The sequence below is a fragment of the Haemaphysalis longicornis genome, unplaced genomic scaffold (assembly GCF_048455015.1).
Source record: "Haemaphysalis longicornis isolate Haplotype H1 unplaced genomic scaffold, Haemaphysalis longicornis Haplotype H1 scaffold_13, whole genome shotgun sequence".
Lineage (NCBI taxonomy): Eukaryota > Metazoa > Arthropoda > Arachnida > Ixodida > Ixodidae > Haemaphysalis > Haemaphysalis longicornis.
The window spans coordinates 70,042,966-70,115,054 of NW_027526233.1; the positions used below are offsets into that span (position 1 = coordinate 70,042,966).

The following is a 72,089-nucleotide window of genomic DNA, read 5'->3' on the forward strand; positions in this document are numbered from 1 at the left end:
ATCGACTCCAGATAAAGCAAGCAGCAATTCGCAACAGCATCGACAAGACCATTGCAACCGCCAACGAGCTACTGCAAGCGTCACCAGCAGCGATCGGTGAGCTGGAAGAATTGTTTGACTTGCTTATCCAACAATCTGAAGAGCTTAGAGTAGCTAACGAGAACGTCGAAAAGAAGATAGACATCGACCAGCTTGATGAAGAATTGGCAAGCTGTAGTGCGTACAGCACAAAAATAAGCTCGATGAAAACAATCCTCAAAAGAGCTATCAAAATGGGAACAGCTAGCGACATTGCCCTGGCGGTTTCATCGCAAGTTAACACCAGTTCAACGAGCAACACACAGTCCTCGGCTCCCGCGTCAAGTACGGCGTCGTTTCAATCACAGGAGGCAACCACCAGACTTCCGAAGCTCGAAATTGCAAAATTCAACGGAGACGTGCGCTCATGGCCGAAATTCTGGAACGAATTCGAGTCGACAATCCACAAGAATTCAACGCTTCCAGCCATTGACAAATTTAAGTATCTCTCAAGCTATCTGACAGGACGAGCTGCCGCTGCAATCGAAGGCCTTACGTTGACAGACAGAAACTACGAGATCGCGGTCAAAACCCTTTTGGAGAGGTTCGGCAAAGATGAAGTGATCATCGAGGATCATATGTCGCGGTTGCTGTCGATTCGACCCGTGCTGAACGTCGAGGAAACAGGGAGGCTGAGGATGCTGTACGATGAAATTCAGGCTGGTGTCCGAAGTTTGGAGGCGTCGGGCGTGCCGCCGAGCGGCTACGGAGTGCTGCTGCTCACGGTCCTCCGAAAGAGAATTCCAAAGGAGCTTCGCTTGGAGTACTGTCGCAGGAAGACAGCTCGCAGTGATGGAACCGAGAATGAGCTACTGAGTTTTCTAGACTTCCTGCGAAATGAAATCGAGAGCAGAGAGAGAGAGCAGAGTACGGTACTTGTCGGTTTCAAGAGTCTCATTCGCCACGAAACAAACAGAACCGTATGGGAAACGACCAAAAGCAGGCATCGTCGTCAGTCCTGTCAGCGTTCGCGGATAAGAAGGAAAATGCATGCGCCTTTTGCAAAGCACGCGATCACCTGACAGCCGACTGCCAGGCGGGTGTTTCTCTCGAACAAAAGAGCAACATACTGAAACAAGAGAGACGTTGCTTCAAATGCACCAAACGAAACCATCGAGCAGCTGAATGTCGTACGGCAAAATGGCTCACTTGCGCGAAGTGCTCAGCTCGACACGCCACTGCTCTTTGCGGCCTCAACAACAGACCCGCCCAGGAACCATCGAGCCAGGCTGCGGCCCCGCCAGCGCCTACCGCAGAGTCGTCATTTCAGGTAGCAGCGACGGTTGGCGCTGTCCGCATTATGCTGCAAACTGCTCAAGTTTGGGTAGAGGGACCTCACGAGCGATCCAAAGTGAGGCTCCTTCTCGACGGCGGAAGTCAGCGCACATTTGTGAAACAAGAACTATCGCGACGGCTAAAACTCCGCGTCCTGGGAGAGGAAAAACTGACAATTATGACCTTTGGCAACGAGAGGCCCACTGAGCAAAGAAAATGCCGCCGCGTCGAGCTGTGGCTGCGCAACCAACACAGCGGAAACGAAGTCCGAGTGGAAGCGTTGGAGGTCCCTCATATTTGCTGCGACATGATACCAGCTCCTGAGATGACCACCGTGGCATACCTTAATGAACAAGGAATGGAGGTCGCCGACTGCTCGGTCGATGGGTCCCGTCTCGACGAAGTAGGACTCCTCCTAGGAGCCGATTATTACTGGGAGGTGGCCACCGGTAACATCAAGCGCCTACAAAGTGGGCTCGTCGCCGTGGAGACGGTTTTCGGATGGACGTTGCAGGGAAGCGCGTCAACTTCGTCATCCGCTGTCGCCTATCACGCCAGCACCGGGGTCTTGCGCGTAACAGTAAGCGCCGACCTGCATGACGACAATCTTTCCAAGCAGCTAAAATCATTCTGGGAGCTGGAGCACATAGGCATTACGGACAAGCCAGATAACACCCTCACCGAGAAGCAAGTGCTACAGGACTTCAAAGAAAACGTCGCTTACAAGGACGGTCGCTACTGCGTTGCCCTTCCCTGGCAAGAAAACATACACGATCTTGCGGATAACAAGACGACGGCTCTTGCGAGGCTCTCCTCTCTGACTACAAAGCTTTTGCGCAGTGAAGGCACGGCTGAGGCCTACGACAGGGCGATGCGGGACTACCTCCTTACCGGACACGCTGAGGAAGTTCCCGAAGCGGGTGAGTCCCCGAGGGGGCCTGTTTATTACATGCCGCATCGCGGCGTAACGCGCCCGAGCAGTGAAACTACCAAATTAAGAGTGGTTTTTGATGCTTCGTCAAGCGCACCAGGTCAGCGGTCTTTGAATGAGGTACTATCTGCTGGGCCGAACCTAAATCCGAACCTGTCGGATATCCTCATTAGGTTCAGGATGCACAATGTGGCCATCATGGCTGACATTGAGAAGGCCTTTCTCCAGGTTGGGCTTGCGGAAATGGATCGCGATGCACTGCGCTTCCTTTGGTACGAAAGCGTTCCAAGACGGGGAGAAGTTCTTCCTCCGATCAAGGAGTATCGAATGACAAGAGTGCCCTTTGGAGTTACCTCTAGTCCATTTCTGCTCGCAGCTACCTTAAAGCACCATCTCGACTCTGTGCATAACTTGTTTCCTGCAACATCAGAGATGCTACGTGACCACTTGTACGTGGACGATCTTGTAACGGGAGCTGACAACCTGGTGGAGGCGGAAAAGATTTGTCGAGAATCACAGCAAATCATGCAGCTAGCTGGCATGAACCTCCGTAAATGGAAATCGAACGAATTCAAGCTCGAAGAGGCATTGTCGGAAACAGATCGAACCCAAAGCGGATTTTCCGACGTGACGATGACAAAAATTCTTGGAGTCGAGTGGAGACCAGAAAGTGACGATTTTGTGTTTGAGATGAACACGCTGATTGACTTTTTGAGCAAGCGACAAGACACGAAGCGATTTCTTCTGCAGGCATCTGCACGCGTGTTTGGCCCCTTTGGGTTCCTCGCGCCAATTTCGACTACTGCGAAAGTAATGTTTCAGAGCCTGTGGGAACGAGGGACAGACTGGGACGAAAGTCTCCCGACCGATATAGCTGAGACGTGGGACAAGTGGTGCCACCAGCTGCCTATGCTGAGGCAGATCGCAACACCTAGGCTGCTCGCTCGTGATCTCAGCCATGCGTGCACAGAAGTGGAGCTCCATGTGTTCTGTGATGCCAGCCCAAAGGCATACGGCGCTGTTGCTTATGTTAAAGCAAGGACAGAAAATGGATGCACCACGGTGACATTGTTGATGGCTAAAGCGAGAGTGGCTCCTCTCAAGCGACTGTCACTACCGCGACTGGAATTGATGGGAGCCGCTATCGGCGCCCGGCGGGCAAAAAACCTGACGAAACAGTTGGGAATTGAAGGCATGACAGTTCACTGCTGGACAGACTCAACGATAGCCTTAAGCTGGATCAAAAGTTCCGCCTCCAAATGGAAGCCTTTTGTTTCAAACCGAGTCCAAGAGATACAACAACTGACCAATCCCGCAGTGTGGAAGCACTGTCCCGGAAAGGAAAACCCCGCAGACATATTAACCAGGGGTATCTTACCATCAGTTTTGGTTAATGCTAAGCAATGGTGGGAAGGGCCAGAGTGGCTCAACAAAAGCAAAACGTACCCCGCCTTCGAACCCTGCCTTGCTGATCCCCAACTCTGGCAAGAAGAAATCAGAACGCCGGTGCTAAACACCATAACAGACGGCGAACCAGCTGTTCTGATAAACCTAAGCGAAAAGAGTTCCCTCACTAGAGTGCTTCGGACAACAGCGTGGATCAAGCGCTTCCTCTACAACTGCCGAACCTCTTCGGGGAAAAGGATGGGGAGCCTGTCAGCCGAAGAGATGACCGAGGCGGAGAGGTACTGGCTGAGGATTTCACAGATGGAAACATTCGGAAACGAAGTACGGACCCTCAGTGCATCCAAGTCGCTCGACCGAAAATCCCCGATAAAAGATTTGAACCCGTTCCTAGACAACGAGGGACTGCTACGGGTTGGAGGTCGGCTGCAAAACAGTACAGAGCAAGAGAGAACAATACATCCGATCATTCTGTCTGCGAGGCACCCTTACGCTGGCCTTCTGATTCGCGGGGAACACAAGCGGCTTCTACACGCAGGAGTACGAGATACGTTATCCCACCTCCGTGAGAACTACTGGATCATTCGTGCAAGACAAGCCGTGAAATCAGCCATAAGACGCTGCGTGCCGTGTCAAAGACAGAGTTGTCGACCTGCCGCGGAAGCTCAGGCCCCGCTACCAGCTGACAGGGTGACTCAGGCGGACCCCTTTGAGGTTACGGGTGTAGACTTCGCGGGCCCCATATTTTACACGGACCAAGGAAGCATGCGGAAGTCTTATATAGCGCTCTTTGCTTGCGCTACAACCAGGGCGATACACCTAGAGCTGGTAAGAGACCTCACTACTGAGACATTTCTTATGGCGTTGAAGAGACTTATTGCGAGAAGAGGAATACCGAAAACTGTGTACTCGGACAACGCTCTCACATTCAAGCGAGCCTCAGCGGACCTGAACAAAATCTTCCACGCCATCAAGGGAAGCGACACTCAGGCATACCTAAGTGACCATCGAATAACTTGGAAATTCATAGTGGAAAGAGCAGCATGGTGGGGTGGTTTCTGGGAGAGAGTGGTACGTACAGTCAAGAACGTCCTCCGAAAGGTTCTTGGAAGAAGTGCACTCGACTACGACAGCATAGTAACCATTCTCACTCAAGCGGAAGCGGTTGTCAATTCTCGTCCGCTCACCTACGTGCACTCTCAGGCGGAAGAACTCACGCCTTTGACCCCGTCGCACTTACTCATCGGACGTAGGCTTACAAGATTGCCCTCCCCCGGCGGTAATATCGTAACGACATCTACGAAAAGTACAGTCACAGGGCAATCGCAGCGACGCAGCGCCTTAATGGATTTGTTCTGGAGACGATGGAGACGCGAATATCTGCTGGAGCTACGTTCGGCGCACTTCGCAGCGGGGCTCCCGCAGAAGAGCGTCAAGGAGGGAGACATTGTCTTGCTCGGCGAAGATAAAACACCTCGCCAGCTGTGGAAACTTTGCAGGGTGGTCGAGACGTTTCCCGGACGAGACGGAAAGGCTCGGGCCTGCAGAATAGTTCTTCCTAACAAGAAAGAATTACGGCGGCCAGTTCAAGCGCTTTACCCTCTGGAGCTGTAATAAGAATGAGCAGAGGCCCATTGGGGGGGAGGATGTTAAGAATTCCTCCGTTCTCGGAAGGCGGGTCTAAAGTTTACACGTCGCTGACGGGGAGGAGCTCGGGAGGACCTTGAGGCCCCGGATCAAGTAACCGAAGACGAGGATCGGAACGAAAAGCGGCCGCTGTTTACACCATGCGGCGCATCCGACACCATGCCACAGACCACGGACGGTGCGGCGCCAGCGAGCGACGTGTGTTTATGTGTGTGCGCGCTTGCAGACGAACCGACGCCAGCCATCGCCACTTGAGGCACCGAGACTCTCCTCTTTGTTCGTGCCCTTACCCTCTTTCAGTAGCGTATACCTCTGCGTATAATAAAACAGAGCTTCAAGTGAACCCAAACTGTTCGCATCGTTCCTTGGAGATCTCCTGCGCGCGCGGCACCAGCCGCCCCGTTAAGTTACGCGCAGTCGAGCGGGAACTCGCTAATATCTAAAGGCAAGTTCACGCCTGCGGTTTTCCGTACTGTTTTCGACAAAGAAAACACTACTCAACACGAACTTTACACCCTAGAGTTTCTTAGTAAGTATACTGGAGAGGAAACTGCGCCTCGTAAGCCATGTCGTCGTGGGGGTTCATGAGAAGACCCTCCTTTTTGGCTTGGGCTTCGCATGACAATTAGATTCTTAAGCGGTTTTGGGGATTTGTTTTCTTCACTATGCATTAACACGTTTACGAGCTACAAGGAAGCCGAAATCCTCCCTTTTCTGTGGTAGCCGTGTTTGGTGAAACAGCAGGCAGTGCGTGATCGCACTTGACGTTGCTCATGCCGCAATTGATGGACGCACGACTGAGCGGGGAATATGCTGCTGCGAAATTTTTAGCCGACGAAAGAAGAAAGAAGAAACAAAACGTACTTCGACGAAGACAAGATACGACAGATACGGGCACTTGTATGCGTCCTATCTTGTCATCGTGCACGACTGTTGTTGTTGTTGTTGCGCCTTTAGGTATGGCACATACATAATCAGGGGATCGGCCAATCAACAGAGGAGGGTTAAAATGAATGTTGAAGGCCACGTTTTCTTTTTTCTTGTTCAACTAGTTGGCGGTCGGTGCACCGGTTCACCAAGAAGGGAACGTTTTAAGAGGCACGCTCAAAAAACTATCCAAGCTCTACAAGCAACTTATTATTTGCAACATTCGTAAAAACAATAAAAGTAGAGTCTTTATGAGTTTCCCCCCAAATATTAACCTTGTTCGTAACTACAACCTTGACCTGCGGAATAGCAGGCACAACCGTTTCGGCAACATACGCTTTGCTTTCTTTTGCTTAGTTTTAAAACAGCCGGTTTTAATTTTCTACTTACATAATTGCACACTATTGTTGGCGTTTTTGTGGCACTTTGTTTAAATTTGCGGTCACGAAACCATTTCAATCCAAGCCAATGATGAAACTAAGGCGAGCGGAGTGTATAATGGCGGCCCATGACGACACAGACGGCCTTTATGTGAGCCGCTTAGACGCTAGCGCCAGATTCCTCTCTTGTGTATATTGTAAGAAACTCTATGCTTTACATCACCGGTTCGGCGGATTGGCCACCACACAGCACTGGCCCTCCACTACAATGTTTAAACATCCCACCAGAACAACGGACACATCGACAGTGAGGGCATGAAACATATTTCCGCGCCTGCACGCCCATCCTTTTCCTTCCATCCCAACTCGTTCTTGATAAACCCGCGACGAGTTGTGTGCGCCTTCTTAGAAGCAAAAGGCACCGCCAAGATTGTCGCTCTGAAAGCCGTTCACGCTGAACAAAAAATACTCGCTCACGCCGACGTTGCTGTTCATCCGGGAGAGATACTCGGCTACTCGGTGCGCTGGAGCTTGCCGTGAAATGTGCTGTGGCTGAGGGTTCGGTCGTTTTCGCACACGCTATTGTGATTTCCGAGCGAAAGACACGCGTTTCTGCATAGACAGTTGAAACCTGGAAGTACTCAAGCTTTATCCTGGTGAACAATCATGTCGCTGTCCGTTTCCGTCTTCCGGTGTAGGCACCTCATTGTGTGAGCAACACAACAACCAATACCCACATTGCTCGACCATTGAGGACATCTGACCTGTCCCATTGAGCAGCGAGACTTGCAAGTTTATATTTCCCGCCAGCACAACGCGAATGTCATCGGTAGCGGCATAAATACTAGCTGGGTGTGCACGCCCTCCCCCCTCACCAAAATCCACCCCCAACCTCTGGGCTCATAAACCGGCGACTGGTGATGGGCGCATGTGTAGGCTTGAAATACACGGGAGAAAATGTATCGCGGAAAGCCTTTCATGCTCAGAAATAACTACCTGCTCACGTGGGCGATCAAGGAGGGCTAGTTGCTCTGGTAACGCCTAACACGGGTGGTACCTAAGTTATCAGCCGTTTGCATTGGTCGTGAAAGAGGCGTAGGTTGTGGATAGGAAAATAACAGTTGCGTGTGGTGTGGGAACTGGCGAGGAGGAGAGCGGCAGGGGCGCCAAATAAATCTGCTTCACCGGAACGGAAGCTGTCGGGGAAGAGGGTTGGGGGGAGGGTTAGACATATATTGCATCGCAGTTACAGCATGGTAGCACAACGAAGCCGCGAGGACACAAAACTCAGACGAGATAAAACACGTGGTCAGGAGTGCCCTCCGCTCCTGCCTTGGGATATCGGGTCGAGCGTATCGTGCGTCACACTGGGTTCACGCGCTGACCTATTTCTTCGATGAAGCATGGCGATAACAAAAACAATCCGATTTGTACTTGACGAGCTCTGATAGGGGCGTCTCATGAAAGGCTCAACCGCACGGATAGGGCTTTTGTTTGTCCATCAAGGAAGTTGATCCTGCTGCTGAAACTTCTTAAATATGGTGCGATTCGCTTTCTCTAGAAGGAGGTCCCGAAAAAATATGTATAGAATGCGTTTTCCCGTCCAAACGCTGGCGTTTGAAACATGTCAAGATTGCTTGATAAAGCTTCTAGAAAATGGCTTAATTGTAAGGATTTCAATGTCAGTGCTGGAATTATTTCTTGATGACACGATGACAGCGAAAACGCCATGTGGATCTGTTAGGCTAAGGAACATCTAGCGGGTTGTTTTACTTGAAATCCTGCAACACGCATTTTTTTTAAGGTTTGATCTTATACTCCAGTAAAGAAGTTATTAAAGCAATCAGCCTGTGGCACGCCCGATGTCAGTGAACCACCAATAATTAGCTCTCTGATGTCACTCATTACGTTCCATTTTCTGATTACCTTTTTTATTGAACACCAGATTAGCAGTGGGTCCTTCTTATTTACTTGTAAATTTCAGTGTAGGAGTCACGCTTTGCCTTATGCGACTTAGTATTTAATTTATTTAAACTGTCTAAACAGAAACGTAGTCACACTGTGATATTTGCTTATTTCCGTTTGTTTTCTTTTAATAATTCTCGAAAGGCTACGGGAAACCCATAGCTTTATATTTTTGTGCGATTGTCTTGTAATGAAGTAAACGAAATCTAAAGCTATTTAAACTTGTCAAGAAAAGCATTGTAAGCTTCATCGGCTAAACGACCATGAAGACATTGGGTCACCGAAGTCGCACCGATCATTTGCCCGAAGTATTCTGGTTTCGTGTCCGTAATTGCCCGAAACCTGCCCCATTCTTTGAGCGAGTGAAGAATGACACGTTTCTATAGTAACCAAAACGGGACAATGCTCGCTGAAATCGGAGGAAATTGTGCCTGACGATTTCAGTGTGGTATTTGTGTTAGTAATGAGCAAGTCGATGGTGCTTGATGAATAAATCCTGTCCCTCATTGGAGAAGGGATCACGCTCTGGAACCATTGGATTCAATGGCTACGGTAAAGTCCGTCGAAGGGGTGGTGATTTCGCCTATTAAATTGATATTCAAGTCTCGGCCAAGCAGTAGGGTGTACTTATGTTGACACCAGTAGTGTAGAAAAGTATTTAACAATTTGAAAAAACGGTGTTATGGTTCTCATCAGGAGGCTGGTGTATTGCAGAATAAATTAAAGGGTTTTGTCGTAGCGCAAGTGCTTCGCAGTCATGAATGATAACTGAAAATTGTCTGGCGGTGGTAAAGTGCAAAGAAAACATAAATAGCTATACCACCTCTACGGAAGGGCCTATTTCGAAAAAAAAACAAGAGTACCATGGCTATTTCAGTAGGTCGACTTCCTTCTGGGGCCACCTGTCAGTAAATAAAATACAATCAATCGACATCGCAAATTTACTTCAAAAACTATCCATTTGTTCGTGCTTATTTCTCACTGACTGGATATTGAAATGTACAGCACAGATACTGTTGGCCTTCGCACTGCAAGGAATGCCGCATGGCATCACCCCATCATAATAATCTGCGGCAGCCATGAGGCAACGAACAGACGCAACAGTGGAAAGAGGCAAAGTAAAGATTATTAAGTGCGAATGCACTTTATAAGCGACCCTGAATTCCGTTGACCGCCTTCCGTCCACATAGCAACAGCTGTGGGTGCGCGCGCTCCTCGTCTTCCTGGGCAACGGGGGGAGATTGGCGCGCGCTGCCTGGCCGCTGACATGGCACATACCCACGTGGGGGATTGGCCAGGAATCGGGCGTGAGAAGGGCTAATACACCCGCTTAAAGGAGTACTGACATGAAATTTCAAAGCTGAGATCCGCTCTAGCAATCAAGTACAACGACAACACAAATAGGTGTCTGTGAATAAATGCATCTCTCTTTCTTTGTAGTTGTGTGTGTGTCTGTGTGATCTCTCTTTCGCGAACATTACCGAACCGCGCAAATTCAACTCGTGCATTCGCACTTTCACATTCTTCCCCTCGGGGAAATGCGGGGACATTTTTTCTACACAATTGCACGCATGGAAGGACGGAAGTGATTCATTTTTACAATTGATATAGAGAAACAAGACAACGTCAGAATTGGGGGCATATGTGGCTATATAAGTTGTAAGTACGCATTTTCTCTTGCGGAAAGAAAAATAAATTACAGCGAGCGCAGTTAGCGTCGCTCCAAAAAGTGGTCATCATCATCATCATTATTAGCCTGGCTGTGTCCACTGCAGGACGAAAGCCTCTCCCAGATATCTCCAACCGCACCAATCGAGTGAGAGTTGAGTCCATGTTTTCCCCCCGAATTTTCACAACTCGTCTCGCGAGCTGGTCCTGGTGACAAGGACTTTAATAAACGTAATAAGATATTTAAAAGCAGCACTTGGTGCGCAATATCTGACGCATATGCAGCTATTCTTGTAATGTCCCCACTTTGAACAATCTTTATACGAGGTGCCTCGTCAGAGTACGGAGCAAACATACCGTCATTACGCACCCACTGGAACTTCAAATTTACTTCATGCTTACGAACGATTGGGTGACCTAGGAGGCGTTTCAAGAACGGGCACAGATGCTAATTATTGCAGACAGCAAACAGCGCATCAAAACTGAGATCGCTCCTCGTATGTCAGGCCGGGCGAGGCTTTTCAAAAAAAAAAGGTCCCGTTTTTTGTGGCTGGCAAACAGCGAGACCATATTCCCCGCAGTAGGGATCTTAGATGCAGGAACACGATGAACAACTGTGATGTGAGCCGGTGTTCCGGGTTCTTCATTGGCGTCGCCAATTTTTGCTATTACTCGGTCAAGACCTTCTCAGTTACGGAAAGGCACCCCCTTAATCTCTACGTTAGCGCACCGAGAGTGGTCTTCGAGTTCGACAAGCCTCACCTCGTCCTCCTTGGCTTGTTGAGGCAGGTCCCTGTACTTCGTCTCAAGCCTGGCGTTCGTTTCAATCAATAGCCCGTTCTCGGACACCATCTTCTCATTCGCCTTATTGATCTGCGCTAAACTAGCCTTAAGCTCATATATTTCTTTTAGGAAATCACGATCAAAGCTGCCAGAGAACTCCTTGTTCTACGCCATAAAACCAAGCTTGAATTCATCGAAAAGAACGATTCAGTCTTTACAGATGGTCAACACAGTTCAGTGAAGACTACAGGTAATACACTGTGGAAGCGACAGCGGCAGGGACATAAAGCTGAAGGGCTATAATATAAAATAAAAGCCCAACCCGTACCACATACGTATCACGGGTGACGCCAATTAAAAATAAACAAACTGGACCGAGGTCAACTAGAGATTTGACGAGAAGGAAATAGCCACCGAAGTGGAAAATAAAAGGGAAAAATGCTACACAGCGACACCACAGCCACGAGAGCGGGCCCGGGGAGACTCCCCTGATCTCCCCTGGGACGGTAGCAGGAAAGGTTGGGATGAGGGATGGGTTATGGGAAAGTGGGTGGGAATGGGGACAGCGAGGTTTTTGTTCTAATCCTTAGATGTCTGGCTCCTAAAATAGGCCTGAAAACTCAGGATAGGTGTCAGACGGTTCCAATTGGAATTCAGCGGACCCTACTATAGGTTCCAACCATCTGAGCTTCGACAGCGAAGAACAGGGAGAACCTGCGACGGAGTGACGACACCTAATTTCTGGACCCCTTTCACAACCAGCCCCCCGGCTAACACCCACCAGGTCCTCCGAGTACTCAAGAGACACCTGCCCAGCCTACATAGGTACTAATCCCCCTCGTCTCAACGGTTTCGGATACTGGTAAAGCTAATTGTCCGACAGACGGGGTAAACTGTACCCTGTAGGCATCCGTCGATCCTATGTGCACCTGAATCACCTATCTCCACAGGAAGGCCTATGTGACTTATAGGGTTTCGGTGAACCTCTTATGTGCTCCTATGCCAACCACTCACCGACCAGGGAACCCTCCCCATACGAGCAGCAGTCATCAGGTGGAAGGAGTAATCCTTATAGAGTACGACCAGCCCTACTCCCGATACTGAGGACGAGAAGCTTCCCTAAGAAGTGAGCCAATCCCTCTTTCCTCTGTCCTAGCAAGTGCGCGCCTCCTAGACTGGTCGCTACTAAAGGCCAGAGACATTGGCCATCATAAGCACCTATCGAAGGCCCTGGATCCTGTTGTCCAGGAACCTTCGTGTCGGCAGCGAGCAGTCGTGCCCGCGTGGGGTGACTGCGGCGGACCCTTAATAAGGGATCCTTTTTCACCGCTTTTAAGCCAAGTTCCCAGAGCCAACCTCGGTAGCCACCCAGGCTGTCCGGGCCTGCCTCCGCGTCCAGCATCGGCTCTGGGGCAAGGAACTGGCCCATACAGTTCCAGGGAGTCGCTGCCACTCCCTTGGGGTATTGCATCCCCGGGTGGGACTTGGCACTCACCCACCGCTGCCGTTGGCAACTGACCAAAGCTAGGCAGCCGAAACCGCCTTTGCCCAGCCAGCTGTCAGGGGGGACCACGAGCAGGTGGCAGTCGGATGACAGCAAAAAGGTATTCTGAGGACGTAAAAGTTAAATTAACCCCTGCATGTACAAAAAATGAGTCCTTTGAGCACGCTGTATCTTGCCGCCACCGCTTGCCAAGTGATCGGTGGCCCGTCGTGGGATTGATTGTATGCACGCAGCAACCGATAAGGGTCCAACGGCAGTGAAGGGCTCACGTTACGCCACGCTGTCGCCGTGATCCTTTACCGAACGCCACTGTTGCGTCGATGGAAGGAAGGAAGGAATACGTTTTCGTCGTCAATCGGGATCAGGTATTGGCGGTGGAGGAGGCCCACATGGCCGCGGCAACCGCCAGGGCCCGGGAGGTGGTCAGGACTTGGCCTGACTCCCCCGGATCACGCAACATCTCCCAGTGGTGGAAGAGGGAACGTGGGGGGGTACGTGTCTGCGGGGCATTCCCAGAGGGAATGGTAGTGAGTGCTGAGTGCCCCGCAGGCTGGACAGGTAGGGTCAGTAAAGAAGTGTGGATGACTGCGTATCAATTGTGTTCTGTGTGGGAAGGTGTGTGTTTGTAGGATGCGCAGCATGTGGCCTGCTTCTAGAGAGAGGTGTGGGTGCGGGGGTGGGTATCGGCGGCGGAGAAGGCGGTATACGTGCAGGGCAATATCCCTGTATTGCAGGAGGGACGTTGGCTTGCCTGCAGGGCATCGCGTGTAGGCGTAGTGAAAATGGCGACCCGGTGAATTAGTTCGCGAGCACGTACGTGCACCACTTCATTAGCGCCTACGCCTGTGTTAGTGGGTGTCCACAGCCGGGTCAGGATGTCGGATGGAGGATTTTTGGAGAGAAATTTTAATGCCATGGGAGAGATGTTACCGCGAATAAAATTGCGGATGGCCTGCTACAGTCGCAGAGGACGAATTAAGGGGTGGGGCACTGGGTGAGCGCGTCGGAAATGACTGCCTCCTCCGCCGTGGTTGTGTTGCTAGTTAGGATGGTAGCCGCTGTGACGATGGGTGATGCGTGTTGGCCAACAACAGCTACACAGTGCGAAGATTTGCGAGGGTAGGAGGTGGCATCAGTGTATAGTGTGCATGGTTATGGTGGGTATAGTTTGGCGTGGGCGTTGGCTCGTGCTAGTCGGCGGGCTCCATGGAAAGGTGGGCGCATGTGGCGAGGAATAGGGCAGATTCGGATGCTGTTACGAATGTGAGGTGGAATGGGGAGTGGCGGGATTGGTATGGTGGGTGGTAGTACGTTTATAGAATTGAGAATGTATTGTCCTGTAGGGGAGGACGCGAGGCGCGTGAGTTCCGCGGAGATTGTCTGCGCAGACTGCCGATGACCAGTATGACGAAAGCGCGCGTGTGACTGGTGGGACCTGCATGTACGAATAATTGTACTTGTGAGGACGCTAGATCTTGCCACCACCGCTGCTGGCAAGTGATAAGTGTACGTTCACTGTGTAGGCGTTATTAAACCTGTGAGAATTTGCGTTCTTTTTTGTTTGTTGCTTGCAGCGAGCTGTAAGCGTTCAGTAATGTTTTTTTCCTCCTGTGAATTGTGTGAACGTTGCATTGTCTACTGTCGTATACAAAAGCTGCTGGGCATCTGTCAAGCTTTAGCCCAGGAGACCATCCAGAGGTGCACTTCTGTGTATCTGGTAGGTAAAGTTGACTTGACATTCACATATCTAATGTTTATTTATTAACGAAGGTTAACACCATAAGCCGGCTTGTTCGCTCAAGAACGTGCCATAAACTGGTTCGCGCTATAAAAAAACGCTACGCTCAACAAAACGCTACGTTAATCTCCCGTTTTGCTTTAACTGACGCCGGCATTTTGTCTCAAACGGTCCCTATTGCTTTCTCCGCAATAAGCGTTTTGACAACGTGAAGTGAGTACTTTCACCATCCGCGGGTTTGGTTGGCACACCAAATTTCAGTCCTTCCTCTCCCAGAAAACAAGGAGTGAAGTGACTACTGCGGCAGTGCAGCTTTAATAGTGTGTCCCAAAAAGTAAGCATAGTTACACCTCCGTGCGAATATTGAACAATGTTGGCACCCCTTGAAGCCGGTTCATCGGCTCAACCACAACTTTGCACTCAGTCTGTAAATTGAAGCTGCTATAAATTGGGAGATTTAAAACAATATGGCCCCTCAAATATAAAGTAATGCCAAAATTGTGTTTTGGTATTTACTTACCTAAAACTGCGTAGTTGCCCCGTGGAAGCTTCCCTTCACGAGGGTGGAATGATGCTGCTACACAAGCTATTTTTATCGATGCGAGAAAACTCCAAGCCTTCTACTCCTAAAAGCGATGGTGGCATAAAATTAGAATGACTTATTTTCACATTGGGCACAGAATTAATGCTCATATCACCAATACAGTTAAACCTGGATGTAACGAACCTCTATGTAACGAATTCCTGGATTTAACGAAGTTTTTCAATTCCCCATTTGCACCTCCATTGAAGCCCATGTGTTTGCGACCTCTATGTAACGAAAGGGTTGCGACGGTTAACCCGGATATAACGAACTCTTTACGCTGATGAGTCAAGGTTTCTTGCCCGTTTCCAAAAAAATAGACTTGCAAAATGCACTAATTTATCGAATTTCGCCCGCAACGCAATCTCTCGTGCGATTCCACGTGTGAGCGCGCTGTCGGTTAGGTGCTACGCTTGCCTGTCAGCGTGTAGTCGCGTGTGTCGCCTGATATCTGGTGTATGGGTTCGTGGACGATCTCTGCTGGCTGAATAGGAAAATATTTGTCTTTTCCAGACGAGCTCACAATTTTAAATGCCGTCTCCGCCGGTGAGAAAGAAGAACGTCGCCGCCCGGTACAGTGTCCCAGCTATCATCCCTTCAAGAGTTTTGACAGCAGACAAGAGCATGAAGTTCGCGAAAAGGCGCCCTTTCAACATAAGTTTGGGTCTTGAAACGCGTTAGGGCACAGAAAAGGATCAAAAAGCAAAAGTGATACCTAGTTACATTTATCTATTTGGGGGCCGTGTAATAGCAGCAAGCGCGCATCACGCAGTTTCTGGGTGTGAAATACATCCTTGAACAAGGGTGAGTTCACCATTACTGATGCCTAGCATATTGGTTTCGCTTCTGCTTCATTCCCGCGAGCCTTAACTCGAAACCTGCATGTAAAGAAAACCTGGATGTAACGAAAAAATGCGAATTTTCGTCAACTTCGTTACACCCAGGTTTAACTGTACTGTGTAAAATATACCCTCTTTGAACTTTCCTAGGTTTAAGCCGCCGCTACGTTTTCTCGAAAGATAACTATGCCGGGGAAGGGCTCCCCACTTGTCTACTTCCCGTGAGGACTTCTTTATATACACTTCCCTATATACATACATTTCTCGAGGAAAGTCCTTGTTGTAGTTCAAACGCTCCTACAATACGGTTCGTAAAAACGTACATTTATTTCAACGGCAGGCATTTCTTTCGATTTCCCCAAAAGCCATAAAAAAGAAGATATAGCAATACTACGACCAAAGATATTTACCTTGGGTATTGCAAGCCATAAACGGCCATTTCTTAGCGATAGCAAAATATGGCAACACACCTGCTCCAAAAAATTAATAAACCAAGGAAGTAAACCGTAAAATACTTGGCACAATCCTTCAAAAATAAGTAAGAGACAAATACGCAGCACGTACTGACGTTCTTGCGAGCCACTTCAAAGCCGGCTTCACTAATATTCTCCAAATCATTCATGAAGGGATGTTTTCCCGGAGGCAACATAACCGACTTTCCTCCAACTTGGAAACGGCCCTTTTTATGAAAATATCCTTAAGGCTGTACTCTGATATTGTTCGTCGCCACTGCTAACCGCATACTCTCGGCCCTATGGGGGAGCCAAATGGAAAGATTGGTGGTTTCTCGTCGCAAAGGTCCGGCGTTTCTTTTCCGGGACCTCCCGAACCCCATGTTTTTATTGAGGCTGGCACTTCAACACTTGGAAGTGGGCTCCAGGCATCTTCGCCACTTTCCCCCACACTTTGAGGTATTTTGGCACGACGAACGGTTTCTGTTTGGCTTAATCAGCGTCTCTGTAAAAATTAGGCGACTATCAACACACCAGACTTTCATTTCTACCCCATTATTTTTTCTCCCGAGAACCCTACTTTTTATTGCGGCTCTATTCTTGGCCACGAAGTGTCACACATTAGACACTGCAGGTGTGCAGATTGTTTTTTCTCGTTGAGTTCAACTGGTAATGTTTATGCCTTTAAAAATCTAGACGCATCAATTTGGGATTACAGACGCCAGCATGGCGTTTAAAAGCCACTCTATTCTGTCGTTCAATATGGTTTTTACATTTCCTAATTCAACCCTTCGATTATCCAAAATAAAATACCGTCGTAAGGCCGAAATTAAAACATATTCAAGGTCAGTCATAAGTAGCATACTCGGTCCTAGAAGTGCCGGTACAGTTTCCAGAGCATCACGGGCTCTGCATCCGAAGCACTACATCCATGAGCAAAAGTGATTGTCTAAAGTTAAGAAGAAGTTGCAGGCCGTGGCGGTGATCTGGCAGCACTCCCTCCGTGATTAACATCTATTCCTGCATTACTGCCTATTTTTTGGGTTTATTTTACAGCCTATTTTCCGCCTTCAGCAGCGCTTACCCTTATGTTGGGGATACCGCTGACCTGTCAGTGTGAGCTCTATGTTCTGCTTGCTCATATCGAAGGCCCCAACGCTTTTATTGCGTCCGGTTTCGGCAAGCTACGCCAATGGGTCGCCCGGCTTCATAGCGGCGGCTGACCAAATGTGTACCTACTGGAGTAAGAAGTGCGGGATCGACTTCCCTCCGGAGTCCGTAGCTGTGATGTCTTTAAGTAAAGCTAGTTTTAAAGGTTTCCTTTCTTTCCTTTTCAACACAGGTACTTTACCATTGTGTTCATTGACCGCAGAAGACTTTAGGAATCATCTTGCTCCCACAAATCCTAGGCGCAGACGATTCGGTTTAATGTACGGTTTAAAATATTGCATTCCAAATATTTTTTTAAATGTGCATGTTCCGTTCACATCCTCTTAATAGTGGCGTTCAGCTGCCTGTGTGTGTCAGGAAAGTACAATAGACACCAATAAACGTGTGTTCACTTCGTACCGTTGCTCCCAGCAGGGCAGCTGCGTTTTCGGGTACGTTTGCTTGGGAGAGTGACTCTCAATGGGTCAAATGGAAAGGCATGTGCATGAAAACACTTACATCACGCACTCGATGCAGATGCCGGCGGCAGGAAGCCGCTGAAAGTAATGGAGACCCTTATTAAACTGACAGCTACACCGACATGGCACATGCACGCACGATGACCATGCTCTTCATATCAGACCAACGTAAATTATCTTCCCCGCACTCAGCTACGTCTGACCTGGATTGCTCACTTGCCGAACAATTGCACATAGCCATTGTCTCGGCAATAAACAGGTAGGTCCCGGCCCGATTACTGCTGACGCGCTGTTGGTTGTCAACCTTTCGTAAGACACCGACAGGTTTGACCGGCTTATTACTTCGCCTACAATGTGATAACATACAAGGCGCCGACTGTCCGAAGTACAAAGGATATCGGTGATGCTTACCACAGAACATACGTGCTTTGTGGATGGTTGCTATCACTTTGCGTAGTTGGTTTCTGTTATGTAGGGGGAGGAAAACCTTCACATTCCTCCAGTTGGCCATAATTGTAGACTGCGCGAATAGTTAGAAGCTTTGTTCATCCCTTTTGACCCCTCTGAGTGGCTTTGTATACATTGCCCTACAAATAGTAGAACCGCGAATAAGTAACCAGCTAAGAGCAGCCATTCAGATTGCTGATGGAAGGTGAAGTGCAAGTATTGGTGGCATGTATTCGTCAGTCTATTCTATTCTGAAATATTTCAACGCTAGGCGTAGCCGCAGCGCTTGTAGTGTGGAATCAACGAAGGTGGATCAACAAAGGTGGGCAGCTAAGGTTTTTAGGTACCTATACTTGAAAAGCGTGGACACGCAGTGGTTAAGGAAGACTAGAAGGCTAACGATGAAATACGGAAACAACAGCGGAGAATCCAAAACAGCCAAGGTAACCAAAAAAGAAACGAATAAATGGAGGGAGAAAATGGAAGCTAAAACGTTGTTAGAGAGGTACAGGGATGAGAAATTGAGCAGCCAAAAAGAGGCAAGGCGGATTGATACGAATAAATGGAGGGCAAAAATGGGAGCTAAAACGTTTTTCGAGAGGTACAGGGCTCAGAAATTGAACATCCGAAAGTAAAATTTCTGCGATAAATCCAAGGGCAGCGCTTTGCGTTTTGAGGCTAGAGCAGGCTGCTTCCGCACTAAGAGCTTTGTGGGGAAGTAGTCACAAAACGATGGGGTATGCATGGTCTGCGGCAAAGAAAGAGAATCTGTGCGGCACATAGTGTTAGAATGTGAGGGCATCCATCCAAATCTACATGAGTAAAATATTCGGCTTCCAGAACCCCTAGGATTTAAGGGTAGCACATAAGAAGTTAACTTCATGGCTGTCGAGGCGACGAAAAGAAGATTAGAATGCTGGTGGAAGAAACGTAGAGAGGGGAATATTGCCTAGGACAGTTACCACCTGTAACAGAAAAAAGTATATTAATTTATGCCTAATAAACGTTTTGTGCCTGCCCTAAGCACCGCTATAGTATTAAGCCAAGAGTATAAAACATAGGTATATCAGTCCTTTTTAGTAAGCACAGATGTCATCACCACGCTACAAAGGGGAAACCAATAGCAATCATCATCATCATAATCGTATGGAAAATTTCACGTATTTTTAACCGCCTCCAACGCCTGCAAACACCCAATAGACGGGTTCCCACCTTGCTAGTCTGCACATTTGAAACATTGGGCAAAACATGACACAATCTAATTACGCGCAATCGTCCAATTAGTGTTGCATCATGGCCGCCCTGGGTGCAACTGTAGTTGCTTTCGCCTGAATTGCGGAACCACTTCCGCGCACTGACTAGCCGTAGTCACGATAAATTATTTATAGTCACCCTAGCTAATAAGTGAACAAAAGTGGCTTGGCCGATTGGCTAAATTTAAGACAGTGATCACTCGCAGATGCAGAACGACATCGCTTGGATTACTGTGCTGGATGGTAGGAGTCTGTCTTGATTTGACTAGCCAGCGTCACTATTATTTATTCACACTTAGCTTAGCTATTGAGTGAGTGGAAATGGCTCTGCCGATTGGGTAAAATCAACACAAATAATGGTCAAAACGATGATGCATTACCCCGCGCGTGGGAAAAGCCGTAGTTGATTTTACCCAACCGGCGCAACCGCTACTGCTCACTCACGAGCCAGTGTCACTGTTAATTATTGGTAGTGACTGTAGCTGGTCAGTGAACGGGCGTGGTTGCGCTGGTTGGGTAAAATCACGACAGACAGATGACTTGGAGAGGCGGAACGACACCTTTAAGGATCCCCTTACTTGAGGAAGCAGTCTGTCTTCATTTCAAGGTACGGTCAAACCACTATCTTATAATTAAAAGTTACTCTGGCTACCCTAGCGAGCAGAAACGGTTACGCAGTTTGGGGGACATCAACCGCGACTGCACCCACGGCAGCCACAGTGCAACACTAATTCGATTATTGCCGCCTCATTCTTGACCTTTACCCAACCGGCCAAACCGCTTCCGCTCACTGACTAGCCACCGTCACAATGCATATTTAACAGTGACCCTGGCCAGTCATTAGGCGGAAGCGCTTTCCCCGGGCGGGTGAAATCAGCTACGGCTGCTGTCATGACCGCCGTGATGCTACACTATTTAAACCGTTACCGATATTATGGGTTCAGAGTTGGAAAACGTCTGTTTTAGCAACTTTAGGATAAACAATATAGTCATGCCGTACACTTGCACATGGTATTTTTTTATAAGCATAGCTTCTATTTTTCCTTATTAGCAGTATTTTGCCACCTTTATGCAATTTCAGTTTGCTTACATGAAAATATAAGACTGATATTTAGTGCAAGCCATTTTGTTGTTGAAAATTTGTCTAGAGGACACATAGAGGCAGCGTAACAGTGTAGACGAGTAGATCTCTACACCGACCCTTTGCAACCACCTCCGTGGTAAGATAATAATGGCGAAGTAAGAGTAATAGAACTGGAGGCATTGCTGAAGCCTGCACGTTTTTTGCGTAACTTAATAAAGTGGCTCCGCAGCAATGCGCCAATTCGTCAGTTTAAAGTAAACAGAATGAAAGAGGAATCAGCATTTGTTCTGCTTAACGAGACACGCTACACACATTTTTCAGAACGCGTCTATTTCATGTTTACGAATCTCAACCCACGCTCTATGGAAGGTGCTGCTGAATTATAAGGCACTACAGCCCTGTCTAAACAAGGTTAATAGCATGTTACAACCAAAGGGTACATACCAACATAGTTGCCTGCACACAATCACTACCAAAACCATTCTTAAATAACCTTATCACATCAGTCGAAGCGTTCAACATGACGCCTCGTAGGTGGGCAAAATGGATATTTAGCATATAAATTTGGCTTTTGTAGCGTAAGCTACACTGACCGAGGTTGAGCTGTTTCGCGTGGACTTTGAAAGCCGTGCTGCTGAAGCGCGAGGATCCGTGGATTGTATTGGATTTGGATTGGAATGCAATAAATTGGATTGGATTGGAATGAAATAGAAATTCCAATCCAATTGGTTACGGGTGTGTAGAGATTTGGGTTTGCACATTCGCCTGACTGCGCATTCCAGAGGAGTGACGTCATAGCCGAGGAAGACGCACTTACGCCGGCGCTTGCCCAGCTGTGCGCCTCCGTTGCGCAGTAGCCAAGCCTGACTCTGCGCCGGAGCAGCTTGATAGCCGTTTCGCGTGGCTCCTGGAAAGCCGAGCAGCGCATGCGTGAGGAACAGTGACTGGACTGGACCGAACTGGACTCGACCCGACTGGATTGGATTCGAAATCGTTTTGGCAGCAGTAAGCATGATAATCAGCTAATCCTAAACAACCAGTAAACGTAAGAATAACCAGCTGAACCTTAGCTCACGCTACGTATTTTCTTGCACAGCCTAGCTAAGCCACTGCTAATTTTCACACCTCCAATCTGTGGCAGAAAAACTTTCGCGATCTTTTTGTTTTTCACGTGCGGTAATATTTGTGATGGTTGCCAGCAGGACAGACTATACATTCCGCCATCTCGATTCTCTGATAGACCTCCTTAAAGCTCATTCCAGTTTCTAATAAATGCAAGGGCACCGCGGTCCATTCAGGGCGGGGATTGATAAGCCCTGCGTCGCGACAATACAGTAAATTTCAAAACATTTTTACCCCAACAGCCCAGCGTGTGTGGTTGTGAGTGCTAATGCTTGCGTCGCCAGATGTTGAAACGAATGCGGTGTACCCAAATTTTACCTATTGTGCGTGACTACCACCGCTAATAATAAGTGTACCTGGTTGCCGACTTGTTACTTCAACGTGTTAGTCGTGATTTGATTGGTAAAAAACTAGAAAAAAGGATGAACAAATTACTACCTGGATGCAATACGGGGGCAGATAAAATGTACCCGCCGTGATTATTTTGCGCTGCCTCGCACACGAAAGATTTGAAAAACAAAATGAGTGTGAGTTTGCTCAGCTAACTCTAGATGCGCGAAGCGAAAGCTTGTCTTAACCCTGCATAGCCAAGTTCCACTTGTTTAACCATTGCTTTACCTGTAATTATTAAACTATTCCTCCAAAGCCTGCCGTTGTGTACAGTTGTCGTCCCGCTTGCGGTGTTGTTCGAGCCGAACGAGTCGGTTTGCCGCAGCTTCCAACGCTACCTTCGCGCGCTTGGCATTCCTCCATTGAAGCAGCTAGGCGGGCGATATCCGCAGTGTGGTCTGACACCGCTTGCCCACGACAGTGCAAAGCCCCAAGCTCCAGCGCTATGCTCAGAGATGAGAAGACAGACTGGCATCGCTCTCATCCATGGCCAAGCTGGCAAGAACGCGGCGACTCACGGTGCGACGCTGGGAACCAGCTGCGGAGAACGCATGCGCGAAGCCTCCACTGGCGATATCGCCGGGCGGTGAGCGAACGCGGTTGTCGGCGCAGCTCGGCCCGTGACTCGCGTGAGGCGCAAACACATGTTCTTCAACGGATGTGGTAAAGGGGATTTGAAAAATCCCGTTCAATCCCGGAATTCCTTACACAGAGGTTTGTTGCATCCAGGTGTAACAGTATTGGGTTTTTAAAAAATAAAGGGCGGAGTTCATCACTGTCCACAGGTTTATTTGGGCTGTGAATGTTACATGAACCTTGGTATTTTTTATTGCGCACTGGGAGTTCGCTTCATAAGCTCTTTATTTCATTTCAATGTTTGCAGGTACAGAGCCCGTTGTGGTACCATCACACAGGACCACATTTACGCGTGCTTGCGTGGCTGGCCAAGGCCAGGAGGCCTGTTGGGACGACCACGGCCGCCACCGCAGGCCCTCCTGCATTCCCGGCGGGTCTTGAAGTTGTTGCCGTTTCCACCGCATCCTCCGTAAATGAAGGAAAAACAGTCGCCTCGTTCATCATCGCAGTAAAAGCGGGGAAAGGCGGCCTTGCACGGACCTGGGTTGGGAGGCCGGTTACCGCCTGGACGACCGAGCGCTGCATTGAAATACGGAGGTGCCACCGTCAACATTTCTGAGTGAACCCTTCGAGCACAGAACTTTTTATTTCAAAAAGAATAATTTTTCTGTTCGTGTTTTCGTAGAGGTTTTTACGTTCAAAGCGCAGAAATAAAACGTTGTGCTTGCTGTATAAGTATTATTTTCCCGCATGAAAATTAATTGGGTCATTGGGCATTTAAATGTTTTTGGAAAAGAAAAAAACTTCTTTGCTGTATACGTAAAACCAAGTCCTTGAGTACCAAAAATAGGTACTGCCGGTATTTAGAGATTTATAGAAGTTTCCTTACCCGCGCCCTCGTTATGCCCGCCTACACCGGGGCTTCTTCTTTATCATAGCGAACAGCTCTGCGATAACGCAGAAGTAAAATCTCTCGCAAGACGCATCTTTAAACAATTCTGGCAAAAAGTAGCAGTTTTGGTTTGTTCTCAAGGCGCAAAAGGATAATTAGCGCGGTGCGTGAAAAGACGACCAGAGAGACGGAATGGTTGAGAATTCAGGCCGGCAGAATGACCTAGGTGGTCAGAATTGAAGTAGGCTGCACTGTTTGAGTTAACCAGGAAACGGCCCTTGAAGTTCTGTTGAAAACGACATTATGTATATTCTTTTGTATTCCTGAAGTTTGGTAATCGGGATAAATTTGGACAGTATTTGTTACTTTATTCATTGTCAGAAAAAAGGAAATGATAACAGTTTGTTTGGAAACAGTATATACATGGTTTATTGTAAGCGTGCGAGAAATGTGTAACTCTACAATAATTCTGTATTTCAAAATGTAAGTGAAATGCGTGTTAGGATCTTAAATAGTGTGACCTGCAATGAACAAAATAAAGAAACATACGTAACCACATCTGCCTAACCTGCGTTAATTGGCGGTAGGTGTAAAAAGTGCCCGGAGAAGCAAGCACCAGATGACGAAGGAGGAAATACACAAAAATATAATTGACCAGTCACCAGTTATGCATCGTATAAAAGGTGAGAAGTGTTTTTGAAGCCTCAGCATTAACTACTAACTTTTGGGAGGGTAAAATGAGTTTGGGATACTATAGTCAACAAAGTTTCGAACAAGTGAGGTATGCTCGAACAATGAATATTTATTAGGCATTCCGAGGGTTTGTGTACCGCAAATAGAAGAGAGGATGCTATAACTACGATATACAATACCCGTTTATGCGTTTTATATCTGAAAATACAATTTTTCCGGGATGACATCACGTTTTATTTGGACCTAGACAGAGGCTGCAGTATGACAAGGAGGCTAGGCAAAAGGAAATACAAACGTCTCCTAACGGAGACAACGGTTCTACACCGATTTTGAAATTGGTTACATTACCTTCCTAAACATCTCCCGGGCTGTGAATTGTTTATTGGATGTCTAGCGGCATATTTATGAAAAATAATGGTCATTTCAACCGTTTTCCCCTCAGGAAATTGCTTCCGAATTGCTTACTGCATTGCAAAGGTGTTTCATCCCGCGTGCAATAACAAATCATGCGTCTTACAGCGTTGACTAAGGCTTTTCTATTGCCTTCTAATAAATATACACTTTAATTCAACTCACTTCACTTTATCAGCCTAAAGACCCCATCGAGGGGGTGTTGCTTAACCAGATAGGAGTTACAAAAGTAAGTTTTGAAATGGAATTGTGCGCTGTAATGCTCTCTGCAAAGGTTGATGGACACCTGGTGGCAGTGCGCATGCACGTACAACCGTTGTCAAAATTTCGTAGGCCGCGGCGACCATGGCTGTAGCAAGCGCGCGGCCAAACAGGGCCGCTGCGGTTATCGATTTGGGCTGGTCCTAAAGAAAGCAAAGGGAACTTTCGCACTGGCCCTCGTAGTGTGGCTGCCGCGATATGTGCAGCGCGCGGCCGGTTTCTCACCGCTAGAATTTCTCTTCAGCGCAGGGAAACCATAAAATTTGTTCTCTCCCTCTCGCACGAGCGTGCCGCACTTGTCCCGCCAGCACCACTACGAATGCAAGACCGTAGGTTTCTCTTGCTCTCGTTAGTCCGAAACCTGCCGACAGCGGCAACCGCAGCGGCCATGCTTGGCCGCGGCCTTGCTAGGCCATGGTCGCCGTGGCCTACGAAATTTTGGCAAAGGATGTATATTATTGCGACTTTAGTCAACGTAGATGAACGTGCAGTGATTGGGATCGTGGGACCATACGATAAAATTATGGAGACTCGTGTATGCAAAAGCACATTCGTCATTGTCGCAATATTTTGCTAACGCATTTTTTGGTTACAGCCATGGAATAACAGGTACCCCATATATGTGCAACCTCTACTGGCCAATTCTCTCGAGTTAATATAAACTCCACCCCATTGAATTGAGGTTAACATTTACTCCCGCAATATCCAGCATTGTAGGCAAAAGGGTTTTTTATTTACTATGTTTTCAAGTTTGCTGGCCAGTCTTGCGTCTTCCGCAAGCCCAATATTATTCTTTTGGTGTACAGATGTTTTGTGTCTGCTGGAAATGTTGCATACCGGAGGCGCATGGTTTGAGATTTATGAGTGCTGCAAAAGTGGACGCCACGTTGCATTTTCCGTCATGCAAGTATAAAATGACGTTTGTCTAAGTTGTAAAAATGCTGCTGTAACCTTTTCAAGTAATAGAAATTATTAAAGCGCTATTTCGCTGATTTTGTGCTCTGGTCTTGGTTGACTTCTCCACAGATTGCTGCTTTTTCCGTTCCGATATCTGCGCGAAAAATGTGCGAATTCTGCTACCTTGAAATTTGAAGGCCACAAAGCAAAACGCCTGTAGAGAACGTTCTGATTACCTCGTAAATGTCGATATTGCTGGGTTGATATTTTACTACATAGTTTAATAAATAGTTTACACAATAGTTTACTTCAAGTTCAGAGACACCAAAATAATAGCGACGGAACTAACCACTGCGCAAATCGGTCGATATTATTTTACATTCCGAGCAACCTTTCTCAGTACCTTAACCCTATCTATCCGTACACACCTGGTTTCCAAGGCCGTTTTCCACCGCGCAGAGCAGCAACACCCGATGCGGACGAGACAACACTGTCATCAGCTTCCGGCGCCACCATTTCGAATGCTGTGCAAATAAATCACGTAGTCGAAAAATTATGCATTGGCCTCCTGAAGAGGTCACTGGTACACAAGTTATCCTTTCGTTTATGATTCAAGAATTTCGTGATATATGCGAGGATGGGTTAAAGTAAATGAAGGGATTTGGTAAAATATGAAAGATATTCTCGCATTCCCTGGGTTTCTTAAGGCGTCGTTGTTGAGACGGCAAGGCTAGCAATGGTGAAAAACAAGTTATTTACGCTTAATCAGCACCAAATACAAAAACGAAAGTAACGCAAACATCGCATCGTGTTTCGTAAGTAAAACCTAATGTTTTCTTTATGCGGATGACAACAAATACACTTTTTTCCAAGAACCACCGTCTACTTAGTGCGTCAACTTTTCTTGGTCTATTGGTGTGCAGATGGTTTTAAAACATTCACGATTTTGTTCAAACGCAAGGTGGTCTAATAAAATTACACTGCATCTGTGTATGAACATTACTTGTTTCTTCTTTAATGCCTTTGTTTCCGGCTATAGGCCGGATTGTTGGAATGATAAGGCAAGTCCTGCACATTCCGTCTTGTAGAAAGACCTTTAGTGTTACTCGCTAGCGCTGGATAAATATGCATTTTGCTCACAAACAATTGTGGGGGAAGTGCACGTCCCCAGAGTGCGACTAAAGTACAAAGCATTAGGCTGCAGCTAAGTAATGTTCTGAACTGAACTTGCTATTTTACGGCTTCATACGATATGAAAAGCCAGTTTCCGACGTCCAGGTAATTAGAAGAAGCCGTGGATGCGTGTTAAGAATGCCGGTTTAAAGGCAAACTAGTGCAACAACAGCACTGTAAGTGCGCTTTTCGCAAATCTTAGTGTGGGTCAGATTTAGGCTGAAAGCAATGCAAAGTATTGAGGGGATGTAACTCTACTATGCGATAGAGCAACAATCTTCCGCAGCAGGATCGATGCTTTTGTTCCCCTTTGTAGGAGTTTGATTTTCTGTATAATTTGATTGATCGTGTGGAATTTCGTTGAAGCCCACACATTCGTTCACGTTGAAACATTACTTCTGTACTCCAAAACCCATAGTTGCTTTTGTTTATTTGTTTTATGTGTCAGAGGATTCAAAATGCTGGCACCTCACAGTCTAAGAAACTTCACAACATACAAAAAGATTTTATTCTGTTAAAGTTCGCATAAAAACATAATTTTTGCTCAAGAAAAATTCACTTCTTTTAGTAAATCACTCAAGATATGTCGTAGAGTAATAAAAGGTACATTCGCAAAACCATCAGCGGAAAGCAATGCACAAATATAGCGTGTTTTTTTATTGAAAAAGGAGTGGTGAGACGTAGAGGCAAGATGTGGTTGAATTCTAAAACCGTCACTAATGGAGCGCTGACAAATTAAAAAAAAACAATCGGTGTGAGTTTAAAGGAGCCATGAAGATAAACACAAGTTTGTTCATTCAAAAGATTGCCTGGTTAGAATCATACTGAGACCACTTTTAACGTAAACTTCGCTCAAATAAGCTACATAATTAGGTAAAAAGGGAACGGCCATTCGACCCACTAGCTCATTTCCCGCTACCTAGCCTATGATGTCATACCAGACAGCTCTGCAATTGGCGGAGGGCGGCAAAAGCAAACGCAAATTAGGCAGAGCTTATAAGCTTCCCGAACGAGCTGTTTGCGTTTAAATGTAGGGCACATTCTGTTTAACTTTCTAAGAATGGTGGGAAAAACAGTGCAAGTTACGAAAGCACGCGTAAACATAGAAGTACCGATGCGTAATGCTGTTGGTACTGCGCGCACTATGCTTGGTTTAGCTGCACAGGACTGCGGGGCTTTGGGGCTGTTTCAGACGACACTGGCCGATTGACGCAAGCGATGATGTCTTACGTGACCTTATTTGACGAGCGAGCACCATGTTTCACGAAACGATTGTCTCCATGAACAAAACAAGCCCGGTAAAAATACGTTCCCAAACAAACCAAAGGCAGAAAACGGGTTTCGACGGTGTGGTGGCGCCATCTAGGTTAAATAAGGATTAACAAGGCCCTGTGATGTCATTGCAGAACACGAAAACGCACGAGTTAGAGGGAAAATCAAAATGTTTACTTTAAATAATTAATTTCTCAGTGAATAAAGCATCTTTTGCATTGAGACAAGCGCTGGGGGCACTATAAAACAATAAATCATTCGAATAACACAAACTGGTGTTTTGTCTTCATGGCTCCTTTAACACATTGGTGGATTCGATAGCAATTTTTAGGTATATTTGTTTTATAGGCATCGTTGCTTAGTGCACCAAAACGAGTGAACAATTTATACCAGAAGACTGCATTGTTGCCAGATTTTGCTCTAATGAAGGTGTTAAAATGTAGAGCCAAAACATTATTCTTGGTGGGGATCGCGACCTTGTATGTTTTAGATGCGATTGCAGAACCACTGCTAAGGCAACGCCGGTTTTCACGGTGCAGAGAGCTCTACGGAATTTTCCTTACCTGTCATTTTGCAAGAGTACTTCTACTCATCTTTTTGGTGCCAGTATCGTTAACGTTTTCTCAGGAGTGAACCTTAGGCTCTAAGCAGGCACCGCCTATTTTAGGACCAGCCACAGAGTGTACAAAGAGAAGTTAGCAAGCGTAAAAGTAAATACCTAACCGCGCAAACGTATCCCTTCTGCCGATCCATTGTTAGGGTGAAGCCCCGTTATTAATTGCGTGCGATGTATACAGAAGTGTGTAAAGACAATTTTAACCGAAAAGCTAAGGGAAACTTACCGACTACCGTTCCAAGCAATGCTAGCAAGATGAACGCCTTCATTTTGACGGTTGTGTTTGCGGTCTTGGACGATTCACCGCTCTGCCAACGGCAGAAACTATCATTTATACCCCCAAAACACAATCGCAGGAAGTCACGACTGATCTGTGGATTCCGAACATCCGCTATCACAGCGTATAGCCCACCCTCTGTATTTTCCAGGCAATATCAGCAGGACGCGCAAGGGTCACGGCTGATACGAATAACAAGTATATCAGCGCGAATGACTGCTTCTGTAGCTATCTATATTCTATCCATTTAAACCCATATCTCTGTAATTTTCGTGTGTTCCCAGCACGCCCAGTTGCCTTTCAGGAAAAACACTTATAACCTAAATGCATCCATTTAATGTTCGTCAGTTGTCAGCATCGAACGTTGTAGTAATAAAGAGTTCAAGCAGAGTGAAAAGACGGCTACAGTAATGTAACCCGTAACCGTTACGAATGGTCGGTACTACGCGTACGGGCAACCACTTTTGCTGCGTCTACGCACGCGCTATGCCAGTGGTGTTTTGCTGGTTACCGTACCGAGAGCGGTTTTTCGCTCTGCTATACCTTTCTATAGAAAGCATATGAATCCCACCTGTACATTGCACCATATTTTTTCACTAATGAATATCCTACATGGACGCAGTGAATATCCAGGATTGCCAGTAGAGTTAGAAAAATGTTCAGTCACTCCATTTTTTTCTGAGATATTGTTTGTGAGCTTAAGTAGGGATATTTTTCTACAGGGAACGCGGGGAACCAATGTGCTTATAAAAACATCGATAGACGACGGCAGTCATATACATTTTGGTGACCTGTTCCTATAAACGTAAATACACGGTGCGTTCTCTCCCATGCTACCAAAGTGCGGTTAACTTACAGCAGTACATTAAAATTGTTACCGCAGGATTGCACGAAAGAAACCCTCCTTGTGCCTTCGTTTCCTACTGCGAAAAAGATGTGGTATTATGTATGATGAAGGGAGTGCAGCTGTACTTATGATAACCATGAGAGTTAATCTTATTGTTTTTTTGAACGCAGACGTTTTACTGAATGGAAGCCAGGACATGACTTCCTTCGCGTTATAACAAGTCATATCCCAGACGATGGCGCCTAGGTGCTCCCTCGGCAGCGGGCACAAATGGATTTGAGGTTCGGCGTGCGGACCCTCTGCTCGCTCAACAGTTCCTCCGTCTCAGGAAGGAACCATGTTATCAGCCGACGCACGATGGAGCACTCCTCTGGCGTAATCTTCTAGCGCGTCCGCGCCGGTAACACGGTTCGCATAGAACCCTTGGCACACAGTTTTCGTCCTCACACTTTCGCGATGCTCACTTCCTCCGCTTTCCTCCTTGCTTTATTTTTGGTTTCCTGTTCGTTCTCTCGGTACAAGGCTGCCGACGGCAAGAAAAAACCTGAAACCACAGGAGCGGGTGCTTAAAAGCTGCGCTATAAAACCACATGTCAGCCGATGCACACAGGCGCTTATTACAAAGGCAACAGGTGAATCTTCACCACGTGATTTTCGGCGCTTCGAGGCTGTCCTTCTGCATCCGGCTACCTAAGCGGAGGCGCGTAGTTTTCGCCATTAGCCCGGCAATATCCAAAGTTGTCGCCGTGTGTGCATGCTGGCACCCTGTTCTTACAAGTAATGTTTACAAGACGGACAGGCATACTACAGTTTAAAGTATGAAACACGTGATAACATAGCATTCTCTGCTAGAAAACAATATATTACCCGCAAAATCTGGTTTCCGTAGACACAAATATCTTCCGAAATTTTCAAAGCTGCCTTTTCACGACAATAACCAGCACATATCCCGGAAACAGTTTCAACAACCATTTCTCTAATAGAGGTGACTGTTTATTAAACTATGTCGTGTGGATGAAGGCCGTTTACGCAGTCTGTACTGACACTTCTCTGAATCCTACGCACGCACTGGTTGCATGTGTCGCATTCACAGGTCATTTGGAGTCTGGGAGTAACATTCAATAATAAGATAATGAGGCAATGAGATAGCCCGGAATAGCCATGCATTAGCGTGCATTTATGTAATACTCCCTTCCCAATCTATTCGATTTAAAAAAAAAAACAATGGTAGATCTACTGCAATGTGTTGAGGAATTCCAGGTAACTCAAGTAGGTTACCGCCGCGGGTAAGCCAACTTGTGTAACATGTAAATTCTGTGGAGGCAACGCCTCAACTGCCTCATTTTTGTTCGTGCTATTCGTCATGTAAGGGTATGTTACTTTATCGTATTACAAACATACTTTCTCAAATTCTGAGTGCTAACTAGCTGCAAAAACGAAAATATAGACCCAATTTTTGTACCTGAACACTAAACGTTTTCTAGCAAAGTAATAATTGTGGTCAGTAGGCCATCCATAATCATGGATCTGAGAATGACGACAGTTGTGAAAGTAAATGCAATCTTTTCCCGTATCCACTACATGCATGGCATCATCTCGCATCCCACTTCCTCTACACCCAACTGCCCTTCCTACCCATTAGTATGACACCTTTACTGGGAGTGCCATCCGCCAGACCAACCACTACACCTGCGTTCCCGCATCGCTTCCTGGGAGGACTGGTTGCATCCGGGTCCTGGCGTGGATGCCAAATCGACGCAAGAATGTTTAGCGGCACACTGCCTTCGCGTTAGTGCGGACCTCTGGGAGTTCCACGGACCAGCCGTCTCCCAATGAAGAGACTGTGGCATGACGGCCCGGACTAGGGATGTTTAAAGAATAAAGTTTCTTCTCTCTCTCTCTCTCTCTCTCTCTCTCTCTCTCTCAGGCGACCAAAATTGTTTCTGCTTTTACGTGGAGGAACTCCCCCACACTCTTAGGCAAAAAGGACTAAAAGTTCGTCCTTTCGGGGACTAACGGCCTCTGCCACAATCATTAGTCCCTTTGGGGACTACCTGCGAGGGGACGAACGGTCAGTCCCCCATCCGGATGGTCCGTTCCGATACTCCCCAAGGACGAACTGCGTAGAGTGCAGAAAAAAAATTCGGCACCGCCAGGGATCGAACACCTGACGCCCGGAAATATGCACAAGGAACCCGACGCGCTATCCGCTAGACCACGCCGCCCAGTGGTATCTGCAGTAGATAATAGAGAGTTTTAGCTGATCGTTTTTGACTCTCCGCTATGCTCCCGACGTCCCGCTCAGCACAACCGGAGCGTCAGCAGCCGAAAGGCTTTTAGCTAAGCGATAACCGTATCTCCCTCGACGGGGAATAATTCGCGTGACTGGTCGTTCCGCGTGCGCCTGTAAACCAAAACTTCAACCTAAAGGAAGCATAAGAATTTGTATTGGGTCGCCCGAACAAAGCAAAATACCGTGTTTCTTGGCCTCATTTACCCTTTTTTCGTATATTGTTGTCGCTGAAATGGTATAATTTTTCTAAAAAACAATAAACAAGCCGGTAAACTTTGCAATAGCCAAGCCAAGGCTGTCTTTCTCGGCGCTGCATTGAAGCAGCACCGCGCTTCGGTCGACGTTTTTCACTTCCGTTCTAAAGATCTTTGAGGTATGTGGCACCATTGCCTATTCGGAAGCGCTTTCCCGGCTTCGTCGGTCGTGTTTCAACTGAAGAAACGAAGTTCGCCGGAGCGCGCTCGCATTTGCGGGGGCAGCCATGTTAAAATTCTGCCCGGTAGCACAAGCTGCCGCGACGGTCCGCTAAGAGGTCCTGGTTAGCGGAGCGGGGCCCCGCTCCAGGATCGCCGGTAGCGCGCTAGCGTGCGGCGCATTCGCAATGGCGCTCCCGCTTGCTATCGGAGCGGAGCGGACCGTCAGAAACGTTCAGCTAAAACTCTCTAATATTCAAGTGTACAGCGTGTAGTTCTGTGCAGAACGCAACAGAACCATTGCAACTGGTGCCCGAATTTCTATCTGTGCAAGCGAGCGTGACCGCGTTTTGCGCCTTGCGCTTAGCGCTTTTCTAGGTTTAGGGACTATTGCTCAGTTCGATTACAAGTAGAGCCTCACAACCATAGTTTTTCTCGTAAATAACAATCAACTCGTCGTCGCCTAGTTGAGATAGGTAGCTGGCCGATCGGACGACTCATTTGTTTCCGCACAAATTAGCGCAAGCTAAGTGCTTTCTTAGTGTTCGATACATATGTTAAGTGCTCTATGTAACGTATGTGAAAGGTGTCGTCTGTGTGAGTGTCAGAATAAGGAAGCATACCATATTTTCCTGCATCGGCGAAAGCGAATTCGGTGTTGCTTAGCCTGAATTCTTCAAATTCGCGTCGCTAGACGATTTCGACTGGGAAATGCAAGCGGGTTTTACAGCAGTTGCAGCATTGTCATAGCTTTGGTGCCCAACGCAATTATGCACCGAATGTAAAAGATAACTTCGAGACGCTTACCTGTAGCGAGCATTTTTATTTTGCAGTTGTCATCAGCAACTACTGCGTTTTTTGTCGTCTGTTAAACATATACATATTCATTACGCTTAGGAATCCACTTTTGCTATTGTCACTAATTTGGCGTTACTGTTAACGCGCTTGAACGCTTTCATTGGACGTTATTACCTCGCACGAATCGTATGCAACACAGCTTATCAACATAACCTCGCCGAGAAGCGTATGGCAACCGCGCTTCGCCGCTCCTTGCCATTACGCGCCGCTCTAGTAACCCTAGGCGATTTTCTTATAACTAACATCAATATTTTCTTCCGTGGCACCATCTAAAGCACCCGGTGACTGCAATGGCTTGTGTTTTGGAAATATAAAACTGTTCGCAGACATATGCGCGAAAGGGCAACGACGACGCCATTAGGGGATTAACGACGCAGCAAAGAGACTAACTGCATGCGTTTCGTCTTCCCGTTACTCCTTATAGATCAGCGGGGACGAACAGTTAGTCCGCATTTATGCACACGGCACGTACTCTGCCGCCGATACTCCCCTTGAAGATGAACGGTTGCCCGCGAAGACTAACGGCTGTATTTTAGTCCCTATTTTAGTCCTTTTTGCCTAAGAGTGCATGCTTTTTAATTAGGTGAGTGTATCCTCTCGCGACTCCCTCCTCTCCCTTCAAAAGACAGTTGCGCAGGGTGTGCACCACTGCGTATGTCATGCATTTGGCAACTCCTGAGATTTGTTGCATGGGCTGTTGCTTCGAACGTTCGTAGAGGCACGGAAAGCACCGTGTTGATTTCAGCATGTTGTGGTTCCGTAGTGTTCTGCTCCTGCAGGCATTCCGTTGTATAGGATGTCCGGAGAGTCTTGGGCTTCTGTCTTTTGTCGGGTTGACCCACGTCCGCGATGACACGGCTCGTGCCTTTGAAGGCCCAACCACATGCAGCGTACTTTCGGCGTTTTCACGCGCCGACGTCGTCCCGCATCGACGCGCGTCAGCCGGCGTCGCCAAAAATGCATGGCGACGCGAGCTGACGCACCAGCGACGCTGATGTCTATGCCCGCCAGATATCGGCGTCGACGCAGCGCAAGACAGCATCGGCAATCGGGCAGTAGCGCCGGGTTTCCTCACCTTCTCGTAGTTTGGGCCTATCCATTCAGCAGAAAACAATCAATGTCTTTTTAACTTGTGGTAATCGGTTGCCTTGAGACAAAACGCAAGCTATTTTTGTTCTAAAGCGCTCATTAGTTCACGGATTTTCGGGGTTTCATCGGGGAGATCGGGGATATGCGGTAGCTTTGTGTGAGTTAAATAAGGTAGCTCTGGCAACATCGCATACAGCAGTAGCATAATGTCGGTGCGTGACGAGCAAACGTTATCAACTCCAGAATCCTGGCGGCGCATTACATTTCATTCGTGGCTACCGTGTCTTGCACAGGGGAGACCGGGGATGTGCGATAGCTTTTGTTGACTCAACAAGGGAGCTGTGGTTAAATCGCTTGTAGCACTAGAAATATTGTCCTAGGCACCAAGAACGGTGCTCAAGAAACAAGCGTTACCACTGCTCAAACCTCTCCATTATGAGAAAAACAAAGCACACCCGGCATTATTCGTGGCCAGACGCGATTAGTATACAAAATTCTTCAAGGCCCCCCTCGTCTTCTTGCGTGGTCGACTGGTTGAGTGCCGGACTTGTGTTTTGAAAGTCCGCGGTTTAAGTTTAAATACTGGCAAAACCTCGGTGTTTCTCGTGGTTGTTTTTTGCGTTGAGGGTTTAATGATTTTTTTACAGTGTACAGGAAATGTTCCAGAGTACCTTGCCTTTTTGCCTACAAATGACGTTTGATGGTAACCTTAGTATCAATTCAGCGCAGGAATTATTTTTCTTACACTTGGAATTCAACAACGTGCAGTCGGTACATAAGGTGAAGGTTTAATTGGTTGGAAGTAAAGCGTTTGGGTGAAGTGCGTCTTCGTTTATCATCCTATCTTGTTTTGTTCAGGTTTGACAGTGTTGTCGCGAGGTACATTTCGCAACATTTCCATATTTGCCCGCCAACATTTAGCAATGAAGAAAGCTAGGGTCTTGATAATTGCAGTTCCAGAATCTACAATAACTGCTCATCAACGACTTCAACAGGATGGCATACGTGTCCAGCAACGCCCGCCGACGCAGCGACTGGCGCGCGACTTCGCCGGTCTCATGCGGTTACTCGCCCTCCCCTGCGGGTCCGCGCGTGGCCGCCGATCGACGCCGACGCTCGAGGGCCGCGTGATTTCGCGTCCATCTGGTTAGGGCTTAAAGGTCAGTGCACGAGCGCCGATGCCGCGTGGTCGAGTGCAGTGGGCTGCGTTGAAGCAGAGGCCGTGCGCACCCTTACCTCAGCACGCGCCGCGTCGCCGTACGCAGGCACACGTTGTCTTCCGCCCCGATGCTTGTATGATCGACGCTGGCAGTAGTTTGCCAAGAGGCCTAGGTGTACAGAACAGTGTCAATTTTTGATAGTGGTAGAAGATATATTAAACCCCGGTACTATGACATTTATCGCTTCCCTTTTGAGTGACTGCACTACGCGCGACGATAGCCTACCGTCGCTGGAACCCGCAATAGGCAGTCCATCAGTAGTAGGCGCTTTGCGATAGCGATGAGAGTTACAGAAGTGTGTTATTCTATTGTAAAGACATTACTCTAAAAGTCGTGTAGTGTGGCGGAAGCCCCCAGGGGTTACATGCCGGTTAACCATAATTAAAGAAAGAACAATAAACCAAAGGCGGGAAGTTAACAAACTCTCCGGTTGGCTACTGTACACATTGATGGGGATACGGGAATATAAAGGCCCAAAAAGGGCAGTGTTATATGTTAAAAGAGAGAAAATCAGAAAAAAGTCAGAAAAAAAGCAGTAGGAAAGGGAATTACAAACACGGTACAAATAACGCACGAAAAAGTGCACAAAACTAAGCTTGTAACGTTACACAATTTGAGAATGAAGGATGCTGCACTCTAGTAACGTCCGTCCAACAGTTGAGATAGGCCTGTGTCTCTCCAAAAGCGGAGTAAACCTTTTGTAGGCTTTTGGGACCGTGAAATTCAATGGCTAGGCCAAAAATAGCCTGTGCGTAAAGCCGTGGGCGTTTGGTTTGCAGAGTGTGTTCTCCAACACACTCTGCAAACCAAACGCCCACCGCTTTACGCATCTCGAAGTTGTGAATCAGTCGCAGCAGCACAGCAGGTGCTCCATGCTTTCGTCAGGGGCGCACGCAGTTCACAAGCAGGGCTTTTGGCCATGCTGATAGCGAGAGCATAAGCGCTAGTGAATGCAACTGCTAGCCACAGGCGACAAAATAAGGTGACGCACCAGTGTGGCGTGTTAGTGGGTAGGCGGCACTGCAAAGCGGGTCCGAACGAGTAGAGACGATCATTTCAGAACTCTGGTATATCCGAACCTGCGAGAATGACTTCCCGGGCAATGAAAAGGAGTGCGTTGCTGCATCAAAACGTGACAGAGGGATGCCGGCTGATCGGGCACATTTGTGGACGCCATGATCCGCTCTATTCAGCCCGGCACTTTCTTATGCGCTGCTCATCGAAGTAGAGGATGTAGCATAAACTGAAAAAACGCAAGTCCCGAAGTTTCTTCTGTTCCTCACTTGCTAAACTATCGTCCCACCGCGCACCTTTTAGCTGGTGCGTTTCGTTGCCATGCTGGCTGCGCTTCTAACAGAATAAAGAAAATAAAATTAAGCAAACATTGTAAGGGAACACCACTTTCGGGGACTGTCTCGTGGTCGTAGCTCAATATCGGTCACGCTGTCTAGCCACCGTAGTCACGTGGCATAACAGACCGAAACAGAGCCCTGTGGCATCGGGCACCGAAACGGAGGCTTCCAAAAGATGTCCCGTTTTTACTTGATTCAGTTTTCCGGCCAAACGTTAAGATGTTACTTGTACAAGACATTTGTTTAAGCAGCTTCGTTCGAAGCTCCTGAAACCTCTGACACTGGTCGTACATGTCCCGTTACTTTGCACAGGAGGCAATATATATGCATCTAGCCAGCAGTCCCCGCATTCATTTAGTTACGAATGCTCGTTCGGTTGGTTTTTACGATAGTATGCGAAGAGAAACGACAGCGGGAGAAAAGAAAACGACGCATTCGGAATGACGCAGTTAGGCTGTAGCACGTGCGAGATGAGAGCAATACACAAAAAGAATAGAACTCCCGCTCGGGCTGTTCCAGGCATTGGGAGCGCGAGCACGGCGGAGGCGGGAAGATTGAAGTGTACTGGACAAATTTGTCTCATATATTGAGGAGAAGACAGACAGGGAGGCGAAGAGCGTACGGATGGAAGTATAATAAGCGGATAAGTTCGCCAACGCCCCTATGGCGAGTCACTGCTGTGGGCTTGCGACAGCAATTACGTTAAGAGGAACGGCTTTATTTTTTCCCGTTGTATACATCCCACCAAGTACAGAGTAAACAAGGTTACTTGGTCCAAGCGGCGCTCCCGCGAACCTTCAGAGTGAATCCAAGTGATCATTTTGATTTCCAATATAAACTCGCGATCTTTGGACAGTGGGAATTCCCCTCGAAGATAAAAATTTGCAACGATAACTTATTGGCAAAAGTCCCCACTACACAACCGATAATTCGCAGCTTAATCGGTCTATACGTGAGATTTACAAAACGACATTGCGGGCAAAAGGACACAAAGATAGTACGACATCTGCCTTCAGCATACACGCGTGCAAGGTCACCTTTATGAGGCATCTGCTGATAACGTATTTGAGTACCGAAAGGATACACACGTGGCTGACGAATCCGCAGCGGATGATAAGCTGTTGTTTTTGCGCTATCAATAAGGGTCTTGTCAGCAGAAATTTTCAGCTCGAGCCTACTTGGCGCAGTAGCAGAACAACCAAGAACGAAAGAGCAGCTGCACAGCAGGGGTGCTCTTTTTCATGTTTTTGGCCTCCCACCTGCTCAGGATTACCTCAGAGGGAGGTGGTGTCAGTGCCGTTAGATGGGGTGTTTGTGCTTTCTCGCGCGTTTCAAATTGTGCAGGGATTTTTATCGCAAACGCCGTAAGACAAGCGGCTGGTTACGGCCACGGGATGCCGGTGCAAAGAATGCGCGTCGAGAAGAGCCTCAAGTTTTCGAGGCCGCCGGGGCTCTAAAACTAACTTAAAGTGAGAGACAAAATAAATGCGAAAAATATATTGACATGATGTCACAAAACTAAAAAATACTCTGCGTGGATTTAAAATAATGGCTCGCTATTGGTATATTTGTATAGGCACATCTCCAAGATTTTTTACTGTAATTAGGAAAAGCGTCGGTGTTACAGACATGGAAACAGATCTCGCTAGATGTGAGTTCTGGTTTCTATTTTTGTGATCGGGTTTATTTGTGCATGCCTGTACAGGCGCCACTAGAAGCAATTTACTTGGGCGACGGGTGGCTGAGCTGCACCCGGGTGCAGTTCAGTAACCCTTGGCGCAAGCAATGAGCGCAGAGCCATGTAGCAGCGTCAGAGTAACAGAAGGGAGACCCTAGCGCATGCGCGCGTGATGAACGGAATTGCTCCTCCGTAGTAGCTCCCGGTTGCTTTATTTTTTTTAACGCGGATTCCGTGTCTTTCTTGTGTCTGAGCGACACACCGACTACAGGATTGGCACTGATAACCACTTCACTATATTTAAAGAGCGCCTACGTGAACAATCGCATTCTTGGAAATATCCGCGCTCAATGAAAAACGCCGTTTTTGATGTACGGCCCATGACAATTAAATCACTCAAACGCTCCGAAAGGCGCTCGCAGCCGCGGTGCAAATAAGACCGTCAGAGGAGTGGTTGGGATATTGGCTTAATTGTCACGCATGCATTTTCTGTCGGCTGTCTTATTTCACATCTGGTACTGCGCCATGTCGCTTCTGTAGAGTTGATTGATTGATTGTAGGGTTTAACGCGCCGACGCAACGCAGGCGATGAGGCGCGCCGTGGTGGAGGGCTCCGGATTAATTTTGACCACCTGGGGATCTTTATCGTGCGCCGAAATATCGTACACACGGGCGTTTTTGCTTTTCGCCTCCATCAGAAAAGCGGCCTCCGCGTTCGGGAATCGAACCCGCGCTTCTGTCGAGTTCAACAACCACTCTAGTGTTCTATAGCATCTTGCGTAAACTGTCAGCAAAACGGTTTTCTGCACAACGGGCGCATATCAAATCATAAGTTGGTACCTGCCAAATATCCTTAAAATAATTTCCATCCTAGTCACACGCATCGCTTTATTGTCGTAGAAGCAACTGAACTACTTTATAAGGATCGACAAGAACACCTTATAAATTGGGATGCTCACTCCTCACCATGGATACAAAAAAAATGTTATCCATAATCTTATTTTTCTTTCACATTTGGGCATCATGTCCTTAAAGGAGCACTGACACGAAAATTTTATGTTACACTTTTATTGCTTTTATAGATGCTTAATGGCTTGGCGAACCTGAAACAGCACTTCAAATACTTCAGCGCGCGATAGTTCATTACATTGAACGGCCTGAAAATCGTTTGTTTCAAATTCCCGCGCTTTCATCACGAACGGCGCATATGACAGACTCCCTGCCTGACCTCACCGCTTTGTGCGGACGTCACCGGCGCCCGCTTGAGAGGGTGTTGCGCCCGCTCGCCGCTCGTGGAGCCGCGCGCATGAAGTGACGTCACGAGCTTTTGACGAGCGCTGCCGCATCACTTCTTTTGGCTCTCCCTGGATGATGTCACGCTGATGCCCATTTGCTGAGTGCCGCTCCGCGCGCTGCTCCGTCGGCGCGATAAATGATATCCAATTGAACTATGTTGTTCGCGTCGCAGGCCGCTGATATTTCACCCAGGGTATTCTGTTGAAAGAAGGAAGCGAACTGTGCAATAATATTAACGCCGAAAATTGGTGTCAGTGCTCCTTTAAGTTGTTAAGGTGAACTCACACGTTGAGGGTTGTAACAGCGAAAAGAGTGCGTTTATTTATTAGGCGAACTTGTGCCCGAAAGCAACCCAGCCAAAGTCAGCTTCGACTTCGTCCTTTCCCTGGGCCCGGAAGCCTTTTCTTCTTTTTTATTTAGTGCCTTATCAAAATCCCCGCTAATAGGATTCCGCTGTGAGCGGAATCAGCGTCACAGCTGTGGCACTATTTACAGATTGTTCTCCCAATGTCTTTTTCCAAAACATCACTCATTGTTACTACAATCACTCGTACAGTAACTGAGCTACTGCAGAAAGTTTCTAAAGAATTTGTTCTAAAGCTGTCGTGCAAAGCAACCCAATGCAGGGCAAACCTAACGTTTATTGTAACACCAAGGTTTGGCATGGAAGCAACACTCGATCGCTTTAACTTGAACAAATTTCTACAGGAGGTGTTGTTCACTAATACATAATTGAAATCCTCGCTGTAAGGTGACCAGAAATTTTGTTCGCAACCATATTTCAATTGATTTGATAGGGAAAGGTGATGCAGCCTTAACGACTCTTCAGGGCTAGATTGAACTGTGCGGACGACTTTGATCCTGCAGGCTCCCCTTAAGAACAAAAAGTTTTCCTTTAGAGGTTCCAATGCACAGCTTTCCAACTGCACATATAATTGTTAAACAAAGCAAGCGCCGTATGTCCAAATCTGGGTAAGAAAGACAATTCCTTAACCACCACAGCTATCTTTTAGCTATAGTTTAAATGTGTTTTAAACAAAGGGGGCATGTCGAACAATGCATCATCAGCTAATCCTGTTATTATAAATTGGCGTGTATTTCGGATTAAATAAAAAAAGGCCTTCAGCCCTTGCCTATCACCTACATTAGGATATAATCATAAAACCAGGGTGTGGAACCGGAAGTCAAGCCAAGCGAAAACCGGAAGCGAACCAATTTTTTTTTTCGGAACTGATACCAAACCCGGACCATTAGCTATTAGCTAGCCGAGCCAAAGTGAAACGCAAAAATAAATAGCCTTTACCGGTTCGCGACCAAAGGTTCCAGCATCAGTTGATGAGATAGTGCGGTATGTGTCATTCGGGGATTTTTTTTTTTTGCGTACCATAACAGCAGTGGTCACCAACGGACACTTGCCCCTTACATGAATTACAGCATGATCCGCGCCCTTCCTGTTCGTGGTCGTACTTTGAAGAAAAAAAAATCAGGTATATATAAATCGCAAGTTGCTGCTCGCCGCCCGAAGAATATCCCACTTTCGGCCACGTGTAGGCGTTACAAGCCATGCTACGCGCTTCCAGATACAGGCCTCGCTGCGGCTATACAAGCACTGTACATCAACACAAAATGATCACTAAAATTACTAAACAATAGGTTTTGATCTCATGTAACACTTTAATTTTACACATACCTTAAAAACAAAGCTTTAAGAATAAAATTTATGAACTTGTAACACAGCATTGGCAAAGCGATGGTGTCTTGTGTACTGACCCGCTTCATGAATGAAAGGATAAAACTCATTTCGTCAGAAAAGCGCCAAGGGATGGTGGGGTCCCGGACACGGGAGTAGCGACAAGACCATGCCTTCCAGCACCCCCACTAATCTTGCCACGGTCCATACTTGCATCGATGGGTCGGTGCTCAGCATCGCACCCTCCCATCGTTCTGAATTTAGTAATGGCAGACCGCTAGGAGAGGTGTAGTATGGGAAGCCATACAACTTACTCCTGGGTGGCGGCAGGACAAGTGACACGAACAATATTTAATGGTGAACGTCGTATTTACCACGTGACGGTCAGTGACCTATTTACAAGTGATCATGAGATGGTTAGTGCTGACCCAAGCCACGATAAAGAAATCCGGCGCAGACTAGTTACGGGCGAGCAAACACTCGCCGAGCACTCCCAAATAATGCAGAGTCAGCTACCTCTGTCACTTAAAAGAAAAATCGTCTGGCGCCTCGTAGGCGTTGTGAAATCACCCCCCCCCCCCCCCCCCACTCCCCGGCATCGGTTACGTGTTGCTGGATGAAGCTGCCCGTACAGGCCATGAGAGCGACCGCACCATCCTGCTTTCGCTTTCAAAGACAGATGACGCCAGGACGCTTCGCTCCTTTGAACGCAGGATTACCACGCAGCAATGGAACACACCGGACTTTTCGAATCCCCGTCTGTATTCTCAAGATCCTCTTCTTCAGCGCCCTATTCCGTATGGGCTGTCTCGACCCCAGTCGACTTTACTTTGTAGACTATGGTTGGGTGTGGCCTTCACGAAAGCCTACTCCTTCCTTATCGGGTTGGCCAGAAGTGCCCACTGTGCCGCCAGTGGGGCGGAAGAGACTATAGAGCATGTGCTGTGTCGCTTCCCCCAATACTCGTCGGAGAGAAGCGTACTTGCCACCCCGCTCCGCCGCTTGGACAATCGACCATTTACAGTAGGAACGATCCTAAGTCATCGGTCTTTAACATCGACCTCACAGAAGGCGACGAAAGCCCTTTTACGTTTCCTGAGCGAAACGAACTTGCACGAAAGACTATAGTTCCCAAATGGGACTTGAGGGCGCACCTTCCCACTACTATCTCTTCTTCTTCTCCCGCAATCTCTTTTATCCCCTGAAACCCCTCCCCCACTGCAGGTAGCAAACCGGGCTCTACAACTGGTTAACCTCCCGGCCTTTCCGCCCTTTCTTCCTCCTCCTTCCTTCCTTCCTTTCTTGCCCCCCGCCCCACCCCCCGTTTAATTCCGACGGTTAATTCCATGCAGTGCCCTTCGCATCTTTTGTGCTCGCGATACAGGCTACCGCCGGCGCGACTGTCCTCCTCGCGGCCCGAAAACAAGCGTTCTGTTATGCGTGCCGTATTCGTGAAGCTCGACAACAAAGACAGGCGTCGTGAAACTGCCGTACTCGCTCTCCAACGCGCCCCGACAGCGTACGCGTCGACCGGGTCCTGGCGGAATTGTGCTGGAAGAAAAGCAGTCAAGAGATCATGACGCGGGAGGTGCGGTTAAACAGATAAGAATTTAGAAAGTAAGGGGGGGGAGAAAATATTATGCAAGAGCAAGAAACGGTGAGAGAGTTCGGGCGACGCGATGGCGAGCGAGTATGTCAATTTCACGACGCCTGATTTTGATGCCGATCTTCACGAGTACGGCACGCAGATCACGACGGCCGTCTTAGAGTTCAGGTAAAGCTAATAGAGTTCATAGAGTTCACATTCGAGGAAATTGAAGGTTAAATAGGCGTATAAGACCCCGCAGGGAATTAACACAGTCCCGGGTGAGTTTGTGTGTGTGTGTGGGGGGGGGGGGGCGGAGGGAAGGAATTTCACGATGCCTACGAGTCACCTGCCGAAAAATCTAGAACCAGCGCATACCGCTCGTGATGAAATACGCAGCCGAATCTTAACGCCTTACTAGACAAACTCAAGGCAAATTAAAACGGCTCAACCAGTCATGGAACGAATAATGATAGGAGTAACACTTAGAGACAGGTAATGAATCAGCTTCCTGGATCAGGCAACAACCTCGAGTGGAAGATATCTTAGTGCCAGCACAGAAAAAAATTAATTCACGTTGGCTGGCCATGTAGCAAGACGAACACACACCCGGTGGACGATTAGGGTAACAGAATCGATACCAAGAGACGGGTATAGAAGAAGGGGAAGGTCAATAACACGGATGAGGGATGAAATAGAGACATTCAGTGGCCGGCAGTGTACTCGAGCTGCGCAGGACAGAATTTGTTGGAATTCCATGGGACAGCCCTCCGCTCTGCAGTGCGCTTGAGTAAGCTATTGCTGTTGTTGTTGCTGCTTTTGTTGTGGTTGCTGTGGTTGATGATGAAGATAGCTGTAGCCAGGGTGCGTTCTGCTGACATCTTCGCCGTCGTCGCTGGTATGACTATACATATAGGGCTCGGAAATAGTTTCTTGGCCGTTTTGTTCCCGTGATAATGAAAATCCCGCTCTATTGAAGCCGCCGGTCAACAATCCCTTTCCTGGCTCTGCCGTCTGCACCTCCAACCTCTCCGCGCGCTGACCCACCCATATTTAACCTTCCCTATGTTCAAGGAACGAGTCAAACATTATTCCGCATTCTTCGGAGGGAAGGCATTGCCGTGTCCCACAAGCCAGTGTCAACTCTTGGACGGCTGATGCCCCGACCGAAACAGCGTCCGCTAAAAGAAAACATTTGCCGCGTATCTGCTCCTTCCGTTGCAAATGTCGTCAAAAGACGATAGCCTTTGTAGACATTTCCCAAGGAGATGCCCCCCCCCCCCCTTTCCTTTCCCGCTCACCTCTCATGCCGTTCTTGTACCGTCGCGCTCATCCCGAGGTACACACACCAAGGGTTTGCTCATGCAATTTGAATTTACCGCGTTCCACTGCTACAGGCCGGGTTCCTCGATGCCAGCGCTGCAGTACGGCGGAGACGCGCGTGAATCGAGGCGGCCGACTTGAAGATTTATTGAACCGCATGGCCGTACTTTCCATGCGTTCCAAGCAGAACGTGGCATCTTCGTAGCCGAACGTTTCGTTGCTGTGGCCGCGTGATTTTTCATATGCCGCCTGTGGCGCGGGCAATAGCAGGCAGCGGTTGCTTTTCTGGAGAAGATGTAGAATATCATTTGCTATCGAAAAACCAAGCATGCATTTTTTTATAGAGGAACACTGTAAATATCCCTTGTGTATGAATTTTCGGTCTTATATTTCCGTGATGTCTTGTGCACGTTCAACAAAGTTGACAAGTATGTACATATAAACCGGGCTTAGACGCTCACGTTTGGCTGTGAGTATATAAGACTATTGCGCAGTATACATTTTGCTTTGGCCGGGTGGCTGAATCGAATCACAGGGGTTTATCTTTTGGAGCGCGTGCCCACAATTCTTTGCGGAGATTTCAACTGCGTCCTTGCTAGTATGCGTAATGTACGCGGACCGCGTCAGGGACGACCGACGTGGAACGCACGTGAACTCGGGTTCCTAGTGCAAGACTTTCACCTGGAGGATGTATGGCTGCTCCATTTCGGGAATTATTCATCTCCCCCGTGTAAGCGTGGTTCCTCAATGTCCCGACTAGACAGGTTTTATATAACTCCAGACCTGATCACCGCTGTGTCAAACATAGAAGCAAATCAATTCCCTAGTATGGCCAGTTACATTTCCGACCATTACTCAGTGCTCCTGTCCCTATGTACAGGTCACCGTAGACTTGATGGCGCCCGACACTGGAGGCTTGATACTAGAATACTGCAAGATGACGTTGCTTTATTGTCATTAAAAACAGATATTTCTTCTTCCCTACCGGTCATAGTTAGCATACAACACTGGGACAGTTTAAAATTCATATGGAGCAAACTAGTTCAAACAGTTGGCCAACAAAAAAAGGTTCGTGACACAGCTGATCTTAACAACACGCTCAAGCGTATCCGGATAGATAAATATGATAAAGAACTAACTCCTTTAATGAGCGAATATTTGGCATCCTTAGGGAGCGGTACAAACGCCAACTAAATGAAACAATGCAACTATCCGCTTCCTACAATATTCATGGTCCTTGCAAGATTAGTTTCGAAATTCAAAGAATTTTGGCGACGCGTGAAACTCCAAACATTATAGAGTGTGTGCGCTGTCCGGATAACACCATCTCCACAGACCCATCACCTATACAAACAGGGTTTCTTTCTTTTTTTTCTGAGGTCTTTGCAGGAGATTCGCTCGAGGTAGATGAAAGGCACATGGTAGCACAACTATGTTCTGATTCAAATTCCCTACCTCAGGTTCCAGGAAGCATACACTCCCAAATACTGAAGGACGTAACCTGTTCCGAGCTCTACGACCTTTTAAGAGAAATGAAAACAGAATCGGTGCCTGGTCCGGATGGTTTGCCAACGGAATTCTACAAGCGTTGCTGGCCAGAATTAGGCTCTTCCTTAGTGCAACTTATAAATTCAATCCTAGTAGATCAGCGGCTTCCAAACTCTTTTAAAAGAGGCCGTCCAATCTTACTTTTGAAAGAAGGAAAAGACCCCTCTGTACCAAGTTCTCACAGACCAATAACTGTTTTGAATTCGGATTACAAGATTTTAACCTAGCTTTTGGTGTCCAGAATTAAAGCTCTTTGGCCGGACCTCCTCTCACTCCAACAGGTTGGCTCGGTCCCATACAGAAATTTTTTTTTGGCCTTTAGCCCTACCCGAGACATACTAGCGTATACGCGCCAAACTGATATTGCTGGCCTGTGTGTCTCTTGAGACCAAAAACAGGCATTTGATAGGGTCAATCATTCATACCTGCTTGCCATATTTCAGGCATATGGGTTTCGCCCTGAATTTGTTCAGCTTCTCCGAGAATTGTATGATAATTTATCCAGTGATCTGGTCATTAATGGTGTGGTACAGGGTGAAATTGCAATTCATAGAGGTGTCAGACAAGGATGCCCCTTGTCGCCGCTTGTTTTTGTCTTATGTCTAGACCCCTTCATGTGAAAACTCCTTGATAATCCCAAAATTAGGGGTCTCCCCCTGCCCGTACAAGGCTCGGTTAAAGTGTCCGCGTACGCAGATGACGTGACTATTTTTATCCGGGACACTGATAGCTTCACGGCTGTTTTAGGGGACTTCGAGACTTATGCTCGAGTTCCAGGTGCCGAATGAAATGTCACAAAAAGTGCTGTTCTTCCTCTGGGAAACGTTACACTCGCCCCCATCCATACCTTAAAAATAGTTCGAGTCCTGAAGATTCTCGGCGTCAAATTTACCGAAGAAGGTGTTTCTCCAGACATGTGGCCCGCTTTAGTTGATGATATTCAAAACAATGTTGCCAGGGCTAGGTCTTTCCTCCTCTTTTTTTCGGAGAAATCATATCTGATTAAATGCGTTTTTCTTGCTAAATTCTTTTTTGTCTCCATGATTATGCTGCCTCCAAATCCTGTTGCACACAAAGTGCCCCGCGACATTTTTTTTCTTTTTTGGGGGATGGAAGCACGGAGCGTTTAGCGAGGGATGTCCTGCGCCTTCCACGCGGCTCTGGGGGTTATAGTCTCCCTCGCATCGACCTCATGAGCCAGTTGTTGGCCCTCAGAGTCGTCTCTTCACTTCTCAGTGACGTAGAAGCTCCGGGCAAACGTTTGATCCTATACTTTCTCGGTCCTTCTAGAAGGGTTCCTTGTCCAACTTCGGCGAGAAACCTGCACCCCAGTGCAGCTATCCCGTCAAGACTCTTCAAGCCCGTCATTAATTTAGCTAATGAAATTCGCGCACTGGATGCTGATCTTGATTTTGTGAATGAACAACCTGCCAGGCTCTGTGACAAAATAGTTACTGCGAGATCGGGCAGATGTGCGGATCCACCAGATTTCCCCTGGTCACGGCTGACTTCAGGTAGGCTGCCAATGGACGTCAAAAACATCCAGTGCCAAAACGCGTGGCGAATCCTTCCCACAAAAGACAGGTTATTTCGCTTGGGAGTAACACAGAACTGTTTCTGTCCCAACTGCGGTCAACCAGAATCCACGGCTCACACTTTCTCAAACTGCAGTGTTGGGCGTTGCCTTTGGCGCATCATACACCGTGCCACTCCAAGTTTGAGGCTTGCACGGTATCAACTGAGAGAACAGTGCCCTGGCACACCCCTAGGCAAAATATTTGTAGTAATTTGCGATTATATACTATGGCGTAATTGCTGCAGGGCTGTAGCACAGCACAGGGCTGTAGGCTACGTATGCAGTGGCCCTTGCTTTCCTTTTTCAGACAACACCTCGTGACCTTTTTGGAAGGCGAGTTGGCCCTTTTGGGGGAGGAAGAGTTTCTGCGACATTGGTCTATCCGTTTTATTGAGGTTTCGAACAAAAGGGTTATTATTCATGCCAGTTTTTCAGACCTGTGTCCGTAGGGATTGTCGTTGTAACAAGTGATTTTGGTGTTAGAATTGTGTGTTAGTTCGGTCCAGAACCCGTTGTGACATAAAACCAAACCTGTTCTGTATATTGCTGCATTCTTGAAGCGAATGTTTTTGTATCACTGTTTACCTCGCATGTTAATCTTTTGGTTCTAAGCAACTCTAAACTGTTTGTATGTTAATATTTTGTCTACAATCAACTTGAAGCTGTTTATATATTTCTGTAAGCGTCTGGTACTTGCAGCCTTCGCGCTCTATTAGTTTTGTAGCAACCGGCGCTGCACTTGTTTAATTCTTTCTGATTGTTACGTTGTATCACTGATAGCAGGATTTTTTTATAATAAATTTATCCTTTCAAGACACACAGACGGACAGACAGACAGACATACATACAGACATACAGACAGATCAAAATTTCTCGGTTTAAGTTGCCCAAGAAAGACAATTGTCTTTAAAAACCCAGGGGGTTGCCTACATAATCGCTTGCGCACAATGCCCCGCTAGTTACGTTGGCGAGACCAGGAGCTTCCCGGAACGCCTCCTACAACACAAAAACGACGTTGGCAAGTCGGACACTCAGCGCAGTGCATTGGCGGAACACTGCGAAAAAGATGATAAGAGGATGAACTTGGACGGCGCGCAGGTGATTTGTACAGAAACCAACTACACAGAAAGAATACACCTTAAGTACTGGCACATACAAGTGAACCTGGAAGGCCTGAATAGATCCCTCGGAGCCCTTGCAACTATCTCAGCCCACGGCCTCCGACGCGCAAGTTCAAGATGCGCGTGAAACGAAAAAAGAAAAAGACGACAGCTGAAATAACTGCTGCTTCTTGTCATACACAGTCACCCCTGATGAAGGAGCCAAGTGGGTTCCGAAATGTTGTGAACGCTTTCAATAAACGCCCTTGGTTGGTGTATTTGCCTGTTCCTCAACCTGAACTAAATGTGCTCTTACATAGGGAGCATTAGGATCGGTAAGTTCATGAATAAATAAATGGTAATTTACGGGCCGTATGAGAAACGTCTGCGGGATTTTGTGTTGAGGGGCAAACCCGTTCGTTGTATTGCAGGGGCGGAAGTAGAGGGGGCAGTTTTTCTCGTGTGGCTTTGGGGGGTAGGCGAAATGCCCCGTTTCCGCCCCCTACTGACTCCTCTTGATGTTATCTGTTTTATTAGTTTTATATAATGTATAATACTATATTTTATTATATTTTATATATTTTAGTACCGGAATCTTGGAAGAACGTGAACATCATACTACTCCTTAGGAAAGGTGACTTGAAAGACTTGAAAAATTACAGGCCGATCAGCTTACTGTCAGTCGTCTCCAAGGTACTTAACAAGGTAAGAGCTAACAGAATTTCTGCGACCTTAGATTTCAGTAAAACTAAAGATCAAGCAGGGTTCCGTAAAGGTTATTTAACAATGAACCGTATTCACACGATCAATCAGGTGACAGAGAAGTGCGCTGAGTATACTCAACCCCTATATATAGCTTTAATAGATTATGAGAAAGCATTTGACTCGGTCAAAACCCTAGCAGTCATTCAGGCATTGCGGAACCAGGGGGTAGATGAACATTATGTAAGAATACTAGACGGTATCTACAATGGGTCCACAGCTGCCATAATGCTCTATAAGGAGAGCAGTAAAATACAAGGCCGTCAGACAAGGACACAATCTCTCCAATGTTATTCACAGCATGTTTAAAGCAAGTATTCAGAAAGTGGTATTTGGAACAGGGTGGAGTAAGGGTTAATGGAGAATACCTCAGTAACCTCAGATTTGCTGATAACGTTGCCTTGTTATGTAACTCGGGGGACGAATTTCAAAGAATGCTGTCCACACTATATACAGTAGAACCATGGCCCTGAAAATTAATATGCAGAAAACTAAAGTAATGATCAATAACCTCGGGGAAGCATAGCGGTTTGAGATAGGTGGCGAGGCAGTGGAAGTGGTAAGCGAATACATCTACTTAGGCCAAGTTGTGACCCCGGATCCCAACCAAGAGGCACCGATAATAAGAAGGATCAGAATGGGGTGGAGTGCATACCGCAGACATTCTCAGATAATGAATGGCAGCCTACCATTTTCACTGAAGAAGAAAATGTATGACAGCTGCATCTTACCGGTACTCACCTACGGCGCAGAAACTTGGAGGCTCACTAAGAGAGTTCAACTGAAATTGAGGACGACTCAGTGAGCAATTGAGTGGAAGATGATAGGTGCAACATTAAGGGATAAGAAGAGAGCGGAGTTGGTCAGGGAACAAACGCGTGTTAAGGACATTTTAGTAGAAATTAAGAAGAAATGGACGTGGGGAGGGCTGAACTGAACTGAAAGTGTGTTTCCATATTTGATGGTATTGAAATGGTTGACCCATGTAAACCTCTCGTTCATCCATTCTTTCTTTTTGTTGTTCGTAAGGTTAACGCGAGGAATGAACAGAAAGGCTGACATGCTTACAGACAAAAAAATTTGGTTTTACTTTGTTTATTAGTTGTTTCTAAAACTCACACCTGACACCGCTGGTAAAGCGTAACGTTTTTTTTTTTCAGGCTCATTGTGTAACCCCTCCCCCAATCCTTGTGTTTTTTTGCATTGCTGGGTTTGCTGCAAGCGCATTCCGTCTTTTTAATTAATTCATTTCACAAAGTATTTAAAACATGGCCGTGCTTTCGCAACCTCTCGGCGAGCGGGCGCTTGAAAGTAAATAACATACCATAGGCCGTGGCGAGGAATCTGTGCTGCGTTTTAAGATCTTGCGACGACGGAGCGCTTGCAAGAGTGAACAAAAAACAATAAAAATGCATCTCCTCAGAGGCACCGAAAGGCGCTTTTTAATTGGAAGCTCTGATACTGTACTGGTGCTGCCTATCGTTGCGCCAAAACAAACTGCAGGTATGCCAACTTCTTGAAAAAACTCTCCAATGGTGGGAATCGAACCTGGGTACTTGACTTTATGGAGCTGACATCAAGCCGATTGCGCCATTTGGGCATGTGTGAGGTGTTTTTAAAATCTTCGATTGACCCAGGTTGTAGGGGGAAAAGTTCCGTATTTTAACTGTCACCCTTTGAACAAGGAGACTTTGATTTTGTTTTCCTTCTTTCTCTCCGGGCCTGCCAAAGGCTGCCCTGGTACGCCGGATATAGGACAAAATTGTCCCGGACTGTTTATTCCCAGATAATATGGTCGAGGACAAAATGGTCTGGGAGAATTTGGTTCCCAAAAAGAAACCCGAACTAAACCCTCCCAAGTTAATTCTATGACACCGTAAGAGGTCGCCCATATCTGTAGAGATTAATTTTACGTGAGTGATGAAAACAGCAAAATCTTGCAAATGTTTCAGCATTATTTTTCAAGTTCGAACGTGTGAAATGAAATTGCAGCAAGATTATTTGCAACACTTACGCACATAATGCATAATTTCAAGTATTCCAGTTCGGTCCATGACGACCACTAACGCAGGTGTGGATAACAATGCGGGCAACAAAATGCAACGTGTGCCATGCCTCGCATTCGTTCAACGCAACGTTTATGATGTTTCCCAATATGCGGGCCTGCTTACACATGTCACAGCTGCAGGTGTTTGACGCACCTGATAACGGAGCACGATAACACTGCCCGGAAAAGAAATGATGGCCTTTCGCCTTTAGATCCAATTTTAAGAGGAAACCACTGGTGGAGTTGCGCAGGTTGTTACAAATAAGCAGAAATATAACAACGCGTGATGATGTCGAAGCGCCTAATGTTTCCGTGTTATGTAGCATGGGCTTCATTTCAGCTTCCCATACGCTACCTTCAAAATAGATTACTAGGGCAGCTACATTTCCCTTATATATAATGCGATATCAAGAAGATTTAGGATCTAAGATGCCTACGAATTTTGCAAAGTGGTTGCACGTGCATGACGTGGCGTAGTGCTAGTATAATATAGCACTCGGTATTGTAGGTGCGGAGTACCTTAAGACCACACACTGTTCGTCCGCTTCCGTGCGCATAGCAATTACACTTGCCAAAAATACCACGGGCACCTGCAGGATTCCAGCCGGTGTCTGGTACACCAGACAGAGTTAGTGTCAGTCGTCTTACCCAATGGGCTACGCCCATGAGCTAGTATCCGAGAGTCGAACGGCTTACTCCCTCGCCTGTAACAGTGTGCGGAGTACCTTCGGACCTACCAATATCCGTCCGTGTCCATGCGTGCGCACACCACCATTAAGCGAAAGTCAAGCCAAAGTCGATTTAAGCCGTTAGTCACAGTTATATTTAGGGAATACTCAAGGTGCAATTCACGGCTCAAATCGAATGACTGTCGGGCGGCAAATCCGATGTCACTCGGTGCGCAACTTCAATGTCATTTCGAGTCCCCGTACTCCGCACCCTCGCAATCATCCACGGAGTGGAGACGCTGCCATTTTTTAATGTATTTATTTTTGTTCGTTACCTATATGAATCTTGCTACTACTCATATTTCCGTTCTGACCTGTGACAGTTAAAGCGTGGCGATTAGAGTGTTATCAACAATTGTGTTACCTTTTTTTTGTGTGTGTTTGCCAAAGAACGTATATAACCGTGTCCATTCCGCCAACATTACCAGGAAAATCTCCAATCGCGTGCTCTAACGTCATTTTCATCTAAAAGGATATGTAAACGTTCGCACCAGCGACACACGTACCTCTCCCCACTCGGGTTTAAGGGTATATTGCCGCACAATGCACTGAGGCATTCACCGCAGTTATATATATATATATATATATATATATATATATATATATATATATATATATATATATATATATATATATATATATATTACAAGGAGTACTGTTAGTTTTCAAAAAAACAGTTTTTGAACTGTAACTCTCACTGCGCCGGGAGCAAAGACCTCCCCTCTGTATGCCAAAGAAAAAAAAAGCCGTCTGAATTTCTGGCGAGAGCTTCCGAGCATTCTGCAAGAAACTCGTGCAACCGTACTCCGCATAATGGTGCATGTTGAAGTCGTCCACGTCTCCCATCCTTCGCCGTGCCTCACGAAGGGAGGGCACCATGGCAGTGAGGCCGACGACGACAATTACCGCCACCGGTGCCGAGAGTGCAAGACGCATGCTCCCACCCCAGGGGCTTTCTTCAATCTTGGGAGCGAGGGTAGTCTGCTCCTGACCCCACATTTTGTCGCAAGGCGTGATCCCAGCCAATGTTCTTCGTTGTATTGAACATTCGTCAACGCTTGAAGCAGTTGCTCAATCACTGCTATAGGTTGTCTTCTTCGGTAGACGCTGTGAGCGCAGAAAAAGCGAATTAGCCGTCATATGCCCAGTGCGGTTTTCTTTCTTGTGTAACTATGTCCCATCCCGCGTATATCCGATTCTAACTGCTCGAAGTTTAAAGTAATCTGTGAGATTCAGTTGAGCAGAAGAACTGCGGTGCAACTACTGCGTGATAGTTCGGTGACAAAACTATTTTTCTTCGACAGGGCGCAATTATTGGACTCCGCAAGGTTTTCTTGGGGTCGCTTCGCCTACTTCATGGCCGTTAAGCTGTTAAGCTCGCGGAGATCATACCGCAAACAAAGACGCACCTTTTCTGCAAGAATGGTCGTCAATACGGCATATAGGTCTGCAAAAAAACCCGCCGCGGTGGCTCAGTGGCTAAGGCGTTGCGCTGCTGAGCACGAGGTCGCGGGTTTGATTCCCGGCCGCGGCGGCCGCTTTTCTGATGGAGGCGAAAAGCAAAAACGCCCGTGTGTACGAGATTTCGGCGCACGATGAAGATCCCCAGGTGGTCAAAATTAATCCGGAGCCCTCCACTACGGTGTGCCTTATCGCCTGCGTTGCGTCGGCGCGTTAAACCCCACAATCAATCAGGTCTGCAAAAAACATTTACAACTACTCGTAACGGTAACACGCTTCGCACATCACCGCGTTTTTTCAGGTATAACCTCCATGTTTAGTCATTCCATGTTACCATTTGTTTTTACCGCTTCACAGGACAAGAACCAGTGTTTCCGCCCCATTTGCGTTCCGAAGGCTTCCATTGGCAGTATTTATTTTCACCGCTCTTCCACAACGTTGGAACTGATTTTTCTACGGGCTGAGGCAACTGTATCAAAGGATGCAACCGGATGGGCTAACTTGGACATCACACGCGCTAGAAAAAATACGTACGGTGTTTGTTCCTTTGGCGTCACAATCGTATCAATGGCACCTAAGTTAAATCTGTCTATCAGCCGTTACGATGGACGTCCGCGGGATGTCCGGAATGCACCAGGGCTCCCTAAGACAACGTTTCGGAGCCCTAAAGTTGAATATCCAAAACAAAGACACCGACAGTAGTATAATACGAGTTAGGTATAGTGAAACATACAAATATATGAAAAATCTAATGGGCATGTCTGAGGGCATATTTAAGAAACTAGGGAGGACACAAGGCAAATGAGGGAGTTGTATGAATATTCGAGATAACTGAAGTCCCATTATAATCACGAACCTGTGCTGATAACGCAGTGTTTTCTCGGGGGTGAATACCAAGCATGAAATAAGCCTAGGTTAGACGGGCTGGCGTTCCATGACAAAATGATTATTCGGGACGAAAATACTAGGACTCAAGGCTGTGGTATTCCCTCACCACACGGAGCGCGGACGTAAACCAACGTGACGTAATACCCAACTGTCATGTTATGACACCGCTATACAAAACTGAGCACGGGTTCAGACTGTCACTCCAACTGTCGTAACAACTCTGAACAATGTAGTCGTTTCACGTCTCAGCCAACTAAACTCCGTCACACGCCATTTCTTGTTTGCGTCCATAGCTCCCGGTATGGTTGTTACGTCGGTACTCTGAACAAAGCCTAAGTCGTATGTAGGCCTGATTCCTTGTTATAACTTCGGAAAAACATCCACAATGCAATGACAAGCTGCTCAAGAACCAAAGCGAAACAAGCGGTTTCGCCACAGTCTCAAGTCACTGGCCTATAATTGCATACAGCATTACTTTCCGCCTACAACTAAAGCGAGCTTTACCAGCCGAAAACAAACAGCATGCCAAACATGCTAACACAATTTGAGTACAACGTTATTATGTGAATTTTTGAAGCGAAAAGAAGTGCGCTGAAATAAAATCGACATGATTACAACATTCGAGCTTGGAAAATTGCAGAGACAATCTTTAAATTCTAGTAGCCACCCCCCAGCTAAACGAATCTCAAAGCGACAGTGAAGAAATCCGGTATTTGATCTAATTTTAGCATGACGAAAAGATTTGAAATGTGTTGCGCAGCGTTTTCTGAGCCAACACACAGCCATTTAACATGAACTTTCTTATAAAATTGGTTGTGATTCCCGGAAAGTCGCATTCCTATTGATAAGAACTACCTGGCGAGGGGGCAGTAGCGACAAGAAATCGTTTTCCGCTAGTTTATCTCCCAAAATATACTCAAACGAAGGAAACCTTCCTGCAAATTGGGAACAGGAAATCAAAGTTTGGCCGAATACCAGAATTAAAACTCATTTCAAATTATTTCGACGTCAATCCTGCAGTTCTGAAGATTTCGTGAGGAGCAGCTAATTTTCCTTGTGCGTTCCGTATCTACAATTAGACACATTCTTTAAGATATGGGTGATTAGGAGATAAATCCACTCTTTAGGTAATTACACACTGCAGATGCAAACAACGGTTCAATTTTTTTACTGTCTTCTACGCATACTGCTATGAAACAGTACATTAAATGTGGAATAAGAGGAAGGTTGATAAGCGACCAGAAGTAAAGTCTCCCAGTGTCTACTATGAAGTGCCAAAATACAGGCACGGAATCTTGAACGATACAGACAGGCTACGAATCTGACACATAGGAATACTGCAGACGAGATATTGGAGTTCCCTTTGTAAGTGAAATATTTTCTTTCGCCCTCGTCGCTCAAGCTTAGTAGGTATCGCACCGTAAAGATTGCCTCTCTCGTAAATAAATTATCAGGGCTCTCTACAACATTTACGTTTACCTTCTTACTGCCTACAGGATAATGATGATGATGCCACAGATTTTTTTGGCACGTATCCACAGGGGGGATTGGCCAGGGCTATCTCGCTTGTTGAAATTTGTGAGTACCTCAAAAAACACATTTACTTCCGGAAAGACAGAGGCCATAGAATAAAATTTCTTTATGATGCAATCCCGAATTACCCATTAATTAGAACCATTCAGCAGTTCAAGCGACCCGATTAGAAATATTTTAGTTTCGCGAAATGCAACGTTCTCCGTAGTCGTCTTTAACAAATGCGAGACATGACCATGGCCGAATTGACCATCCGCGGTGGCTCAGTGGCTAAGGTGCTCGCTAATGAGACTGAGCACGCGGGTTCACTTCCCAGCCGCGGCGGACGCTTTTCTGACGGAGGCGAAAAGCGAAAACGCACATGTGTTCGGCGTTTGGGCGTGCGTTAAAGATACACATGTTGTCAGAATTATCCCCAGCCTATAGGCGGAGCACTTCATCGCCAATGTAGCGTCGTCATGATAAACGTCGTAATCAATCAACTATGGCCTATTACATTATCTGGAAATTGAAGCTAACTGTGGCGTGGACGGTTATACTTCAGAAGTACATGAGTGTTGTGTCGCGGGGGGATGGGGGGTGGACCGACGACAAGGGCCCGGCGTCTGCAGCGGGACGAGGCGCGACGGGGCAGCGGCACACCAGACTGCGGCACCAGACCAGCCCAACAACTGGCTGAGCCAACAAGCGGCTGTTTGTTCACGACGACCCATGATGACACGCGTACACACGGGATTGGCTATGCCCAGCCGCGTGTGTTGTTCGACAATGACATCCATTACATACTTTCCAACATAGAGGCGAACCTTGTGCACATACGGCCCGAAAAAGGGCGCCACTGACCTACAGCACAATGACAATGAGGGGATGACCAAATTTAGTTATTTTTCTACAAAATCTTTCTGCAGAGCCTGACTAGAAATTGGCATTTTCGTATCGTTTTTGAAGATATTCCTATTTTGTATATCGCGCATCAAGGCATGCCCTTCACTAAGATGTAATTTACTCTTTGTTATAGAGGAGTAAACACCGAAAGAACCGTTATCTTTCGAATAAGCGGTCCAGCTTAGCAATTTAAGAGTGAAAAGCAACGTTGTCTCTAACGGGTTCGCAGTGGCAACTTTTGTTGCTTGCCATGCCGAGACAATTTAATTACCATGATTACAAGGGTTCGGCTATCGTCATCATCGCCATGATCTCACCTTGAGGATAGAACAGAAGAAAAAGATTAGTCCGTCTCAGCAATGAACCTCCAGCCTGCCGCCCGGGAACCGATGCCTTCAGCCTCCATGAATGCAACCCCAAACGTGACACTTGGAACCTGGCCGGATGGAGGCGCCGAGGCGCTGCCTGATGGTCCGGAACGTCCGCCTCCTGGGCCCTTCTTTCCGCCTCCTGGCCCATTCGTAGTCCCTGCGGCGGTATTGGGCGAGGAACCAGGACCACCTGGCGTGATCCCCTTTAACCCCGCCACGTTGGATCCTGGACTTCCTGGGCCCGCCCGTCTGTTGTCAGCTGAAGGTACACTTTATACGATTTTATACCTACGAGAAGCTAATTTATCTTATTTGTTTCTTTACAAGTTTGCCTTATCACGGCACGCGTTGTGATCCTAACGTGTCTTCGTTGTTAATGAATGATTAAGAGAAACATTTAATAATGCCTCCTTTACTGCTTAAGAAGCCCGAAGACGAAAGGACGTGCCCTAGAGGCCGATCACTTATCAGCAGTTGTGGAATGCTAGTAATGTTTTTATAGACGTCTTGCAGCCCTGATTGAACCATTGTAATTGGGAACAGAAATATGCTAGTGAAAGCTCTGCCACGGCCACCGGATGGGAACTAGTTCCGATCAAGCGGCCGTGGCTCTGCTTTGACCGCATGGGCGGTGTCCACAATGGTCGCGTATTTTTTTCTGCAAGCTTACAATTGTGAATTGAAACTCCAGTGACTAAGCACATATGGCCGAAAAAGATTTAACCAAGCCGTTCTCGTTGCCCTTATGCGTACTTGCCTGCCTGTCTACGAAATAACTCTCGCAGAAGGGCATCATGGTATCAGTGCCTTGCGTTATTTTCTGAGCGCCCGTGGCACGTTGTGCACAAACGTTTTCTGCTAAAATACCTCAATTGTAATAAGCAAACTTAGCGCGTTTGCTCTCATATACCGTAGCTGCAAAAGCAATCGCTGCCACATTTGTCAGTAACAACCTACTAAAATTACGTTGCAAGGCAGAACACAGATATAATGAGGATCGCTGTCATAGAAGGATGGCGAATTATAAGGCAAGCGTTGCAAACTTTTTAAAAATATTTTTCGGAACGTTTATTTGCGTTCAATTTTGAACGTGATTTGCGCTTGGGAATATTGACCCAAATGGTCCCACTTCACTACAAACTTTGCAGAGGAACACTCCACCGTGCGTCGCCATTATGCAGCGATTTACTTTTCTGTTGAAGATTTTTACATAAAAAAACAAAGATTTCGTTTATTAAAACGATTATTGGCGATACCTCGCTTGCTTCGCCCAAATACGACTGAGGCGCGACTGGCCTTGATTTTAAATTGTACAGCGATCATAGTGACGCCAAACAGGGCAACGGCTGTTGAAGGCATGCATGCTCGATTTAAGCACAAACCATACACATTTAGGAAAGCGCTCCCACTCACGCAAAGGCCCCGAGAATTTAACGCGAAAGCATTCATTGGGCGTCCCATGCAATCATGTTAAAACTATAATGCTTTTCCCCTTGGACCGGTTGGTTGACCAAAACGTTCTGAAAATGTCTGGACACTCGGCACATGGTGAAATCTGGCTTGAATTGTATCAATATGACTACTTAAAGATCGCGTAAAAGCATCGGTTTCAGAATAAACAATGCACTCTATAATTTATAAACGAGAACGATAGTTACCCTTTATCTTATAAACTACTTAACGGTATACGTCTAGATCTTTGTATGGGCGTCTACTGACTGCTCGAAAAACTGTCGCTTGGATTCGTTCTTCGTAATCAAATTTCAAGGCTTTGAATGCCTCACGTAGGATTTTAAACACTTTCAGCGAAATACGTTCGCACTTTTAGCAAAGATTTTTACCCACTTTTGACGCAGTTTCGATGTGACAAAAGTTTCGCGCTTCTTTTAACGTTCTTCCGGAAGTGTTGATAAAGGTTTCCCCCTGGTGGTCTACGCATTATGCAATCGTTTGACATCTGAGCTCGTCATGTTGCTCAGGCAAAGAAAGGCCACGACATTTCGTAAGGAGAAAACCTTATTAGCCAAACAGAGACGTAAATGCTACAATCAACACTTCGAAACTAGCAGCGAAACAGGAAACATGTTTCGTGACGACTGCCCAAAGATACTTTTGCGCTGTGGTGACAATGTCGGCGCATAGACAAAGAAAAGCCCCAGTGGAATTCCCGGTTCGCAGTGTGCTTTTCTAACGTCTACAAAAAAAAGGCAAAATAAAAACTGCCTGGTTCGAACTTACTGTCCCAACATTTCGAAGTTTTAACGATTTGTGGATAGCAAATTAGTAGTAACCGCAAAAAAACAAGTTCCGATCAGTGCTTCCGCGGTTCCAAACACGCTAAACATATAAAATACGAAACTGAGGATTGAGGTAAGAGCATGGGTGTGTGAGTAAACATTTGGAACAGCGTAATAAACATAAATCTTCGAGACACACGGGTAAACTGGGCCTTTGTAAACTTCAACTTACAGTGCGTCTGTTCTTAAAATCAAGAAAACTACCTCTTGGGAAATGCCCCACTTGCATGCAACGATATTTCGAGCCTCGTAGAGTAGAATCAAACGATGATCAGCCGGGCGGAGAAGAAGGAGGGAAGGGCTTTGACTTTATTCAATTCAGGAAAAGTACACACGTGCTGAGAAAACCCAAAGTGTTGCTCAGTGCACAGGTTCTAGGAGCATTTTAAAATACGTGTAGCCCGCACCATCTGTTAATTTATTTTAGCGTAATCAGATGTGTTTGTCTGTAGGTACTCACACGCACATTCATGGTTACCGTTTGGGCAACTGAATGCTTTGTAAAATTTTCGTAGACAAAGCTGAGTGCACCCAATCGAGGAGTAACTCACCCGCACGAACAAATACCTTGTCTAACACGGCAGGCAGTTGTCACTCCGAAATAGCAGTAGTACATGGGGTATAACCTCAGATCCTGTGACGACGAAGTGCAGCCATTGTGCTGAATTGTTGATTTTGATCAACGATGATGGTACATCCTGTCGGAAACGTAAGTCTTGTACTTTCGTGAAATGCTTCAGCCTTACAATCCGCACGGCTTTTTCTGCGGCAGGAATGGCGTGTAAAAGTGATGCCTTAGTAAAAGCAGGTGTTGCATGATTACTGCGCGTTTGCGAGTCATCGTACCCTACTAGTGACTTCAAGACAAGTTAGCGCTTATTATATTTTTTATCGGTGCTGAATAAAGAAGTTTAGCTCGCTTGTGCTCATGGTGACTTTTGTCTAGATTTAGGCAGCGGTGAATATGATGAACATACCTGACGCTTTTTTTGGTTGCCTAGAACCCATCGCTCAAGACGTCCAGCGCGGGCCAAGGAAAATCAGGAGCCTGGCCCTCAGGATGGCCGAAAGACAGCCCCAAGACTATGTGTTCTGCCTCTCGGTCACCCTAGCCGTGCTGATTTTCATCCTAGTGGCCGTGGTCTACTACGTCTCGTACAAGATTTCGCTTCGGTCCCGGACACACCGGCCCGGACCTGTCCACTCCCACCACTCCACCGACAGCTGGCATTACTAGCTGTCTGTGTTTGAAAGCGAAGTAACAACATTGCTGGTATTTTCAAATAATTTAATGCTTTATCTTTACCGTTAAAATAAAATTTACAATCCAAATAAATTCATTGAAGTGTTGGATCTGTCGGGTGGTTTGTCTTTGAATAAGGCCTTTATGAATCATGGCCTGCAACCAGTTGCACTGCTCCGCACAGGGTACCTTGAGCAGTCTTGGTTACGGTATTGCCAACACCACGGACCCCGAGCCCCCATACTCACGCTGTAATCAACCGTGGCTAGGAGTTGTAAGGTGAAGAGTAGAAACCACAAACGATGGCCGTCGGAGCCCAGGTCAAGCTCCGGCGGATGGGATCGCGGTCTGTTTACCAGGCAGGGAGCTCCAGGACCTCTTCATGGTAAGGCTGATAAAGAAAGCAACCGGTCCACTGTTTTTTTCCTATGCATTATGTTTTTTTCTTACTAAAGCTTGACGTTGGACTAGTTGGGGGCACATACCTTCTGGTTGCGCAACATATCTCATACTTATAACGCTTCATAGATGTTCTCCGTGGCTTGCCTTTGGTTTTCGCCTTCGTAGATGACGTTCTTGTCGACAGGTCATCGTCATCTGAGCAGCTGAACCATCTGCGGATAGTTTTCGAACGCCTAGCAGAGCATGACCACATCCTTAACAGCGAATAGTGTGCATTTGGCTTGCCGTCGTTGGAGTTTATCGGTCACCTTGTTGACCACGATGGAATTTGCCCTCTACCAGTTAGAGTGAGGGCCATAATCGACTTCACTCAGCCTGAGACCTTACGCCAACTGCGTCATTTCCTAGGACTGGTAATATATTACTTATGGGTCATCGGAAACTGTGCGGCCATTGTGAAACCCTTTTCCTTTCAACGTTCCAAGTCTCCCGAGTGCAGGATTGAATGGTCTGAAACTTCTGATCGCGCATTCACTACCATCAAGGAGCGCCTGGCTTTTTCTACTGCTATTGTGCACTCGCGCCACAACGCTCCCACGAACCTGATGGTAGACGGTTCCCAATGTGCGGTTGGAGGTGTACTTCAGCAACACATCCGCGGCGCCTGGCACCCGCTCGGTTTCTTTTGGAAGAAGCTTTCTCTAATTGAGCAACGCTACAGCACTTTCGGGCGGGAGCTCTTGGGGGCATACCTCGCTCTTCAACATTTCCGTTTTTTCTTGAGGGCTGCAGCTTCGTGAACTTCACCGATCACAAGCCTCTTACGAATGCCTCGAAGTCATCGAAAACTACATATTCTCCCCGAGAAAAGTGACATTTAGTGTATCTTGCAGAGTTCACGACGGACATTCAGCATGTCAAGGGAGTTAATAACATCCCCAGCCGACGCCCGTAGTCGTATGTCGGCCATACAAACCTCCCGTTTTTCTACTAAGTATTAAGTTCAAGCCTAATGTGATCACCAGGAGCTCGGAACTCTGCGTTCTTGAAACAGTTTCTCTCTGCAACTAAACGGCATTATCTGCCCGAATTCAGGAATCAGCGTCCTTAGCGACACTGACCCGGTTTGAGACCGCAGGTGCCGTGTCTCTTCCTGCTTCTCTCAGGCGCATTGCTATATACTCTATTCCCCATCTATCTCATCCTGTAGTTCATGCGTCACGGCGTTTGCTTGCCGAGGAATACGTCTGGCCTGGCATGAATACTGACGTACGCGCATGGGCTCATTTTTGCCTCGCCTGCCAGCAATGCAAGGTCCCTAGGCATAACACGCCGCCTCTGGCCGATTTTCCCTTGCCGGTCTCTAGGTGCTCCACAATTCACGTCGACCTTGTTGGCCCGCTACCACCATCTAAGGGCTACCGTTACATCTTTACAGGGATCGACCGTTTTACTCGCTGGCCGGAGGTGGTTCCAATGGACGATATTGCGACTGCGACTGTTGCTTCCACGCGTATGTCCAGCCCGTTTTGACGCGCCTTCAAAGATTATCAAAGATTATGGCCGCCAATTTGACTCCACGCTCTTTCACCATTTGACATGCGTACTCGGTGTAACTCACCTAAAAATAACATCCTACCATCCTCAAGCCAACGGCATGGTCGAGAGGTTTTAGGGTCAGCTAAAGGCCGCAGTGATGGCTCACGAATCACCTGAACTGTGCACAGCTCACCTTCCTGTTGTGCGACTAGGATTACGCACTGTGATCAGAGAAGATCTAGGTTGTGCCACCTCTAAAACGGTCTATGGCACGTCTTTGTGCTTACCGGCAGACTTCCTCATCCTTCCGAAGCCGCAAGATAACCATTCCCCTCCTGGCCCGTCCCACGTAAACGGTTTAACCCCGTTTGTTTAGATATATCCCTCACCAACTGTCACGGGCGTGTTCCACTAAGCACACTTTTATTCATCCAAACCTTTCGGAGAGCCAATACGTTTTCATCCGTGTCGACCGTGTTCCCCGGCCACTTCAACCGCCCTACACCGGCCCGCATTTCGTAATTTCACGCTCTGAGGAGACATTTAAAGTTCGCGTCAACATCCGCGATGCTGTCGTTTCCAGCGATCGCCTCAAGCCCAGGTTTACCGAAGCTGCCCTGCCTGTATTAAACTGCATCATCTACCATTACACCCTGAATACCAACACTCCCCCTTCCATTCGCACCACCACCCGTGAACCTCGCAACGCAAAGACTGTGCATTTTCCTGGGCCGTTTTCCACAAGGACTCCTCCTCTAGACTCCGTCTCAAAGGGAGGGGGCTATGTGGGGCGCCGCAGCCGAGCGCTGCAAGAGCGATGGCGCTGGGGTTGAGCGACAAGCGATGAGCGCGGGCCACGCGCCACCGGTTCGCAAACAGCCACGAACGCCACGACCATGGAATTAAATGGGGCCCCAGTTTTTGGGTGCACAGCATAGCGTTCAGACGTGTCTCGGCTTGTCCCTCTCTCGCCTTCTGGACAGTACTAACTCGTGTCGGAGCCAATAACCTGGGCTAACTGCGCGCAACATTACCACAATTGTAGCTCGCACCAACTCCTCTGCATTAACTGTCCGTGCCCACACGCGGCCTACATAAGGAAATGCGAAACGTTTCAGTTATAGAGAAAATAATAAAAGTAAAGGTAATAATATAGTAAGTAATAAACGTAAATAAATATTAAAAATAAAATAAATAATAATAAACGTCAATGTAATAAAATATTAAACATAATAAACAGACCACATCACCTTCCTAGAGGCGCGAAAGAGGTTCGCCTCTTTCCATCTGGGGAAGTATGCCGACTCAGCCCGCCGGGGGACGAAGCGGCGTCTGGTTTCTTCGGGGACACAGTACCGCGAGTCGGACATGGACCCGCCCCCTCCACCCCTCGGGTTGCCAGCACAGCAGTGATTGGGGTGGCAACCACATCTGTTGGGGATGCTGCAAAATCCATTTTCTTCTCCACCGGCACAAAGCACACGCGAGGGCACCGGGGAGACAGAGATGGAGGAACCCATGGCAGTTCCCACCCCCGCCGGACTCCCTGTGCTGCCTGGCGTGCTCTTGGCGCCCTCGGCAGTCGCGGATCGAATGAAGGGCGCCGGGAAGGGTCCCAAGTCCGTGGGCTCTGGTTCGCCGGGCACCCTCCCCCCCCCCCATATCTGATGATGAAATGGCTGCTGATGATGAGATAATGGGGAGAAAAGACATAATCTAACGAAACTGCTGAAGCCTTCTTAAAAATCACCATGATGTCTCTGAGCTATTGCTTTCGAATCAGGGAAGGGTGATGTGTCCCGAAAAAACCCATGTAAACTCCAGGCACACAAATTTCTTGAATAGTTCCATGGTATTTAGGAAGGACAGGGATGGTGGTGGCACATCCTCAGGCGGTGTGGCCATTATTGCCAGAAAATCCTTGGAGTGCCACACTGTCTAACTGCAGACCATCCTGGAGGCTGTGGGCTTTCGAACAATGATCTTTAATAGGCTTATAACACTATTGCTCTCTTTACATCGCTCCTGTTTCCAGATCTCGAGCTCAGATTTCGGGGGCTTGTTAGATCAGTTACACGAAGCATTCATTTTCATAGGCGACCTGAATACACGTAACTCTCTTTGGGGCTCGGCTCGAGTGGATGCCCTAGGCTGCCTCATTGAGAAATTCTTAACATCGTCGGCCGCATGTCGTTTCAACAAGAAACAGCCTACATTATATAATACATGACACGACACTTATTTACACCTTACTTCGCTATTGCATGTGCAGTTCTCTTTCAAAGTCTTCACTCGGGTTTGGGCACGGACCCGTATGGTAGTGGCGACTTCCCCACCTCACTAACAGATATAGGTAAGCACTGTAGGTAGTTCTGCCTACCGAGGGGGGTTCAGGCAACGGCCTCGTCAAAACATCACGCACAGAACATTGCAAGAGGAACAATTGCGCTTTACTCAAGCAGTGGAAAATGAAATATAAATGGAACAGGGGATACAATCAACCAAGCACATAACAAAAGCACTTCAGGGTCCCAGGGCTTACGGTACGGCGGGACGAACGGCGGGCCTTGCTGACGTGCGTCTTCTTCGAGGTGGCTGACGGCGGTGGCTTCTCTCTTGTGACCGGCGGCGCTCCCGGCCGGCAACTCCCCCTGCTACCAAGCACCGCTGCCCTCATCTAGCGTGCCCAAAGATGTGCCACGCCCCCCCTCCATCGCACAGTCTTTCTGCCGTGTGTTCCCAGATGGCAGGAGAGGTGGCGCGCGGCAGTTTGAAACGGCCTAACGTGGGCGCTCGCAGGGGAGAATCCCCACAGCACCCAAGCAGTCTAACTTCCCATGAAAGGTTCGGTGAAGGAAGAGCAAACTGGGATACATTTACAGAAACTTGCAAACTACACTAAACGTCCATAAGACGCCTACACGTTAAAGAGGCAACCCAACTACTCACGGCGCACATCCTCGACGCCTCCGAACAATTCATTTCCCCGCACCTCTAGTGCCCTGCCTAACCAGAGGAGGCCGTGGTGGAATGATAACTGTAGGCGGGCGGGAGAGGCACAGAAAAAGGCGTGGGGTGTTTTTCGCCTTTATCCCACGCACAACAAGCATATATCTTTAAAACAGGCAAAAGCACATGGGAAACGCGTGCGCCGTGAGCCAAAAAGAGACAGTTGGCGCGTCTTCCTCACTTTCATTAGCTCATACACCGACACTCACAAAGTCTGGACACGCATACGAAAACTCAAAGGACAGCAAGCACAGCCTGCCGATGGTTAGTACAACAGGTGGCGCACTAGAAGACCACGCTAACACTTTCGCCCAACACTTCCAACATGTGTCCATTAGAGCAAACTACACCAACACTTTCATAAAATACAAAACAACCTGTGAGAGGTCCTTGCGAGATAATAAGAGGTCTTTCTTTGATAACACTCCGTTCTAACTTGAAGAGCTGCAGATCGCACTCAGTACTCAGTACTTGTTAACCTTCAGCTCCAGGGGCAGACAACATTACATACAATATGATACAACACTTACACGCAAACACACTTGAAACACTCCTTCACCTCCACAACAGAATATTTCTGTCGGGGCGCCTTCCTGGGTCTTGCAGGGAGGCCATCGTAGCGGTTTTTCTGAAGGAGAGGAATGACCATTCCTCTCTCCTCTCGCAAATTATCGTCCCATCCCCCTGACAAGCTGCCTGTGTAAGCTGCTCGAGAAGGCTATCAACCGGAGATTCATGTACTTCTTAGAGTACAATGGTCTTCGCGAGAGCTGCCAGGCTGAGTTTAGGGCATGGAGATCCAGCAACGATCAACTGGTTGCGCTAGAATCGGATGTAAAAGATGCCTTTATGCATAACCATTTTTGCGTAACAGTCTTCTCCGATACGGAAAAGGCCTATGACACGGCCTCGCGGTGCGGCATCTTGAGTAACCTCAAGTCATTTGGCGTTTCCAGCAACATGCTGAACACCCTCGCTAGCTACATGTCGGAAAGAGCCTTTCGAGCGAGAGTTGGCAGTGCACCTTCCAATGTATATGTGCAGAAAAATGGCGTGCATCAAGGCGATGTGTTGTTCTGTACACTATTTGTTATGATGGAGTGTCTCCGGAAGGCATTGCAAGCAATAAGTTCTTGTCTTAGGTATATGATGTTCAAATATCTGCTACGTCTAGAAACTTCTGAATTTGCGGACAGCTTCGGGTGAACAAACTTGCTGGCGCTGTGCACAAAAACGGCTTTAAAATAAAACCTGTAAAAGTACTTGTTTTGTGTTCTCCAGGAAGCACGAAATTCATTCTGAACCTGGTATATGCATGAATTGTGTAGTAGTTCCTCTAAGAGGGGAACAGACGTTTTTAGGCTTAATATTCGATAGTAAACTCCGATTTATATCTCACTTGAAAAAGCTCAAAAAGAAATGCCTAAAAAGAATAAACAATCTCAAATAATTCAATATCAATCCTACGGTGTTGACAAAGAACTCCTTCAACGTCAGTATAATGCTGTGATAGGATCCGAGCTGGGCTATGACAGTGTTTTCTAGGGGTCAGCGACTAAAACACCCCTGTAAATGCTAGACTTAGTGCTGCACCTCGGGCTTCGCCTTGCATGTGGGGTTTCCCGTAGTAGCCCAGTTGAAAGCCTCTACGTACAATGTAACAAGTAAGCCTACAAAGTAAGCTTGTCTACATGTATCTTCTTTATGCTATTATAATTCAATCAATGCTTGAACATTCTTCGAAGTCAGTCTTTTATGATACATCCATATCCCATTTTGCTTAAAACGCCGATCTATTTATTCTACATTCTCATACCGAGCTAGAGAGGAACCATCCAGTAACCCTCCAGTAAGGCGGGCCGAGTACCTAGATCACTCGTCGTCTTTACCGATGCCGTTAACCCTGGGCACATCGGCTCCGGAGATAACTTTTTCTGGAGAAAAGCTAGCGCGACATGCGGTTGACGACGCGGAAGAAATAAACCGGAAGGAGACGCATGATGATGTGGACAGCATCCCCGCTGCGAGCCCATCCAGATAAAAGCTCGTTCCCACTACGGTTGTCGACGCGGAAAAAGGCGCAGCAGCATGTTTTCAGCCAGCATTGCAACGGCGAACAAATCCACCGTGAAATCTACGTCGTCCTGCAAAATATAGATACTCGAACTACTAGGGGGAAGGAATGCTACATACCGCCATCTGCTGGACTCAGTGTTCATGTGCTTATGTAGCCCATAGGCCACGCGCTTACGTCCCTGGCGTGAGAGCGGCTGTTTGTTCTGGCGCAATGTTCTAGCCACAGCCAGCGGCCGGACTGTGACTCGCTTCCGAAATAAATGGCATTCATACTTGACAACTTCCGTATTGACAATCATCACCATGATGGTTCTGTCGGTAGACAGAATCATTGTTATCATTACCCTTGCAAAGGCCTAAGAATGTACTTCCAACGTTACGCCCCTAGAATGGTAGATCTCGTACCCAATAACTAACGTCAATGAGCCAGGGCTGAAAAATATGCCATGAAGCAAGGCTTCAGGAAGGTACCACACCCACACGGCATGTTGCTTTTCCAAAACGCCAAACATTAAGACCACCATGTCATTGCTTCTGCAGCTGTGCGCACTGTTCCGGCTCCTGGTATGTCCTATATAACTGCTTCGGCTGGCAATGCTTTACAGCTGGTGTGCATCAGAAACCATAGATAAATTAAGATACCTTATGAAGCATACATATACATTGCCCAATAGTGTCGTTGTTCACTTAGTTAAGTAGTTGCATGGCCGTTCTTAGGTGCCATCGCAAATGCATATGCCCAAAATCGATCACATCAAGGCGCCGACGGTGAATACGGGCGCATAAAAACGCAGTAGATATTGGAAAACTTGGGAAACATAGAGATCATGGAAAAAAGTAGAATAACACATAACACTACAACGATGACCGTACTCCAAGTGCGAATTCGTAATTGTTTTACCCTAACTTCTGGCCACGTTTTGTGCCAGATGAATGATGGTACCAATACATTGCCCTTTTATTCAAAATATCCTCAAGGAACTGTCTTTCGCACTAAAGAGCCCACTCATGTTTCGCTTTCATTTCTACTGTCATGCCATTTTTAGATGCGTATCATCTCATGGTCGGGGCTCTGTCCCTCCCTTGTCATTGTCGTTGTTGCCCCGTCCACAGCCCCACTGCGCATGCTCGGCTTGTTGAACGCCCGGTGGTGCTTTACCCTTCTATGGCTCCTCGAGCGACAGTGTTACAGGGTGTCTTCCTGGGCCAGTACAAGACGACCACGCTTCCCCTTTAAGGGCTTTTGAAGCGACAGTGTTGCCGGTGTCTTCCTGGGCCGGCACGAGACGAGCACGCTTCGCGCGCCTTAGACGTTTCATTGTCGTCGGCAGCGCCGTGCGTCGGCGACTCTCGGCGGGCCGTGATTACAAGCAGCCCACAACCATCCGCCAACGTGCATGGACCTCATCTTCAGCAACTTTAGGGTTCATCAACTACAACAGCCCTTGACTTGATATTTCGCAGACCATAAGGCGGTCATAATCATAGCGGAACGCCAACCACAGCTTCACGTCACCTACGTTGGACATGATGATGATAATGCTTAAATACAGACAAACTCATACCACATACAACGTCTCTCTCTCTCTCTCTCTCTCTCTCTCTCTCTCTCTCTCAATAATGCATCTCCACTGTTAACACTCCGCACCCCCCTACAATAAAATTACACCATCTTCCCGTAGGGGAACCCTGAGTAGTATGCGAAACAGCCATCGGGTCAACGCAATTTCAGATTTCCTAGCTCCCGTAAGTGAAAAGTGTGGCAGTTAGCATGGAAACCAAACGGTGAAAACAACGGTAGCTACGTACCTCAACCTGACGGAAACGACAAACTGAAAACTAATGGGCACTTGAATCGACCCCATGCCTGCTTCGCATACTACTCAGGGTTCCCCTACGGGAAGATGGTGTAATTTTTTTGTTACAGTTTCCTTCGACGGTGTTTTCCCGGAGTTCACAAACTGAACCACGGTGGCCAAACACAAGCCTAGGCGTTATGGTGCAGATGGATGTCTAAAAGTTGCTGATGACCCGAAGAGAGACTGCGTGTTTTTTTCTGAACATCGCTCTGTGTCCTCATCGGCATTTTGCTGGGCCTTGTGCTTTACGTCGGAACTGCATTTGAGCGCCACCAGCACCGCCGATCCACAACCTATTTTTATCCCGACGACAATGTTAACGAAGACTGGTAGCATCCCAGGATGATTGGAGCTGATGCCTACGTGGTTTACATCATGTACCGATATTTATTGGCTAACAGTTTCAATGAGTGGCCAAATAAAGTCTTAAAAAAATATGGTCCCAAAACCAACGTGAAGTTAAAACAATTCAGCAGGAATTGGTGAGAACAGTCCTACACGACACCGATTTGTCAGGAATTACTTTTTTCTAGGGCACAGACAATTTCGCTGCAGTGCGGCTAATATATTTTGGTTCAAATCGTTTTTTTACGTTTGCATGTATATATACCTGTGAAAAATATAGTGGACGTCTCGCTTGACATATTTATGTAAAAAGCAGCATACAGCTTCGAACGAATTATTTACCAAGCCCCTTATCTCCTGGCATGGCGAGAGGAAGCTGCTGCCTGCGACACCTAATCTTCCAGCGGCAACAACACTTTACGCAACCTATAACGTTCAGTAGAGGAATTGTATCGTTTGCATTAGATGCAGCTTGCGGCAGATACGGTCCGCGGTATTTCTGCCTCTAGTGTTGCCCAACATTAGCTTGGCTCTTCGTTAAGGATTCGGCAAGTAGACCAGAAACGCTTTCTTCAATTATTAAATTTATTATAAAACTATTTCATATTTCATATTTCTAATAAAATAAAATATTCGTTTGACATAATACAACCACTAGACAATGAGGCTGAGCGGTTCAAGTCCTGGTCATATGACTTGATATCAAGCACCGAAAATATAAAGTGCACCTCTCTACTAGCAAGACGGAGTCTTCGCAGGAAAACCGCTCCTCTGTGCCTTTTCCACAAATACATTTATAGCGCCAGACCCTTGTCAGTACGCACTTTAGTTCATATTTCTATATCACGCAGATTACACAACCAACCTATCCTCGCCCGCCTTCGTGTCACCACGAAAGTATGCAATTCTTCTGCTAATCCTCGAAATATAACAATGTGTAACAATCTCCCTTTTAGAATTCGTCGATGGCTAACCCGGAAATATCCATGTCATTGTGTATAGAAGCATGTCTCAATTGAATGCAAAACAGAACAATTGGGTGTGTTTTTTTCTGATAGTGCTATTTATTTTCTTTTTTAGGGGTTATCAGGCTGTTAGATTATTATTTATTATTATTAGACTATTATGTTATTAGACTATTACGGTATTATTTTCTTTTTTGAAAGCAGCGAAGAGAAAAGAACTGAGGAAGTTGAATTCAATGGGGCGTTAACCCTCATACAACCCAGTCCAGGAAATGGAAGTGGGGTTTCAGGATTGGAAGACAGAAAGAGAGGGAAGAAGGATGTGAGTGGGTGACAGTCTATGTCGCGTTCGCTTCGTCCGTGACCCGACGGCTGCAAACGCAGCGCTAGTCCTGTCACAACCAGGAAGTTGAGTAGGTGCTCGAAGACCTTTCGTCGGATGGCGTCCGGACCTGTTGGGAACAGGAAGCCTTCCAGCCGTGACTTGGGGCCCCGAGTCGCTGAAGGGCGGCCGGTAGTTCCTTTCTCGCGATGTTATGCTGGTTGCAAGAGCAGAGTAGGTGCTCGAACGTCTCGGGCTCTGGGCAGTCGGCGCAGGTCGGGGACGCCCGGCTGCCCTGGCGATGCCGGCGGGCTCCAAAGTTG

The 72,089-nt window shown here is 47.2% G+C and overlaps 1 protein-coding gene across 1 annotated transcript; it reads right to left on the reverse strand.

Annotated features, from left to right (window-relative positions):
- Positions 1 to 22,866: 22,866 nt before the first annotated feature.
- On the reverse strand, positions 22,867 to 29,275 carry LOC144164333 (uncharacterized). Its single transcript, XM_077694837.1, has 3 exons — positions 29,116 to 29,275; positions 26,257 to 26,352; positions 22,867 to 23,253 (listed from the first exon to the last, which is right to left on the reverse strand). The coding sequence occupies exons 1-3, from the start codon at positions 29,156 to 29,158 to the stop codon at positions 23,021 to 23,023; spliced, it is 372 nt and encodes a 123-aa protein (XP_077550963.1). The 5' UTR covers positions 29,159 to 29,275; the 3' UTR covers positions 22,867 to 23,020.
- Between the last annotated feature and the right edge of the window lie 42,814 nt (positions 29,276 to 72,089).

Excerpts from the sequence above, each read along its gene's own strand:
- LOC144164333 (XM_077694837.1), bottom strand. The coding sequence starts at position 29,158 with ATGAAGGCGTTCATCTTGCTAGCATTGCTTGGAACGGTAGTCG. Across the intron at positions 26,353-29,115 it reads ATTGCTTGGAACGGTAGTCG|CATTCGAAATGGTGGCGCCG; the intron begins GTAAGTTTCCCT and ends TTATTTGCACAG. Across the intron at positions 23,254-26,256 it reads AAAACGGCCTTGGAAACCAG|CGCTCGGTCGTCCAGGCGGT; the intron begins GTGTGTACGGAT and ends ATTTCAATGCAG.